Below are 65,746 nucleotides of genomic sequence, written 5' to 3' on the forward strand. Positions count from 1 at the left end.
CAGGTTCCATCGCTGTTCGACGCTAAGTGCTTTGTACTTAGGGCACTGCGTTAACACATGCGCCTCGCTGCATGCCGGACACTCTTGTTTTCTTCTTGTTCAAGTGTGTATACGTTGCTCGCCTTTCTCTTGATCGCAATGGCCGGTCTGAGTTCCTTTTCGCCGCGCTGCTCGTTCCCGCAGACGGAGCGTACGTATATTTTAGCTCTGTCCGCTTCTCGCATAAGGAAAGCGAGACAATACGACGATCTCTGGGTCAGCCGTTCCTTCATTTTCGTAGGCGTAATCACACCATCGTGATCGTATGTGCGGGCTCAACTTCTCTAACTTCACGAGTCAAAAGTGGATTATAGAGGTACTCACGGCGATCCATACTCCGCAACACACATATGACATTTTGAATTTTGATCGCGAAGTTGTTGAGTTCCGTCGCCGTTGAGCCGGGCTTGGACGTCTTTCTTAACTCGTCCAAGGCACGATCAATGATCTTTCTGTCGTCAAGCACTGTTCCAATGTCTTCATAATAGTGCTCGGGTCTGTGGCCGTATGCAAAAGTGCGGCCACGACATCACGCGCCTCTCCTTTCAGCGCGCTTCTTAGTCGCTGAATGTTCTCAGCGGCAGACACGTTATACATTTTCGTAATGTCTTGCATGGCGGCTTTAAAAGGAATCCACTCGTTCACTGCGCCGGAAAATGTTGACAAATCTACTTGTCTCACCCGAGGTCTCGCCATTCTTTCGAGTGCGACTGCCAATTTCTCCATGTCGCTCGGGGCTGTCGGAGGCGTCGGTGATCTCGCTCGTGGTAAGTCGAAGCGCAGCGTTCTCGGCTCCTCCCTTGACTCACCGGTCTCTCCTCGAGAGCTAAGTGGATTCTTCCTTAGCCATTCATTCACATCTACTTCGGGTTGTTCGCCTTGCACGCTTTCTGCGTCGTCTTGAATGGCGGACACGTCCAAAGCGAGTTTCTTCTTTACAAGCTCGGCCTCCAATTCGAGCTCTTTTCTCTTAATAGCTGCCATCTTTTCTGCAGCCTCCAGTTCGGCCAAACACAACCTTGTTGTTACGCTGGCGGTAGATCGAACGGACTGTGCGGGCGATCTTACACGTGGCTGATCCTTTGCCGTCACCTTTGTCACCGTTTCCGACATAATGCGCGCCGTAGACGTCGAAGGCGTACACATTATCCCCACTGACGTGGCTTGCTCGGTCTGAGGTGAGGCAGGCGGCTCTTGTGATATGCGCCTTAGTCTCTCTAGACTTATTTGTCTTTCCTCCCCGACGGCGGTCAGACTCTTGCCGTTCACGGGATCGCCTCTGTTCCTCTACGTCGGCTGCGTCGCCCTGGCTTCTCGTCACCACCATCGCGTTCGGTAGACAGCGGTGTTGGACGTAACCGTATCGCAGAGCGTGCGATAAAGACAAACTAGGCTCACACTACACTTCACAGAGCTCACTCACCCCAGTCACGCTATGCACAATCACTGCACTTTCGCTCAGTGCCCCGGGCACGAGATTCGCGCTGCGCACAATATCGCTGTGCACAAAGATTCGCGACAGTAACACGCGTACGCAAGGCACGTTCGGTTTGCCTTCCTACACTATTCGCGAACGCGAGTCAACCTAAAACAAATCCGGCACTCGAAGGACCAGGAAATGTTGGGGACTGTTTTGAAACTTCCACGGATTTGTTCACTGGTTTATTTTCGAATCTGCTTATCTCGTACCAATTTTCTTATTCTGCCTCGAACTACAAAATTCGTATTTTTTTTTTTTTTTTTTTTTTTTTTTGATCCTGTCTTACGTTTGTTAGCCTGGCAAGGGCCGGCTTATACAAACACACCGGTCTTGCGGGTGCGTGCTTTAGGCACTGCGAGCCCTTAAGTGACCATGCTGAGGGCGACCCTCTAAAGGGTCACGACCTCGGCTCAGGACGGCCACTGAGAGAGGATGTTTTTGGGGACATCAGCGATTATGGAAACGCGAAAGGAGCGAAAAACGACCTAACCGTCTAACATGTTTACATCGGCGCCCGGGCCGGAATTATCAGAAGGGTCGGGAGGACGGGGGACGCGGCGAGGTCCTCGACGGCGAGGACGGAGCAGCGGTCGTGTTGAGTGTTTGAGCTTTTAAGCAGCTCGTGCTTTCTACGTATTGCCAGAGTTATATCGTCCTCTGGATCTGATAAGACTGAACGCGGTCTTCTCCATTTGGCGCGGTCAAATGGAGTGTATTTAGAATTTAGTCGGATTAACGGATTCGGGTGATTGACCGCCTTATCGAAATAGCGTCTGCTGGCCATGTGCATAAAGTGCCTGATGGTCGGCATATCGGTGTCCACGTGGAGGTTGCGATTGCGAACGTACCACGGGGCATCGAGTGCACGTCTGAGGAATTTGTTTTGTAACACCTGCAGACGCTGAAGTCGAGCAGGCGGTATATGCGCGAATACGGGGACGCGTACGTCATGATCGGTCTAACGCACGTAGTAAAGATCCTAATCTTGTTGCGGATAGACATCTTACTTTTTCTGTTTAAGAGCCAGTGGAGCTGGCCCATCGCGAATGCGGCTCGCGCGCGTACCGCATTTACGTGTGGGGCGAAGGTCAACCTCTGATCAAGGATCACACCTAGATATTTGACCTTATGGGTCCAAGGGATGATTTGGCCAGACAATCTAACTGAAGCGTTAGGCGCTTCTTTCTGAAGCTTCCTATGGAATAGGATAGCTTGGCTTTTGGAGGGGTTGACAGTGATGCGCCATTTGCGAAACCACTCGCCGAGCTGGTCGGCGGCGGCCTGCAAAATGCGCACCACATGTTCCGGTTCTCTACGTGAAGCGTAGATCGCTGTGTCGTCCGCGAAGAGCGCCAGATGGGCGTCTTTGTATTTAGGAATATCGCTAGTATATAGCGAGAATAGAAAAGGTGATAGCGCGGAGCCTTGCGGGACTCCGGCCGAGATGGTATGACGAGAGGAGAGGGTGCCCTCGACGCGATATTTGAAAACCGCGATTCGACAAAAACTCTCGTATGATGTGCACGAGCTGTGTGGGCACGTTGAGAGTGTACAGCTTGTACAACAAGCCGTTGTGCCACACTTTGTCGAATGCTTTCTCAATATCGAAGAAGAGAGCACCGGTATAGAATCCTAACTTAAATCTGGAATAGACATGCTCCGTGATGCGGAGTATCTGATGCACGCAACTGTGCCTATTTCGAAAACCAAACTGCTCTGGAGGGAGCAGATTGTGGGAGTGAGCTACTATTTTGAGACGGTCGAGGACGATCCGCTCATAAAGTTTCCCTATCGTGCTAAGTAGGCTAATGGGCCTATAAGAGGCCGGTTCTGACGCGGGTTTACCCGGCTTGTGAATTCCTATCACGACTGCTTCTTTCCAGGCCTCAGGAAAGTAGCAGTTCTGGAATGCTGCATTGAGGGATGTCGGCAAGAATCTTGACCAGATGCCCCGGTAGCATTTTCAGTAACCTAGTGGGGATACCGTCAGCCCCGGGGCTTTTCGCCTATTTAGTGCCTTGATCAGAGTGACGACTTCTTCGATCGTCACCGGCGCGAGGGTCGGGGGCGCGTCGACGTCCGGGTCGATTGTTTGAAATGGTCGCGGAATAGGCGGCGAAGGGATCGCGTTCCTACTTTCGACAAAAGTGTCTACCGCAACAAGATGATCGTGGTCTACGGGAATTGTTTCGAGCGAGCATTGAGACTGCAGGGTGGAGGCTAATAATTCCGCTTTCTCGTCGTCGTCAAACGCGGGGCGTTGATTCGGACGATTGAGCGGGGAAAAGAGGCCACATCCTTTCTCTTGAAAGAGCGGACCAGCTTCCAAAAGGCCATGTGGGTCGGTTGGATTTCCGACAAGTGCTGCTCCCACCTCGAATCGACGGCGTCCTTTACGCGACGTCTGGCCTCACGTTGGAGGTAACGCGCGAGACGCCGTCGATCCGGGGAGGGTCAGACACGCAGGCCTTTAGTGCTGCGTTTCGCCTCCTCAGCACCCATCTCACGTCATCGGGAAGATGCCCTTGACCGTTGCCGGTCTCGGGCACCCTCTCGGAGCTTTCGCTCAAGACGTGGTGTAGATGGTTGGTGAAGGAGCGAATCGCGCCGGTCGTTTCCTCGCGAGTCACGATGTTGGGCGGAATAGAAGAGAGCATTAGATGAAGTATCGGCGAGTTTGGTGCTCAAGAGCCGCCAATTCGTCGACACTTTCACCCTGTCGTTAGGACCTGTGTCTGAGGGACCGTTATGGGGGCCTAGATCTAGGATCACAGGTCTGTGGTCTGAATCTAACTCGTGTAATACTCGCAGGGAACGCACGTTGAGACATACGTTCCTTACGAGTGCTATATCTAAAATATCTGGTCTGTAACTATCGTCTACGAAGCTATAGTGCGTGGGTTCAGAAGGAACCAGAATGCTCATGTCAATCTCGTCAAGACAGCTCTCGAGTACCGCACCCCTACCATTGGTAGAGTTGCAGTTCCAGAGAGTGTTCTTGGCGTTAAGGTCGCCCGCCAGAAGGACGGACTCCCCCATACTAAGTAGGGTTACAAGTTCGTTGGAGTGAAGCTCCTTACTGGGAGAGAGATAGGCCGAGATCAGAGTGATCGGCGGGTGTCCTGTCATAGAAAGCCTGCACACTGAAGCCTCAATGCTGCTCAGGCTTTCGGGGGGGTCGAGAGGTATGCAATGCAGGGACCTTTTGTAGTAAATGAGAGTGCCACCTTTAGGGCCATCGGTGCGATCGTTTCGCACGAGATTGAAATTGGGGAGTTTGGGACTGCGTTGGGAGGGTTTGAGGAACGTTTCCTGGAGGAGGAAGACGTCCAATTTATGATCGCGAGCAAAGTCTGAGAGTTCGGCTCGTTGGCCGCGTATACCATTAAGGTTGAAAAAGCCCACTCTGAGGGAGCGAGGCTTGAGTCGCGATGGGTTATTTCCGTTTGGAGAAGCCATTACGGAGAGAAAAATGGATTCCATGGTGAGGCTGGAATATGCGCTGTTGCGCGTTATAAATTTGGGCGAAAAGGACTGAGTCAGAGCGGCCCAGTGCCTTCATTTTGGACGAGCAGTCGTGGATCAGCGCGTGGAGTTCGATAATCTCTGGGGGAAACCAGAGAGAATGAAGAAGCCGCGCCGCTAGACGCCGGAGTCGCCGCCACCTGGGGTTTGGATGGTGCGGGAGCCTTCGACTTGACTACCTTGGAAGAGGTAGCCTTGGAGGTCGAGGGCGTTGGGACGGGAGCGGGAACAGTGGCCGCCGCTGCTGGTGTTGTGGCCGGGGTGGCGGGAGATCCTCCGGGAGAACCACCGCCCTGGGCCTGGGGACGCGAGTCGGCACGTACCGTGGCGGGAAACCACGGGTTACGTGTCGGGGCTGGGGCCAAAACGAATTTTTCGGCCTGAGGGGCCTTGGCCTTAGGGGCCTGATTGGTCCTATAATTGGACTTGTATTTGGGTGCCCGTGGGCACCCCCGGTAATTGGCCGGATGGCCAGATTGCCGGCAGTTGGTGCACGAAGGCGGCTCCGTGCACTGGGACCTATCTTTCGGACGCGGGCACTCTGACGTGCCGTGCTCGCCGAGGCACTTGACGCACCTGGCGGGGAGGCGACAGCCACGCGAGTTGTGGCCATACTTCTGGCAGTTGTGACACTGCGCAACCTCGCTAGTCTTATGTGGGGTCTCGACGGTGAAGCCGCCAAGGCCCGAGATGTCGCGAAGCTCGTAAAGAGCTTTTACGTCCGCGGGGTAGCCAAGATGGCGAGGACCATCTCGTATTGTATGCCACGTCGTGACAAACGCGATTTGCGGTGCATCCGGTGCACCTCTAGGGCTGCGATGCCCTTGGCTTGGAGGCCTTGTTGGACCTCGGCGGCCGACATTTGGAGGGGTATGCCACGGATGACATATCTATAGCGGCGCTCGTCCGGGAGCGCAAAGGTGTAGTAATGATAGCGTTTGCTATCTAGAAATTTGGTCAACTCGCGGTGATCGCTAATTGACCCGGGCTGGAGGGACAGCAGTTTTTGGCCACTGTTCCAGGCATTGGGCGGGATTTTAATGCCCCCACGGGTGAGAGCATCAAAAAAGGACTGAAGGGAGGCCCCTTCGGGAAGTTGGACATTGACCTTCGGTGGCTTTTAGGCCCCTTAGGTTGGGTCGGTGGCGACGAATCCGTCGAGCTAGCGGGCGCGGGCTGGGAAGCCGCGGGTTTTTGTTTGGGCGCGGAAGGCGCGGACGGCGCAGAAGGCGCTTGGGAGGCGGTAGCGTCTGAGCTACGCTGCTTTTTTCCTGCGCCCGTTCCTCACGGTCGTGAAGCCGTCGTCGTCGAGGTCCGACGACGCGGCCCCAGACCGCGATTCGCTAGGGGCAGGAGAAACAGGTCGCTTGGACGCGCAAGCGACGGGGACATCGGATAAGACGGGTGCGCCTGGATCGGAATCCATGGCGAGGTCGGGATCGACGGCGCCGGCCGGGCTCCCGGGCGGACTAGGTCCGTCCGAGGACACGGCCGACTCCGACGAGTCGGAGGAAGAGGATGACTCAGATGAGTCGGTAGAGGTCGCGGGTGACGCGGGTGAAGCGGGTGACTCCGGCGAGTCAGGCACCGCACGGGGGGCGTTGGCAACCACTAGGGAGTGGACCAGGGAGCAGAACATAGGGTCGCTCCTAATGTATTCGGCGAGAGTTGTCAACATGGCGTGTTTAGCCTTGTTGACATCCGCCGCCGGCTCGTCAGTGTCCATAGGCCTAGATTCAGCCATTGCGGGCGAATCCGGGCCTAGGGGCACTTGAAAAATCGGAAAAATAAATGAGTCGCGAGTGGGTTCGGGACCCGGGTGCGTTCCGCCTGGGAAAGAACCCACAAGAAACCAGGCGGCTATCGCACAGAGAGCGAACGCGTGATTTTACGTGAAACGAACAAACGTCCCCGGGTGGGTGTGCCCGGGGTTGTGTGCGTGAGTGACCCTCCCCGCCGGGTGTAGGCGAGGGGGGATGTACTTAAAATTAGGTGTGCCCTAAGCTTGTATCCCTTTGCCAATCTTAATGTGCGAAAGGGTTCCTAACAATCCGTGCGACGTAAACGGTATTGGACCTTTTTAGGGGTCCGCACGCTCAACCGTCACACGGGATGGAGTGAAAAGGAAGGGTAGGGTTGGGAAGGAGATATGCGGGGGAAACTGTGGTGTGTCTCCACAGCTTCCTTGTCCGCACCCGTCCGGCTTCGCTTTAGCCCTGAAGGGGCGCAGCGCGGGCCGGGTCACCGCTAACTCGGCTTGTTAGCACCGTTAGGTTTACCACCGAGCTAACCCTGAAGGGGGCAAAATTGTCGAGAAACGATACAGAAACGGGTTTGACCCTGTCCTGAGAAGGACGCGGCCGGACCCAAACAATGGACGCAGGTAACAACAGGGACAATGCCCTATTGTTTCCTTTGTCCGTGGCGTGCAGCGAGGTCGCTGCGGTCGTTCCGAGCAGGTACTCGGAAACGGGACAATGGCTTTACCGAGCAGGTACTCGGTAAAAGCCAAAGGGACCGCTCGAGTCGGGTGCTCAGAGCGGAATGACAAAATTCGTATACAATTGCCCGTCTTATATACTAATTTAGGAGGCACTATAACGCACGGGTGTGCCTCCTACGCGCTATTCCGCCATTGGTCCGCCGTTTTTCTTCATTAGCGCGTCCGTCGCTCTGATTGGCTGGTGGGCGGGGCGTCGTTCCACGATGCGCCGGCGCCGGGTCCCTCTTCGAACGCGTGCAGCGCGCGCCTCAGTCGCGCGGCGACCGCCGTCCCGCGACGTTGCTCCTCTGGATGCGGCGTTGACGGGTCGCTTGCTGAGCGTGCGGCGCGCGGGCTTCAGTCCCGCTGCGTCCGTCGTCCCGTAACGTCGCTCCTTAGGCAGCGTCGTCGACGGGCCTCAGTGTCACGGCGGCCGCGAAGTCGTCGTGTCGCTAACAATAAGCACATTTTTTTACGACACTAAGTTTCATACATTTTTAAAATTTGCACTTCTTTCTGTATTTTTGTTAGAACTAGTCAGAATAATTAAAAAAAAAATGTCGCTTAAGGCGATTACCCTTCAACCGTTGATATTATGAATAAAAATATATGGAAACGTACCTGTATTTCGCTATCATTTATGCTTCAAAGTCTAGGTATCAGCGAACCCACTGACGTCTATTAACACTTCAATCATATCGTATGGAATCTAATCAAGGGAGGTCAAGGTTTTAAGAAGCTACGTATTATGCTATAGTTCAGCTCTATTACCTTCACTGCAAGGTTGAATATGCAGCTATATAATATATTTTGGAAATACGTTAATTTAAATTGGTATTTCGATAATATTTTTTTTCTTCTAGTTTCCGAATATAAAACAAGATGTCAATATTTCTCATAACATATTAGTCAATCTATCAACTATTTTAATTCACCCTTAAATTGCACTGTCGGGCAAAATACTCCTTAATTACAATTAAGGGGGTTGGGACCATAACTCATTACTAGACATCGGTTTATGTGCCTTATCAACATGCTAAAATAAGCTTGTTAATACCAACTGAATTCAAGATCTCCAGTTCCAGCTTATCATGTCGATTACCTAAATGCATAACAGAGCACTTTCAACTACGTCTTTGGCACAAACAACTAGCTTTGAGCGGTGTTCAATAATTCAATCTGACCTACAAACTAAGGGCCAGCGCATACTTTGTGGAGCGCAGTATAATAAAATGTATTGTTATGTTAATTGATTTTGAATATTATTTCAATGAAGATAATGTCGATAATAGTTTGACAGAAAAAAACTGCGCTGTGCTTCGCCATCTATACGCTGGCCCTTAGTGTTCAAATAAAGATATTTAACGCACTTTTAGTTATAGTTAGGACATGATTTTTGGGAACACTAGAAAAGATTTTAAAAGATACGGATTGTCCACCTCCGTCAATTGAAACCTATGGAAATATTGGTAGCTGCATAAATAAATTAGGAATGTAATTTGAGAGAGTTTTATATTTTGACCCCTCATCGGTTCGGCTTTGGTCACAAAATAGGTATAGTAAGCAATAATCAATACGAGAAGATTGAAGAGAAGATATCCCGTCCTTTCTCTTAGGATCCTAAATAATTATATTAAATATTATAAAAGTGTTATTTTTTAATTTTTGTTTATAATTAATGTAATTAAATCATAATTCCGACTATATATCTTCGACTTAAAGAAAATCAGCTGACTTAAATCGCCTTAAGTTTATGAATCATAAAATACTACAATTTGGGCAAGACGTGAACTGTTCGTTTAGTTTGTTAATTGCCTTGCACTGAGCCGCATCAACTATCCGATTGATATAATGGAGGAAGAGAAGATAGAAGTGAAAAAACCAAAAGGTACCCTTCAAGTAAATATTATTCAGTTAAAAAGTACTGATCAAAGATGGTATATAATATTACGATATAAAACCTAATAGTGTGACTTTATTTGCTAATTGGTCCTATTAGTGTGTTGACTTCTTGATTGTGAAATCTACGATTCCGGGAACGAATCAGGAAAAATATGTGTTATCAAGAAATAAACACTTGTATTCGAAAGACGCGATGGTAGTTGGGAATTTGGGAATTGAAATGATTCCTGAGACGAATGTCTCGAACATTGCCTGGCCTTCTGCCCTCCTCCTATCCTAAGAGAGTTCCTTCTCTTTCCCTCACACTTCATTCCCTAGATATCTCCAACTTTCTTCGAAGTCCCTGCAGTCGTTAAGCCAAGACATTCCAGTGTCCCATTCTCAAGTTTCCCACTGTGTTGACTGATGGGTTTGATAAAAAAAAATACTAGTCATCCAGTGGCCGAAATTCGACTGTCGAATTGAATATATTTTTAACATACATACATTTTATTTTTCTTCACTCTATATGAATTTTAATTATGGCAAATCACACACTCTTCCATGAGCGCAAATAAAAAAATACAGATATAATCTATAATATTATTTGTTCGTACATTACATATATTTCGCATTAAGGACTTACGAGTATATTTTCTTTTACGATGACCCCTAAGCTCGTATGAAGTGCTGTCTGATATGTCACATTAATTCCATTCGGGCGGCAAATATTTCGCTCTTTTGAACACACAATTATATCTATAGTCGAAATAACTGATCCTTTAATTATAAATAAATCTTTTATTACAAATCTAACAGAAATGTTTAATAAAAAAATGATGCATACAATATTTATTCCTAATATTTGTGAAAAAATCTTACTAATGAAATCATAGTTTGAACACCGATAAAGAATACTTAACAAAGGCAAATAAAAAAATAAGCATCACTGGCAACCATGAAACATTTTCAAATTAAGGCGATACCTCAAGGTCCATTTTCATACATTTTGTTTCACCTTTAATCTGGGTAACTAAACAAGTATTGGCAAGTAAAGAATTTAAATTCACGTCTAGTTAGTGATTAGTTCTCGCAGTTGAAAGAAAAACGTAAAAATAATTAATAATCATGGATATTTCGGCCTTTAAAATTTCGTCATATTAAATTTTAAAGGCCGTTTTTCTTTCAACTGCGAGAACTAATCACTAACTAGACGTGAATTTAAATTCTTTACCTGCCAATACTTGTTTAGTTACCCAGATTAAAGTTGAAACAAAATGTATGAAAATGGACCTTGAGGTATCGCCTTAACACTAAAAAACCAATCAGAACTAGGAATCAGAATCAAACTTTGCGCGGTTTTAAAAATCGAACAAGTCGCCATTTTGAAATATGGCCACAACACATTATTGCGACGACACACGAACGCTTCGGTGCAGAAATGGGCGCTAAAAATAAAAGATTAATTTCCTATAAGGTGGGTAGGTGGCATGACTTTAATCTTGCGCGACGTGATTGCACAAGGAACAATGTTGCAAGTGTGCACTGCACGTTTGGTAAATAAAACAATATAATAAACACGGTTACTTACTGATTTTATAGCGTGGGAAATGCACTAGTATTTTCTCTGTATTATTATATCAAAAAGATTTCGTAGAACATTTTAACGTGTGTTTTCGGAGGTAGACTACGGGTTACGAAAAAGATATGTTCTAGCAGGTGTTGACGGGCAGTGACCTAAAATCTCAGTTTGTGGTGAAATTTAAGGCAGCTGACCTCAACTAAATGGAACTAATAAAACAAATAAAAATATTGTAGTATCGTGTTTCGTAGAATATAATATTAAATTATATATTGCTAAGCTTTTTCTTTACAATGGAATTTAGATCTTAGTGGAGTAAATTTTAATATTATATATTTTTTTATTTGTAGCATATTTTATAACATTAATTCTTATCTATTTATTAATACGTTAACTTTGTAGCCCTTTACAATTATATTGCGTGGTCAAAGGAGTATCTGAATTGGCATGATTAAATATAAAGAAGGGTACAAAAAGAAGATGCATATATAATGTGTTACAAATATATTAAATTCGACGGTCTAATTTCGACCACAATTTTAACAAGTTAACATTTTAACATTAAATAACATTTTAACAAACAGACGTAAAAAAATACTCTGATAATGTAAAAAAAACTTGACATCTTTTTTATAGTTTTTGTATATTCTGTTTGTTGTTCGGAATTAGACTATTGTCTATCATAAGTCCAGCAAATTTTATGCAATAAGAACATGATGTGGGTTCTGGAGTTTTCGCGGTCTTAACTCTGTTTCAAGTATTCTACTTCTACTAGAATTATTTTATCGCTTTAAATAGTGTTAATCTCTTTCTAAATAATTCAGCAAACGAAAAAGTAGATGAACTGATCAGTAACATTTTCTGTGAATACTTTAGTGAGAAGTTGGTTGCCGTTCTGGCAATGGCCGGAGGTATTTTGGATGATTATCTGACTTTAAAGGATGAAATTGATATTAAGGAAAACTGTATCTTAGATGTTCAGTTCCAGCAATTGTATGCATCGTAACAATAAAGCTGTCTAAGTAAATCGGGAAGTGTCGCGAATTGCGATTGACGGTAATGATACTTTATATAAAGTTGGCTTCGAAACACGTCTACTATTAAAAAAACGTAATTTGTGTAAGTCAAAATCTTTGTAGCCAGTGTAACTACTGGACATTAGACTTAACATCTCCATGTCTCAGGATGGCGAGCGCAGTGAAATACCAAACAACACTTTGTAATTCAAATTGTTGGATGGGATTTCTACTGTTTATGGGCGGTCGTATCACTTATCAGGTGAACGGCAAGCTCGTCTCGGCATTCAAAGTTATAAGTAATAATCAAATCTTTGTGTAAATGTAACAAATTGCAATGTAAGGTATTAAATTGTTAGTTCAAGCTATACCACCTCCAACTGAAAATTTGACTGCACATGAATGTAGACAAATAACACCATATGTACTAACACAATTCAGTCTACGAATATGCGCATTTTCAACCAATCACCACTGACGGCTTGACGTGTTACACTAGTTCAGTTTGCATTTACAAACAACCGTATCCTAAAGTGTTAAGTGCCATTTTGCTTCACCACAAGGTCAGTATCATTTTGCCTAATTTGATCGAGGTTTTGACTGACAGAGAGATATTAGATAAAGAGCGATCAGTTTAGCCTGATGTCACGGCTGATTGAATGATTTGTTATTTGATTTGCGTGTGCGGTCGAGTCAATTTACTATTATTATACAGTATAGTAAATGCCTAGCGTAGAAAGGATAACTTCAAAGATTTTGATATTCTCTTTTTAAACGTAAAAAGCGTTAAAATATCTCATTAACTTAAATCTTTTGGCACCACTAAACATAATCATATCTTGCGATGAAAAACAAATCAATAATTTCATCTGATTATTATGTTTTTCGATAATATGAAAATGATCATTTATTATTCAACTTATTTGTTACAGTTTTTCTATGAGAAAAATGATGAATTCAATACAAACAAATAAAATATTTCTATATTCATGTATCTTTGTCATAAATATATTTTCTTAATATAGATAGATTTCATGGTTAATGAGAATAATGAAAATGTTGAAATATTTCCATATTAATGTATCTTTGTCACAAATATAACTTAAACATTGAGACGGGTATGTTTTATAATTTATGAGACTATCTGAAAATTTAATTTAATTATTGTAACTTTTTAATTTTGAGGGTTGCGTGACACCATCGAATTTTAATGTGCATCCAAGCGTTTCTATTCGGTTAATGTCGTAACTAATAGTGTATTGTGACGAATTGTAATAAGTACTTAAATTAATAAATAATATTCCTTTAATAATAACTTAATAACTATATAACTGAATATACAGGATATCAAACGTTTTGAATTCTTTCAAAAACCAATAAGATTTAAAAAGAACATTCTAGAATATTCTTTTGAATCATTTCTCCTGGTGTAAAGTATTCTAACATACATAGAGCAAGTTTATAATAAATAAATGAAATATATTTTATTTGCAACAGTTATAGATGCATCGTCCGCGTGAAGGCATCCCGCCACCATTTGAAGGTAAAGGCACTTTTTTTATTTTCATATTCAAGGTAGGCTTACAGACTAATAGCAAATTAACAAAGTGAATTTCAGACATACGTTAAAGTTTTCCGGTATTTTCTAGAATGGCGTCCGCTCATATCCGCTCAACATATTTAAACATTACACACAACTTTCATGTATTTACTTTGACTACAACATATTTCTTATAAGATATTCAATTTCTTTGTTTTATTTGTTATTTATAATTTATGTATGTCATGTTTAAACCTATGGGTTGCAAATGTTTTAAATATTATGTATCAGATATTTGTATTATATGAATTTCATGTATTTGTGATTAGTAATGTGAACCTAACTTATAAAAAAAAATGAAATGTACTATTACCATGTATGAGTGTCTTCTGCTCTAAACATACCATCAGTTTTAGGAGCTATTCCGATAAAACATATCCCGGTGGGTAACGGCTTGGTTGCGCTTCTGGCACTGCAAAGTGCGCGGTTGGTAGTTACTATCATGAGGACCGTTAGCTTCTTTGCCTACTAAGGTAATAAAAATACTAAGCAGGAAGCAGCACCAAATATGGTATAACAAGACCAAGTACAAAAGTCAAGCTGTCAACTATGTTTACAAACATAATATAATCATTTGAGTAGGTATTATTATTTACTAACTAATCCGCTTTATAAATGGATTATATTTTACTTGAACATCGTAAAACAGACCTTAAAACTTATGAATAAAGTTTAAAAACCGCCCGCCCTAAATTATAATGCTGCTATGTTCTGCTGGGGTAAATCAAACGTTATTAATATACGATAAGATTGAAATGTTCGATGATATTTGTACGATAGATTTTTAATACTTTCCTCTAATATCTTTTATAAATTGCATGTTTTACGTAGACTACTACGAACTAGACAGTACTCTTATGCAGTAAAGTTACTCAGTCATCTACAGTATTGCATTTAAACAACATTTCAATGCAACGCAGCCCATGCAATTCTCTCAGACGTTGTATCCAGCACATAATATCCGCGAACGATATCGCGTGAATTGAAATCCAATTTATGTGCCTTGTGGACGTACTTTGAGGTGAGGCGTGACTTGGCTATGGAGTCTATAATAGTTTTAGTTTATATTAAAGACCTGTCGAAAGCACTGTGAGTGACGCGCGAGGTGTGCTTATACTAAAATGGAGTAATAATATTGCGTAAATAGGAAAATATTGATCAGGTATTTCATTGTCACCTATAATTCAAGAAGCACACTGTTAATTGTGAAAAAGCTACACCATTGTTTTTATTATATATCGTGTATCCTTAGTTGAAGGTCCTTAAATAAATAAATAAATAATAGTCACTGGATGAAATCTTCCGTTTTTGCATTTTCGAAGTTGTTTATGTATTTAATATTAATTATCTACTTAGGAGCAAAAGTAAATAAAATGAAGACATTTACGTACTTAGATATCTTCGTAAAAAATTGACAAGGTATGTAAATAAATAAAAGAGATTCAGAGTGATGGACGAAATGCCTAATCAACAAAATATAACAGAGAAGGGTCGGGTATAAAGGTGATTTGCTATGTATTTTCTCAATATCAAACTGTAATACATTATCCTAGAAATTTATTTTTTTTTATTTGTGAACATAGCACTCTGTAATCATTTCCGATAGACGTTTCAAAAGCAATATGGTTTTATATGGCTTTATGACGTAACACATATAATACATTACCGGCTTAAAATGCTCCAATCATTTGAATTTCAATTTCGAATATAACCCATCGGCACGGAATCCCAAATAGTAACAATAAGGAATGCAATACCAAATCACTTACCTATGTAGTGTCAAAGCTGTTACATTAACAGCTGTTACGCGAGTTATTCTTGTGTCCCTTGGTTCAGTGAAGTGTTATAAAATACTTTTTTTTTTATTGGAGATTTTTTTTACTGGAATAACCTCAAATATTTTTTTTTGCATGAGATAAAAGCCCACGGTGCCATACGACTTAACTATAAATGAATTATCATGTGATCTCTATTAAAGAATGTTTATCTACAAAATTACTAATTCCTTATAAAAATGATCGAAATTAAAAATTGGCTGGCTCTAAATAGTGGCGTGAAATCAAGTTCATAACATTATAATTTATAAAGACCGTTTTTGCTTGCATGGTACCAAATAATGACTATTTTCAAATGTAAAACGTGGTGTTAAAAGTTTTTCTATTTCAATATTTATATTGGCAAAAATATTATCAAATTCACTGAACATACGATACAAAATCGACCGTCATCGTTCCAAGGCCATTGCAAACATTTGCCTCTTCGTAGTCGGATGGCCCCTTTGTTTTGCGTCCGCAAACAGATCTGTTTGGTTCTTTGCACGTTCCGCTATTTCTTTAGTGAAGTGTTTTTAAGTTATTTGTAGAGATTATGGCTGTTTTTTTAAAATGATTTTTTTAGCATTATTTTTAATTTATTATTGTTGATGTGCATTTTTAGATTTTTATTTTATGACTAATATTTCAAAGTTCGAGTTCACGTTTATTCAAACGTTTTAAAGTAAAGTTATACATCAAGTTTAGAAAGATTTACAAGACCTGAATTTATATTTGATCAAAATTTATCTACAATATCCATTAATAATGTACTAAATCTTAAAGTAAGCTAATAAAGGTAAAATATTATTAGATATCCTGAGGTCTCGTAGATTTCTTTCGAACGCCAAATGAATAAAATTAAAATTAGTACGCAGTACAAAAAAATAGCGTATCGTCTAAGGCACGTAGAACTAAATCAGAATTGTAATTGACAGTTTTTTTATTTTTTTTTAAATTTGTCAAATAAACATGTGGGAATATATATTTAAATGTAAATATATAATGTTCATAATATTATTTGCGTAATTATACGATATTTTAAGGCAAATAACAATATCTATAATCATTATAAAATAATTTTATATATATTTTTCGAAATAAATTCGACAGACAAATTGGAATTAATATAATTAATAAGTTAAATAAATTTGCCGGCATACTTTTTGTGATTAAACTAAAAAAAATATGCAGACTTTTTTAGTTTTAGAAAGGACATTGAAGTTCATTAATACTTTAATTGAATATAAATTAGAAACCTCACAATTCATCGATTATAACTTTATAAAATATTTTTTTTACTCTAACGTTCTACTAGACTAGTATACGTTACTTGTAGACTTGATTCAAGGATATTCGAAACAGAATACGTTTGACGGTACGTTGAAAACATTTTCTATCGTCGCAAAGCAGCAACAATAAAACGTAATTTCTTTAGAATTATTTAAGTGTAAACAGCAGTAGTGTCTGTAAACTTGTTAGCGAGTTCAATTTGTGACACGGTAGGAGACCTGCCCTCGTTACAAGCACACTTCAGACGGTCGTTATCGTCCGGACATTACGAGGATAACAAACCGGGACACTTTATCTTGGTGCACATTCTTTTTACAAAAAGGTCGGATGAAGTGTAAAATTGTTACTGGCATTAATCAAGTGTAAAACAGTCTATAGTTCCAAATTAAAAAAAAAAACAAGGGTAACTAATATGTACAATAATTTCACATTGCACATGATTAATTTTTGTACGCTTTATTCTATTTTTAATTTGAATGCCAAACTATAATTTATATATTTTTTTGTAAAAACTTACTTCGAATTTTAAAACACATTTTCTTAAACTTTTAAATATGACAGACATATTTTTAATCCACCTCCTTTAAATAAAAGGAGGATAGTTGTGATTGTTCGCGAACTTTTTGAAATTCAAAACACATTGGAATAATGCTGCGGAAGAGCGCTCTCGGCACGTCGCAAGAAGAGTTTTACGGTTTGAATTTTATTTATTTAGTGCGCGGGAAATACAAAACATTTTTGTGTTTGAGACAATTTATTCGTTTTTTACAAGCGAAGCCACCTTTGAATGTTTAATCATTGTTTCAGACATTGACTATTTGTTTGTACTGAGAAATATCGCAGATTGATATTTTCAAACGAGATATTTCTTAGTTCAGTAGCCTACTCAACATTATTAATCGCCATTTTGAATAAACGATGCCGATCGTTTCTTGGTCCAACGTTCCAATCACAACAAAAAAAAATTTCTGACTTAAAAATGAGTTATATTGATTGGTTAATTTTCGGAATCGGAATTAAATTGAATTGGTCACAGGTTTCACCATGGAGGCTGCAGTCTTCGAAACGTCGGGAGACCCCAATAAAATCCGGAAAAATAGATTTATTTTAATGCGTAACATTCGTGTAAATATAGGAAATCAATAAAATGTCTGTTATTTTACTGAATGTAAATATGTTATTGTTCTGTAGCCACCTAAATTTTGAGCAGAAGTGACAATGAAATGAAAGAAAACACACCAGTCTATACTTAGTCCTCCCACTCCATACGTCATGTATAAAACAATTCCCCTTAATTGTCTAAGAAAACAAATTTTAATTTGAATGTTTCCACGAAACAGAGGATAAATCAATTGAGAATAATTTTCATACAGCAATCTTCCGAATTAGCATATAAAACGCGTTCAGAAACTTTAATAGTCTTGCGGGAAACTTACTTCAACAGCAGTTAAAGCGATGTACGGACAAAATAAAATCTAGACTTATAAATAAGAGGATTTTGCCATTATATACGGTACCAGCCTCATTTTCCACAGAAAGAGAATAGGCCTGGGTCCACCACGCTGGCCTAGTACTGATTGGCAGATTTTACATACCCTCAAAGTAAATAGGACATAATACTGATATACTAACCACAACAAATAGTGATTATACTAACTACCTTGTGGTGGTACTGGTGGTTGGATATTTCTATTCGACCATCTTACACATGATGTAAAAACTCCAATAGTGGCCCACGTGTGTAGAGTTTTGGAAACAGTAGATATACGGTTTTAAAGCCGACATTATCGACTAGCGAGGGATAAACATATCTCGTTAGTGGACACCATCTGGATCCTGCTCCACTTACTTGCAGGTAGCAGGTGCAGTAGGGTCACTTTGCGAGTCCGTTTAAAATAAAATAAACACTAAATTCATATATATAGGAATCAATTTACCTTAGCGATTGGAATCTTAATCGTTTATCTCACAGCTAATTGTCACGTGTGTAGCCACAGAAACTGTGAAACTAAATTATAAAGAACTGGTGTGGATTATAAATAAACAAAAATAAAAAAATGTATGTGTACAAAAATATATTACAAAAAACAATTTTTATATAGCTTTGTATATATATACGTTTTGCCAGAGTAATTACTATGTCTACATATATCGCCTACCTGGTCTAGATTGAGGGAATACGGGTTGTTACGTCCATAATTCGATTCCCATGTACTGTTAGCATTTTGTGTGCGTTTCCGTAACAAGATTTGTTTGAAACCGGATCCCCAGAGCAAGGGCATGACGTCAGACAGCCGACCTTTCGTAGAACAAAACCAAAACGTTACTGTAAGTGAGAAAGGAAAGAGAGTAAAAAATTATATTCTGTGTTTAAATTTTCTTATTGCATAACTTTAAAAATATTTTAAAATTACTTTTGAAATAATTTACAATATCAATAACAAAAAATAAACCGCCTTCAAAAACCAAAAATATATTTAGCATCTAAATACTAATATCTAAAGTTTGTTTGCTTGAACGCACTAATCTCATGAACTACTGAACCGATTAAAAAAAAATTCACTAATTGAAAATGTTACTCCTAAGTGTTATAGGCTACTTTTTATCCCGGGAAAGTATTTATCCATATTTATTGTTTTTGTTTTAAGTGGTTTGAAGACATTAAAATTAAAGTATTATATAACACTTCAAGACACTGTGAGCTCATTCTACGTAGATCGGACCACCAACACTTAAAATTTATAAGTTGTATATTTGTAAAATGTTTGTAGATATTGTAACTTTGACTTTGCAGATGAGCAACACGTCAGTCCCCCCCGTGACAACGAAGGCTGCAAAGTCTTCGAAGCGTCGGGAGAAAACTAATATATTAAAACCGCGATAAAGTCCGAAAAATAGTTTAATTTTAATGTCTAACATTCGCATAAACATAAGAAATTATTATGGTTTTGAAGACGATAATTTATTTTTTATTGTTATTGATTTTGTACCAAATGTAATATTAAGCCACAATCACACACATACATCACCTGTAACTTTAAATAAAGGTACCCAAGTTTTTTCCGTACCGTAAATCCGTATGTCGTGAAAGCGGGCGGCTAGCAGCCCGTTGTAATTGGAAGATATTGTGATGCCAACAATAGAGCTGTAAGGGGAATCAAGGGTCCCATTTGTGTGAGATATCTGGGATTTGTTGGACTTGCATGCGAATAATTCTTGGTATTTCGACTAATGCGAGATAGGTTTGTGTTATTGACTTCTCCGTCGAATTAGAACGTGCATTTTGTTGTTTTCTTATGCAATAATCACATCTTTCTTATAATAAAAATATGCAAGGTTTTGTCTAGTTTACTATAGTATAGACGATAAGTAATATGTGTAGAAAAATAACATAGATAAAAATATATCCTCTGTGGTCAAATAGCAGTGTACTTTCTGTTTTTTTTTTGATTCGTTAAGTCCTATGAATAATATGAATTGGCATTTATGCTAGATATGACGATACACTCGTTCCCTATTATATTATAGGACGGTTATAAAATAGTTTTATATTTCCACACCCTTTTCTTTCTTTCATCTTTTTCGTAGCTTGTTCTTAAGTTTTAACCGTTTTTGTTTTCAGAGAGAGTGCTATATGCACGAAGTAAGCTGCTCAATGGATCCAAACCACCAGTGGTCGGGGGTAAGCCCATAACTGAAGAATTGGCAATTGTAAGTACCTTATAACTTACATATTTATTATTAAAGTTAACTAAATAATTATGTATAGTATAAAGACGTATTGAAACATCAACCGTTTATCAAAAGATATTAAAAATATATTATCTAGTTTATAAAACCGATTCAGGATAACTGCCTCGGTTATAACGTTGTACTGTGGCAAGACTGCTGTATCCGGGAGTCGATCCCTAAGTAAAGTAATATTGAGTTTTTCAGTTCAGTATCAGCTGGAATTCTAATTTTGTGCCTAATGTGGCAGTAAGTCCGTCTCTTATCATATCATGGAATGGGACAAGGCTAGAAGCGGATACACTAGTTCCATCTCTGTCTATCCTTATATAGCTATATATATCTGTCTACCCTATGCCTATAATCACGCCATACACGCTCATGTATCGATAATTACTTTCCACATTCGCAGGAACTTCGCATGACCTGCTTTGGCACAGCATCTTGCCCTCCTCGAGGCGAGTGGATCCGCAGTCCTCTAGTCATGAGGCCACCAGACCAGCCGCTTGGCTACGGCATCGCTGCGCCTCGAAACGGCGCCAGATCTTTGCTGTCTGGTCTTCAAGCCCATATTATCAAGTGGCTGCTCTTTGATTCCAGGCCTCAGACTAAAGATAATAAGTCTGATGTACCGCCGGATACGTAAGTTTAAGTATGGTAGAATTCGGGTCTAAGTTAAAGTATTATATTATAAAAACCCGACCTGAACGGTTAGCGAACCTGTTCTGGTTAGTTTTGCAATTTCTACTGAGTCACTACTTATATATGTTATATTACTTTTAGTATATTACAAACCCGAAATTAGTTTGTCGAGAATCAGTAGCACAATCCATTGCACTAATTTTTAACATAATATGTTATATTTATCCCTAAAACATATTAAAATTTCGTCAATCTGGTTATCTTTTGTATTAATAAAAATTCGGCATATGTCAGTCTTACACTGATATCTATACTACAGCCGACTCTTACAAGCACACCCTTCCCCACCCCGCGGCCCCGCACAAGTCCCGCTCGTTCCTTGCGGCGCGGACGGTGTGCTTGATCTATCAATTCCGCATGAGTTTTCATATATCGACACCAACAATTTATACTACGCTAACTCGAAGTTTAGGTAAAATCGTTTTTTTATGTCAAGTTGCTTAAAATATGTTGTTTTATATGTCATAAAAAAATCGTGAAGAAATATATAAAAATAACGAAGTTACAAATTTTATAAAACGCTAAGTAAAGGTACTTTTTGAAATCAGTCGATTTTAATTACGCTAACTATTGTTAGCGGAGTATACGCGGGGAGGAGACGCACCGCTTGTTCGTTTACATTAATCTAACGACACTTGTCGCTGTCTTAAATGTGATTGCGCCATTTTAAAAACATTATCAGTAAATCATGAATGATAGTCTTATTTTTACAAGTTATTTAAAATATTGTTAGTGTTAGTTTAATATTACAAAAATATCACGAAAACGAGCTGAATATTTAGTGGATTTATCGAAAAAGGAGGAATATTCTTTGAGCAGTGTTGATAAAAATGGTCAGATACTGTTTCATACTGTTGAGAGAGGTAAGTTTAATGTGTTATTAAAGATTATAACGTAGGTCAAAGTAGATAAATATGTTATATAGTAACACACTACGTTTTTTTGAAAATTTGAGTCACTCAGCTCAATGTCCGTGTAACACTACGCTAACTCTTAGTTAGCGTAGTTTAGTACGTTCCTGTATACTTTTACGTTTGTAAAATGCATGACTTAGCGACTTTTATGTTGAAATACTTATGTGAAAACGTATTTTAATTAGTTTATTGATGGTACGTTGACTTTTTATTTATATATATATGTTTGTTTTTTATAAAAATAATCATATGGTTTCAATACATTATGCCTATTATTATAGAATCATTGCCTTTACCTGTCAAAGGTGATAGTCCTGAATTTGTGGCTTTGTATAATCACATCATGTTAGATGAGCCTATTCAAGAGCATGATAATTCTATATCCAGTTCTGCAAGCCCAGATCTAGTCAACTACGAAAATAATTATAAGATATAAATTTAAACCACGTTCCGCTTAATATTTAATCCTAAAGGTATTGACTGCTATCCAAAAACCTTCTCCATTAACGTCGGCAATAATGAACCGTGTAACAGCATAGATAGTACCCCCGTACCTTCACCCTATTGGGATTTTTCGGAATCCTCACAGTTTAAACAACCAAGTTTAAAAAGTACAATAATTTGGTGCCATCTTGCCAAGATAGCGAAGATAGAACACTCACACCTAAAATCGGTAGGTCTGCCCAGGAAATCTTCCTAATTCTTATATGGATAGCGACCTCAGTGGGAACACAGATACAGTATCAGCAACATCTACTCCCTGTAATCCAATTTCTTCGCCTGTAGCATTTAATGATAGTGATTATTCAGCAGTATCGACCCCAAAAAAACAATAAATGTAGATCTAAAAAAAAGAATGATGTAGGTCTCAAACGTCTTAAACTTGAAGATGAGTGGATAGTTAGAAAGAGAAAACTTTTGTGTAATAAAAGATTGGAATATACTACGTGAAAAGGAAAAACTAAAGCACCAAGAAACATTAAAGGCGGTTGCGCCAATTATCGTCTGCAATGTCATAATAATATAAGCCAAGAAGTTCGTATTGACCTACTTGATGAGTTCTGGGATAATCACGCGAAATAATGGAAAATCATCGCCAAATATGTGATACAAAAAAGCAAAAAGACTGTCACTAATGTTGACAGCGAATATAGTCGTCGATCACACACTTTGAATTATCATCTTTCCATAAATTCTGACAATGGTAACACATCACATAAAGTTTGCAAAACAATGTTCTTGAATATTTTCGATATTAAAAATCCAAGTAAACAATGATTTTACTGGTGTATCTGATGATAAAGGTTGGCATAAAAACCATATCTATATAATTTCAAATGAAATGAAACAGTGTCATAGATCACGCATTTTTTTTGCCCCTGTGGAGTCTCACTACGTTAGAAAACGTATAAATTAAAAATACTTAGATCCTACTTTATCTTTTACAAAAATTTAGTTGTATGTTGAGTTGTGTGCCGATAATAATTATAATATTAGAGTACAGACAGTATAGAGATATTGTAAACGCTAATTAGGAGATAGGTTTCTATTTACTAAAAACTTTTTTACAAAAATTCATACCGCCTTCAAGAACCATTAAAAACTAAAAAAATATTTATCATCATCTATTTACTGGTAACCAATTTTGGAGTCGGTGCCTAATAAAAATTAAAAATTAAATTGTAGCAAGATATAAAGACCCCCCTTGACTACGAAGGCTGCAAAGTCTTCAAAACGTCTGGAGAAAATTAAAATATAAAAAACCGCGATAAAATCGGAAAATGGTTTAATTTTAAAATATAAAGATTTAAAATATTAGTATGATAACAACATTACACCCGAAAAGTATCATACATTTTATAGAAATTTATCAACAATTGAACACGAGGAGAATGCAAGTGATGATAAGGTTGGAATGTTTAGAAGTACTGAATTATTACAACCTATTGCTTAAATTATGTGATTTATATTTAATAATTAGAAGCTTTTATTTTCTTTTAAAAATAAACACTATTAAGTGCAATCCTGATATACATATCATATACGAAGTCGAACCGTAATTGAATTGATCCCTTATCGTAAATTAATAAGAAAGTACTTACCTGAAATTTTAATAAACAGTTGATGAATATACTTTTTTTGTTTTAATTATACATTTACCCGTATAGAATAATATTATCTTCATAATTTCATTTATAATTTATACAAATCAACGTGTATTATAGCTCAATATAAAGTTAAATGATACGCTAACTTATAGCACAGGTCGATGTATAGTACGCTATGTATAATTTGTCGGCTTTTAATGCGATATCCGCCAGAAAAGCATGTGCCGGTAAAATAAGGCTAAGTTAAATATTTTTTTATTTCGCATAGGAAATTATAATAATATATCTTGTGAATATATATAGAAACCTAATTTTATATTTAATGTATAATAAACTCTAATTTTCTTACTGCAACGCAATAAAAATAACATTTCTTTAGGACTATGGTCTCTCGTAACACACTACGCTAACATTAGTTAGACGTGTGTAGTATGTATAATCTTATTAAGGAATTACGTGTATACACGGCTAACTTGCGCTAAATTAAAAAATATAAATAATTAAGAATAAATAAATATGAGGAATTACAAATAATAAGCTAATCATTAAGGGTGCCAAATTTCAAATAAGTATCTTAATTAATAAAAAAGTTAACACGTTTTTCCCTTTAAACGCCTCTCCTGTAAAGTACGCTTTTTTGAGTTAGCTTAGTATAAATTGTTGGTGTCGATATATTTTTATTTTTGTATTTTTATGTGATTTTTTCACCAAAATCTAATTTGGGTGTTTCGGCTTTATGGTAAACAAAACATGTATAGAAAAAATGGGAACTCGATTAAATCCAAACCGAAGATATCTCTAACTGAATCTTTCATATTATATTCCATTCAAATGACACCTACCATATTATTCCACGAAAACACGTTCAAATATTGAAATTGAAAATCTGAAAAATGTCGTTAAAATATCTCAGCCATGTTTTCCAGAAACACGTCGAGGTTATGCGGAATGCCGTTGTGTTCCTTGCGACAGGATAAAAATTACACGCTACGGACAGACCGATCGAATTTTCTTAGAATTGAAGTTTATTTCCTTTTTGCGTGTATACGTGAAGATTCTTAAACCCATACTTTTTATACTAATTAGCGTTTTTGTGTGCATTAAAGATGAACAAAATAATGAAAAAGTCTTAAGGAACGCTTTGTAATCCTTTTGAACTGAAATAAAAATTTATTAATGTAAAAATATATATAAGCTAGATGCGGACCGCTTCTCGGTCGATCTGAAAATCATTTGGGGAGGCCTATGTTCAGCAGTAGACATCCTGCGGATGATAATGATGATGATGCTAATGAAACACATAAATTTTACATTACGCAAGTTATATGCCTTTATATCAGATTATAAGATAATGATCTATATAGCCGATTAGGGATTAAAAATGTTAACAATAAAAGTAAACACCAATTTTCGAGTTCACTACTAAATTACAATTTTTTTCAAGCTCAAAAAGTTACCTTACCGCCTCAAAAGTCGATAAGATTATGCCGGCACATTGAAACCAGATATACACAGGCTGATCCCGGAACGCGACATACTTATGTGACCCTCTATGGCGAGTTTTAAATCCTGGTGTACGGTAGTTGTTATCCAGACGAATATAACATATATCCCACCACCAGCAAACATTAAAATGGTTTATTTTTGGTGTCATTTGTTGGTACAAAATATCTATCTATATCTCTCTCGAACAACTTGTATAGCTCCAAAATCCTACAGCGCCATACGCTTGGCCATAAAATATAACCTCAAAATGCCGATCATATTTCTCTGGAACACCGCGTGTCTACATAAATCTGTATGCACCGAGAAATCGGTATTTTACTTAAATACTTTACCGCTCCAGTCTCCTTTATTTAAACTATGCGAAAGCGATGTAAGACATGTTGAAATATTAGACTTAGTTGCTTTTCTATTTTATGGAGAAATATTTAGTTTACAAAAATAATGTTAGGGAAGATGCTGGAGTTTGTACTAGATTCCTTTCATTTTAAGGGTTTATAGGTCATATAAAGAAGGGGAACGCCTAGTCAATCGATCTCGCGCATATGAGAGATACATTATGTACATAAGTAAAATTTTTGATTTAAGGTCCATTTCATAATCTTTGGTCCCAAATAAGTGGTAAAAAAATGAGTATTATTTACATTTGCTGCTATAACTGTCAAATAAACTTTATTTGAAACTTGTGAAATAGGCCCTCACTCGGGTTATAATTTCATAACTTTTATCTGACAATGGCCTTTAATTTCTGATTATGTTCCAGTTACCTCCGTCCTTCAGAAGAGCGACAGGAGGAGGCGCTCTGGCGTGCCTGTAGTGAAGTGGTATGGCGCAGTGCTGGTGGGTTCAATCAGCAAGCTGGATTCCAGCCTGTAGCAGTAGTCGCGTTGCCCGGCGAGAACACCTATGTGCAACACAGCTCTTATTATTACCAGGACGGCTTCACTGAGAAGGTATAATGAGATGGTTTTTCTATTATAGTCACGCTAATATTTTTGAGGACTAGTACGTGAGCGTCGAATTTTTTTTCTAAAGAGTAGATACAGTAAGGTGAATACATCTATCTACATCTGATGTTCAGTTTTGTGTACTTTATATAACACTAGCTTTTGCCTGCGGCTCTGCCTATGTGAAAGAGTTTTTGAGTTATAAATATTTTCTTGGGGTGCAAAGTAGGATATCACACTCAGGAGTAATTTAGCTTTCCTAGTAGCGAATCGAAATCGGTTTAGTTGTTCCTGAGATAAGTGCGATCAAACAAACAAACTCTTCAGCTCTATATATTACTTATACATTAACATAGATAATGGCGAAACGAAATATTGCTCGGCAGTCACGAAAATTATGCCGGCTCTAATTTGTTTCATGTTCAGCGAACGCTGTATAGTGAGTCGCTCAACCGATAAATTATCATTTATTATTATCCAGTAGGATTCGTTATTGTCCCTAATTAACCTATTCAGTAAAGTTATAATTTATTACAAGTTTATATTATTACAAGTAATCTTCGTTTCCAAGCTGTGCCTATTCGAGTTCAAGAATCTGGAGGACGTTCAAGTGTTTCTAAAGCGGTATTTATATTTGGTAAGAAAATTATCAGAATATATACTTGTGATAAAATATCAATTTAATCCCTTAGTAACTGGACTTATTGAATCGCAAAATAATTAGTAACAAAAAATAGAAAGAAAAATATTTCTCGGATTTATCGTGGTTTTTCTATTATGATTTTCTCCCGATGTTTCGAAGACTAGTCTTCATGGTAACGGGACGAACTGTGGTATTTGTCGCCCGAAACGTTAAAGTTACAAAATCTACATAAATATTAGAATAAAACACATGTATATACATTTTTTGGCGATGATGGTCCGATCTATTCAGAATGATAAAACACAAAGCTGATTTGCGACAAAATTCGAATAATTGTTTTATTTCGATATTTAACATTTGCGTAAATATAAGAATTCAGTAACAAATAATTAGTTTTTACATTCAAGGGCGTGGAATATATTTTTATAAATTAACGATATTATTTGGACCGAATTATGTCAAAATGTATCAACCACCTTTAAACAACACATTTTGTTAATTGTTATTACCTCTTACATATGAATTTTACAGAAAGATTTTATTATTCGGACAATAAAAGTATAACATGTACAATAAAAGGAGAAAAAAATATAATATATATTAAGAAATATCAGACAATTGTACCCATTGTGCCCAAAATGGGAACCCCCATTCAGTTCCCTGCTGCAGTACCAGTCTGACTGATTTAGATTAATTTCGTATTAAATGAATATTTAATGGGTTGATACATTTTGGCCTAACTGGGTCCAATTAAAAAACTTTTATATATTTTTATTTCTGTTACAAAAATACATATTGTTTATTATTTTACAGTTTCAAACTGAAGAAGGTGCTGGTGCGTTACTTCTTCTATACGCCGTTGTACTTTCAAGAGGTTGTGAGAAGTAAATGCAATTGTAAAATTATATTATAAAATATCTAATTAATTATTCAATACAAATACATAGTAATGGTAATAATACAATTTGCTGGTGGTAGGATATATTTTATATCCTTCCGGATAGCGATCGCCGTGCACAATGTGAAAACCCGCCATAGTGGCCCACGTAAGTTCGCATTCCGGGATCAGCCTGTATATATCCGGTTCCAACAGGCTGGCATTATTATGTCGACTGCCGAGGAGCAATCATCTCTCGTCAGGCGATATTCTATTGGACCTCACTCCACTTGTGTCACCATTAGTGAAAAAAAGTTTAGGTAAATTACTCACTTCTAAAGTGTGTTTTATTTTTACAGCATCAAAAAAGATCTAGACGGGAAGCTGTCTCATCTAGTGTCGCCACACGTTGAAGGATCTATCAACGTGGTCACCTTACTTCTGAGTGGACGAGCTACTCCATACCTTCACAATGGAGTGCTATACGTTGGCGATGAAGACCATTATGTAAGTTTAGCTTTTTTATCACGCTTTTACTATTTCAGAGGTAGGTAGGGACGTATCCTACCCATAATAGGAAGCAGGGCTATTACGTCTTTACGGTCCTGTTTGTACATTAAGTTGATGCTATGTTTTAACTTATAAGCTACACATGTCCAGGTTTCAATTGGAAGTTTACTTTTCCGTTTATTAAAAATACGACACATTTGATATAACAACCTCCCTGGCGTGGTTCTATTGTGTGTAGTGTGTTGCAGTAAGACACGTTTTTAAGGTCCGGGGTTCAAATTCCGGTTTAGGTAAAAGGCTTTTGGGTTTTTCTGCTGAATATTAGCCCAGACTTAGCAAATTGTGCCGTAAATAGCGATAAGCTTTAACTTATATGACGGAACATCATCTTCATCATTTTAGCCGGGAATCGTCCACTGCTGGACATAGGCCTCATGTATGACGGAACATACTTGGCCAAAATTATGTGACCTGGTTTCCACAAGCCTCTGCCTACCTCTGCCTACACCTTCGGGAATAAAGATGTGATGCGTATTTGTTTTGATTTTGTAATAGAGTTTATATCTCCAAACTTTTATTTTTTTTTATTTTAGGCCATGCCGCAATTTGGAATACTATCTCGCAGTCCAGTCGGTCTACTGGTTTGGTACGGAGGCGATGAGAATGCGAAGAACAACATCAACAAACAGTATCCTGGATCCAGACTTAAAACCCCAGCTTTACCTATATGGGTATTATTTTCATTAACTAAAACTGCAGTGAGGCGTAGTGATTCTGTAGTTATACCTAACATCTATTGCTATTAAGCTCAAAAATAAAAAAGCTGATTTGAGGGGACTTTTGCTTTTTCGCTTTAAATTTAACGTTTTTAATAATATTAATATCAGCCCTGTATTATATGCTGTCCCATTGCTGGGCAAGGGCCTACTCTACTACTGAGAGGGATTAGGCCTTAGTTCACCACGCTGGCCTAGTGTGTCTTGGTAGACTTCACTCAACCTCAAAATTTCTATTGTATGCAGATTTCTAGACGATGTTTTTCTTCACTTTAAAGCAATTGATAATTCACAAAGAATACACACATATATAATTTCAGAAGTCAGAGGTGTGTGCCCTTGGGCTTTGAATCTGAGGACGTTTTTAATATAAGAAATGAATTCCGTATTTTTTATTTACCTACTCAAGCTATACGTATCCTTAACATCATGTTTTTTACAGGTAACCAGCTGTTCTGGACATTATGGCGTTCTGTTTAACACCAATCGGGAGCTCCTCAGGAACTATCACGCTGAAAGAAGGTACTTCTTATATAATGAAAGCAATAGAAGGATTTGTAATGATAAAATCACCCTCGAATATACCAACTGCAGGATGTAGGTACGAGTATGCCTTGACGTGCAGATCCATGGCGTGAGTGCATGTTCCAGTTAGGGATGGTTAACATATTTATGAATGAAATGAAATGCCCCTGGTACGTGCTATCCTGAGCCGCCTTCAGCTATGTAAAGGCGCTATTCTGTACTTTCTTTAGGTGTCATATATTTTTTATTTATTACATTAATTGGCGTGCATTCTGAAACTTTATTAGGTCTCATCTATATTGTTATTTACTAAATTACTTGTCGTGACCGAATTATTTAGTCATGTGCCATTGTTTTGAACACTGTTTTGCACGTATTCCTGGCTTCTGGGTAGATGAACCTCGTGTTTGTTTCATTCGAATCGAACCTACGTTAGCACCGCAGAAAGTGAGTGACCACACAAAATTCGACATTGCCGTCGGAAAATTGCCCAAAGAAGTTATAACGTCTATAGCAGACTTTTTGGTACAACGTACACTATTGTATAAACTGTTGTAAATATGGTATATGTTCTTAGTAATTAAATAAAGTTAGTAAAAAGATGTTATTGACATGAGTGTTTATTTCGGACTAAAGAGAAGTAACTATGGCAAACAAAATACAATTAGTTCTAAAAATAGAACATATAAAAATAATAAGTCACGACGAAGGTTACAATCTCCAACAGCCGCCCTTAATCGCAGTTGTGACAGAAACAAAACAAATAAAATAATTAAGTTTCTAAACCTAAGTTAACTACACATCGTTTGTGTGCTAGAGGTCCGAGGGCCTTCGTTAGTACATCAGCAGGCATATCGTTACTTTTTATATATTCTAACTTAACAATATTATTAGATACCTTTTCCTAATAAAGTGAAACCTAGTATCTATATGCTTCGTCCTGCTGTGGTGTACAGGATTTCGAACAAGATTAATGGCACTTTGGCTGTCAGAAGCTAAGTTAACTGAACAAAGTATACCTGTTATCTCGTATATAAACCGACGTAAGTAACACGCTTCCTTCGTGGCAGACGCTAATGCCATATATTCTGACTCGGCCGAACTTAACGCAACAGTAGGTTGCTTCTTGGATTCCCATGATACTGGACCTCCACTTAACTTGTAAACATAACCGGTGTATGACCTTCTGTCGATTGGACAGTTTGCCCAGTCTGCGTCACAAAAACCCTTTAAAGGTTCTCTATTCTTCCTGTAAACCAATGAATAGTTTAGGGTACCTTTTAGGTATTGCAGAATCCTTTTAGCAGCATTCCAGTGTTCTTTAGTAAAACACGTATTAAATTGACTTAAATAGCTCGTGGCGTAAGCGATGTCTGGTCGTGTGTTTACCGCTAGATACATGAGGCATCCTATTAAGTTTTGATAAGGATAAGACTCACCGACTTGACCATCCATTCTTTTTCCATATTCTTTTTAATTAATGGAGTATCCACGGCCTTACAATCCTTCATATTAAATTTTTCTAATATAGAAAGAATATAATTTCGCTGGTTCAACCTTATACTCTCGGAATCACTTTCAACTTGTAGTCCCAAATAACATTTCAGTATTCCGAGATCTTTTAATGAAAAATATTTCGACAAATCATTCTTGACAGTGTCAAATGTCAAATCAGAATTAAAGAAGACTATTATGTCATCAACAAAGATTCCTAATATTACAAGTTCTTTACCAAAAGTTTAGTATACACACAAGGTTCGGAAGGAGTTCCTATGAAACCTATTTTAGAAAGCGTTTCATTTAACTTTTTATTCCAAGCTCGCGGTGCCTGTTTAAGACCGTAAAGAGATTTCTTCAATAAACAAACTTTGTTTTCTTTACCCTTTTCAATAAAACCAAGAGGTTGCTCCATGAAAACTTCTTCTTCTAAATCTCCGTTAAGGAAAGCTGTATCGACATCTAAGTGCTTCATTCTCAACTTCATATCTGCAGCTATCGCAAACAACGTGCGGAGGGAAGAATGACGAATCACTGGTGCGAACGTCTCCTTGTAGTCTACACTTTCAACTTGATGAAAACCTTTGACGACGAGTCTCGCTTTATACTTGATAATATTACCATAAGCATCCCTTTTAATTTTGTAAATCCATTTACATGGTATAACCTTTTGTTAGGTCTATCTACTAAATTCCATGTATGGAGTTTCCTTAAGGAACTATACTCATCAACCATAGCATGTTGCCACTTATCAGCATCATCGGCATGAGTAGCTTCGTAATATGTCGTAGGTTCATTAGAATCTACCATTGACGTATTGTAAGCTTTATAAAAATTTGTTGCTTTTCTATCTCTGGAAGGGTATCTGCGCTCAGGGTGCGATTCCTGTTCCAAATTCGCTGTCACTTCTTCCACACTAGGCATCCTTAAGTCACTGAGAGACTCTCGCTCTTCCAGAGTCACTGACTCTTTTGCACTTTCTAGATTTACTGGTAAAGTTGCTTCAGCCGCCGAGCTGATATTCTCATCACAGTCATAGAATTGACAGTCATGATCAAACTCAGACTCAATCTCTTTTTGCTCATCAAATAACAATATAGATTCTGACTGTGCGACAGACTCAGATTGCTTCTGCTTTAGCGCTGTAAAGCAATTTTCAAAAAAGGTTGCATCTCTGGATATAATAACTTTTCGTGGGTTAGCAGGGTCCCTAAAAATATAAGTGCCTGGATTTTCAGAATAACCGACGAAAATTGCTTCCTGTGCCTTGACATCTAATTTCTTCCTGTGACACGAAGGTATATGGACTAGAGCTCTACAACCAAATACTTTTAGATGGCTAAGATCACCTTTTCGTCCATACCATTTGTCATAAGGAATTTGTCCACCTAAGGCTCGATGAGGAGACCTATTCTTAAGGTAAATGGCAACTTGGAATGCATCTTCCCAGAATGCTTTCGGTAGTGAACTTTCAGCTAGCAACGTTCTTGCCTTTTCTGTAACCGAACGATGGGTGCGTTCCGCTACTCCAACTTGCTGAGGACTATAAGGCGTCGTTGTTTGATGTTCAATACCTTTTGAAGCAAGATAATCAACAAACTCTTTATTCACGAACTCCTTACCTCCATCAGTCCTAATTGCTTTAATTGTTTTATCTAACTGATTTTCAACAAAACATTGAAACACACAAAATATATCTTTGACTTCTGTTTTAGAAGAAATAAAATAAGCAAACACTTTTCGCGTATAATCGTCTACTATTGTCAACATATATCTATTTCCTTGAAAAGAAGTTGTAGACACCGGTCCCATCAAATCCATATGGATCAGTTCCAAAGGGGAAGTAGCCCTATTAAACGCTAACCTTTTGAAAGGTTTTCTTGCTTGTTTACCTTCCACGCAAGCGATACAACTAGTTTTATCTACTCCTGTATACTTTATACCTACCTTGTGATTTTTCAGTTGGTTCATGCCTATACGACACAAATGTCCTAACCTCTTATGCCATACTTAATAACTATCCTGACAACCAGAGTGCACATCTTGTGTCAAAAAATTATCTGCCACATTCTCGGAAAAATTTACAGTACCATCTAAAACGTACAGTCCACCACAGGGCGAGGCATGAGCAACAGATTCACCTGTAAAATTAAAAGTATCAGATTTATAAAAGTTACATCCATTATTATCAAAAACACAAATAAAACCCTTTTCAACAGTTTTATATACAGATAACAAACTAGCTTTCAAATCTGGTATATAAGCAACATCACTAATATTGTTGACCACGTTCTCGGGCGTGTTTATTGAAATATTTCCAATTCCGCAGCACTTAATCTGTTCTCCATTTGCGACAGTAACAGTACCTTGATTCTGTATCGAGATATTCTGAAACCAGTCCCGTCTAGAAGTCATGTGTCTAGTACAACCTGAATCTACATAAATTATGTCCTTTCTTGGGTTTCCAGAAGTATTAAGACTTGTAAATATCGTATCATTGGTATTTACCGCATTGCCTTTCTCCTTCTTGTTTCTCTGTGGACAGTCTGGTCTCTTATGTCCAGGTGTCTTGCACTCATAACAAACTATATTCTTCTTCATTGACTTAGGCTTCTTCTTCGCATGAAAGACAGAGTCTAATGATGTAGCCACATCTTTGGACATTTCATTAAGCAGTTTTGTTTTCACCAACTCTGTAGTCACGTCTACATTGCAATTTTCTAAAGCCATAATGTGAGGTTCATACCTTGGAGTTAGACCTCCCAAAAGTATTGCAGCAATAGACTTGTCCTCTATGACTACATCAATATCCGCAAGATCCTGTGCGGTTGACATAACTGCGTTAATATATAGTTCAATATTTTTGAACTCTGATAGACTCAACCTGTACAGTCTACGCTCCAAAAATAATCTTCGTCCTATTCCCTTATCTTCAAAGGCTTTTTGCAAACAAGTCCATGCCTCAGATGCAGTTTTCGCACATCTTATATGGGTTATCGCTGCACCTTCTACTGATAAGCATATCTTTGCTAATGCCTTTGCGTCTTTGCGTACCTTTGTAGAGGCAGGGATTGTGTCTCCATTTGGGTATCCACCGATTGTTTCCCACAGATCCTCATGCATAAGGTAATTGCGCATCTTAAATTTCCATGTAGGATATCCATCTTTATTCCTCAAACATGAAAATGTAAAAGATGAGCTCGACGACGGGAATTTTTCACACTCGAAACATCTCCAGATTCATGTGACATTTTCAGACTATTACTATTTCCTAGTCACACCAACAAGATATATAACTTTATTTTACCAAATAACGTGAAAAAACTAAGAACTAAGCGTTCGTGCTGATAACGTGTTGTAAATATGGTATATGTTCTTAGTAATTAAATAAAGTTAGTAAAAAGATGTTATTGACATGAGTGTTTATTTCGGACTAAAGAGAAGTAACTATGGCAAACAAAATACAATTAGTTCTAAAAATAGAACATATAAAAAATAATAAGTCACGACGAAGGTTACAATCTCCAACATAAACCAAATACAAAAGACACAATATATCAACAATAAGCCCAGCCTTTAAATAATTCTAAGGTTCGACATCCACTACTACACTTGCGGCGGTTGCCATGTCCTGCTCAACGTCGACACTCGCGCTCACGACGACGCCGGCACCATGAGAACCGATGACATCACCGCAACACCACTAGAGAAGCTTATACATACCAAGTGGGTACTTTTATATCATGGGAATTATATGAAATCTAGATAAGACCCCATTTAATTGACTAGCGTTTTTTTCTCTTTTATGATATAGGGGGCAAACGAACATACGGTTCATTTGATGGTAAGTGATTACCAGAGTCCATGAACATATATACCAGGGGGCATAGATGCATTGCCGGTCTTTAAGTTAGATGTTAGACACGCGTTAACTAAACGTAAGTGCGAATCAGTATGTGAACACCCTGGGACCTTATTCTCTATGCCACACGTTATTTTTACAGTGCGTAACAAGCTCGTAACGCATCGCGTCACGTTCAATACAATTGAAATTGGCATACAGATTCATCCATTCCATACAAATTTCACGAAAATAACATGACACGGCCGCGTTACGCGTTTGCTGTGTCATAGAGAATAAAGCCCCTGATAAAAATACAAAATATGTAGTTGTAAATAGATGTTTTGTTAACGCGTGTCTGACGCTTGTTATTTGAACGGTGTCTTGTCGAATTACATTTGTAACAAATAATTATAACAGAATGAAGAGACGAAGCAGCTAGCACGACGGCAATCGCCACCTATAACAGTAGCGCTGCGCGATATTTAAAATATAAATATACTGTATCAGTGGCAAATGGTCCATATATCCCAATTCCTGATTCCCTTTCGTAATTAATGTAAAATTTAAATTTAATTTTCATTGCATTGATTTGCAGACTGTATTTATGCACATTAGTTGTGTAGTGTATCTTTATGTTTTGTCGGGTTCTCTTTTGGAAAATGTCACCCTTCGCCACTACTTTATACATATATCTGTTAGATATAAAATGTTATAATTACAGTCAATGTTGTGTCTTTATGTACCAATCCACATGCTTGGGGTATATACTGTATATATGGATGCTGGAAAGCAAACATGTAGTACCCGCAAAACTAAAATTGTTCACCAGAGCAGAAAAATATTAAATGGAAAAAAATATTAACTTGCGTATTTATAGACCTAGAGTTGTCGTTTTTGGATATATTCTATAGTTTTATTGATAATCCCAAAACAGTTAATAGAAAAAGAATACAAAGTTTCATATTATAAATGCTCTTTGAGTTTCATGTTTTAGAATATTATAACCCAACTTCGCTCATCTATTTTATTCTATATTTTTAATAACAATAACTTTTCCACTTTACCTTTTCAATTTTGTCATACCATGAGATATAAAGTTTTTATACGCCCATAAAAACCGTCTCTGTATAATATTACTAGTATTACTGTTCCCCAGGTGGCAAGATGCAAAAATTACATGGACTGGAAATGCACCGCACGCTGGCGAGACGCCGAAATAAAAAAACAGAATAAGCATTTATAGAGCCGCACTTTGGCCAGACCGCAAAAAAAGCATTTATAGGGATCTGTTTATAGTGTAGCGAACAGCAAAATATTTTAGTATGAAGGACATCACAGCTACTTCACAAATAGCACATTATTTTGCTAGAGATTAAAATTAATCAGGCGATAAAACCATGAGAATATCAAAGCTTAGATACTTTCAAAATAGTACATAATATGTTTTTGCCGTAGGTAAAATTTTTGCCAAAAAAAAACTATTCTGGATTTTGCTACGTCAAGAGTGTCACTCTACAAGCTTAGGTCGTCTCCATAATGTCCCAGGCGTTGCAGCGGCTGTGACGTTCTTGTGATGTCGTTTTAATCATTTTGCAAAAAAAAATATAGTTATACTATGCTTGATCAAAGTTTAGGTTCGGTTGGATAATAGAGATTTTGGCCTATAGCTCAAAACGCATGCTTATAGGTCTAAATAGTACACAGTCTTAGAGGTAGAGAGAAAAAATAGTTCTAAACAATAGCTACTGTAGGCGTTAGGAATAATGTAGTTATATATATTTTTTTAATTTGGAAAATCTATATGTTGCATATGGGTATTGACCATACACTGATGGCAAAAAACGATGATACAATTTTATTATATTAGAAATGTTGAATTCAAACCGCAATTTGTCGTTTGTCAGCCGTCTGTCTGTCCACATTAGTAATTGAAACTAGCTAGGTTTATTAGTTCGTATGGAAACACCGACACAGCTCCCAAAGCTTGAATATTATATGCTTTTTCCCTCCATAGGAATAGCATTAGTACATTCATTATCTACACTTTCAACAAAAGTTAGACCGAAAATTTAGTTAAATAACCCTAGGGAAAGAAGTTAAATCAACGCTTTTATTAGATTTATTCAAATAACATTACAAATATACGTAAAACAGACTTATTTAGAAAGAATTTTAGATTGGATTTTGAATGTATTGTCAACGAATTCAAGTACCAGGGTACTAGAAGTATTTAGAAGGTAAACGAAAGTATTTGATATTGTGATGTGTTATATATATTGATTATAGATAGTAAACATTCGAATTGAGTTTTATTTCTAGTTGATACTATTCTACGTTATAATTATATAGTATGTCATTATGTTATGTTAAGAAGGGCAATAATAATGCAACTTGTTTCAATACATATTACGTTTCTGAATCAAGACTGCAGAATACATTTTCATTCAATGATGGTATACTTATTACAATGTGATAACGTACTATAAACTTTGTGATAATACACAAAAAAGAGTTCTTTTTTTCAAAAATTAATACTAAACCCTACACTAATAAACGTTTGTACTTCTATAATAGTTAGGTAGTCAATGTTTTGTCTTGTTATGTCTAATGACATTTACCGTTGGACAAAACAAGACAAAAGTTTGTATAACTACCCTACGTTATTAATATTTGTTGCGTATTTGTAAAATTATTCCTGGAAGGACACTGGGAATGAGCAAACTTAATATTATTTTTTAATATTAAATTTCATAAACTGTTATGACAATGAAAATTGAAAACGGTTTCTTGAAAATCAAAACAAATTTTATTAAGAATAATATCACTGTGCATTTACGATATTGTAAATGAAAATATAAATCTTCAAAAATGCCATGATAATGTGATACAATATTAATATTTGTTATATTTCGAACATTGTTTTTAAGGCATTTTAATTTTAGAGGAGTGAATCATAGTTTATCTAAACATACTTTTACTTCATCAATAGCATCCTATACCCACATAAACCATTTCCAACAATAGTTTAAACTATCTCTATAAGAATGGCGGATCGCTATGATGGATGAGTCTCCGATCCACTAATATAAGTAATTTATCAACCGTTGTCGAATGCAGCGGCGTCCTTACGTTTGTTCGATGACATAATTCCACAGTTTTCTTGTGAGGACGCACTTTAGAGATAAGTTTGTTGTTTTGAAATGGAACTGCAAAACTTAGAGAAGATATTAAAAAATAACACTTTTATGCCCTATTTTCTTGGATTATTTGCAGTACAATGCCATTTAAATATTTTTGTAACAGAAAATAAACGTAAATCACAAACAAATAATCACGCATTTATTCCCGAAGGGGTATGCAGAGGCGCAACTAGGGCACTCAATTATCGCCAAGTGTGTTCCGTCCCATGATATGATACGGGGTGAGACTATCGCCATATCGGACCAACGCGCTTTAATCATTATCTAATTGCAAATACAAAGTGCCATCGCACGAACAAAAAAAATAATCAACACACTTCAACTTTATACTAATCAATGTTTCATACATCCACAACACCCAATAGCCAGCGTTATCAAATTACAATCCGGATATAATCCGATCAAATAAATCATATCCGGGCATGGTCGCCCGGGTGTAAAACCCATCCGTAACAACGCCTAATAGCCGCCGGCGATTGGACCCGGACAAGAAGCCGAATGATATTTTACACCATACAATTTTAGTTAATTTACGACTTTACAGTTTCGGCTTTTAATTGAATGAATTTTCAGATTAATGGGGCAATGTGAGGGCGGAATGGGAGCGGTAGTTTGTTTAGGTTATGTTTTGAGCTACAGAATTTTCTGGGCCTGTCGGAAGCATAAACGTAAGTGTGAACAATGAGCCGTGATTTCTTATTGAGTATTTTATATAGTACTGTGCCCGCGGCTTTGCCCGTGTGGTATGTCACAAAGTTTTTCCCGCATTAATCACGACCCACCCATACTGGTGGTAGGTCTATCATATGTGAGTTTCCGCCTGGGTAGGTACCATCCTAATGTCTATATCTGCCGCCAAGCAGCAGTGTGTAGTCACTGTTGTGTTCCGGTTTGAAGGACATTGTTGCCAGTGTAACTAATGGACATAATGAGACTTAACATCTCATGTCTCAGGATGGCGAGCACAGTGGAATACCGCACAATACTTTGTAATTCAAGGTGTTGGATTGTGTTTCTACTGTTTATGGGCAGTCGTATCGTTTACCATCAGGTGAACGGCAAGCTCGTTTCGTCATTAAAGCAATAAAAATAAATAAAAAAATACCAAGAGTTGTTTTACATCCACGCGACCTCTTCAACGGTAATCATTATATTTCAGTCAATTTACATAAATCCGTAACGTACTATTAACCAAAATCTTTCACAAGAATTGCACTATCTTTTAATAAAAACCCTACGAACATTCATTCAGTAGATATAGAGAAAAACGCTCACATAGAGATTGCTTTTCGGCACTTTGTTTTATAATATGTGTAGATTTTTAATTGGCTTGCTATTCACGGAGGTCTATAGCCTCCTTCACTAATGCGAGGAACTAATCTTTTTATCCTCCATCTTAACCTAATGTCCTATATGTAATTGTTATTATTACAAAATTCTTACTTCTCTGACGACACCTCGATATTTTTCTTCATCATTCAAGTCAAACCTTACAAAAATAATATACTTAGTCTTTGATCACTCCAAGCTTCAATGGGAGGTAATTAATTACCTCCGGCCTGCGTGTATTTGCGACACACCTGGGACAAACAAACATCGCAACGGACCAATTAGATATATTATGTTCCCTCTAATTATCTTAATATCTCTGCTGGCATGCGAGGAAATTCTGGTATTCCTGTCGTTATTGTGATTTATGTATGTTGTAATACAGTTATAAATTACGAAAGAAAACATAAGGGACTGTTTCACAAGTTACAAATAAATGTTATTTGTAGTAGTAGTTATATGCAATTTGATTATAGAAAAATTGTTTGCTTGACAGGTAGATATTATATAAATAAATTAATGTAGGTTCAAGTAAATGTTATTTGACAGGTATTGTAATAAATAAGTAATATAGGTAGCACTAACTTTAATCTAATTTATTTGGGAACATAGATTGGAGTTTTGTATTTGATCGGGTTATATATGTCGTTGTATTACAGGGTCCTATGTTAATATTTATTTATGTAGCAAAGGTGAGATTAAATATTTTCATGTTGGTAAAAATTAGAAAAGACTTTTTACATGCGCACGGCAAGGTAGACCCCACAGCACCCGATGGTAGGTGGAGTGGCATCTAATAGAATATCGACTGACAAAATGATTACGCCTTGGCAGTTGCAACAATTATGTCAGCCTGTTGGAAACGGATATACACAGGCTTTCAGGCACAGGCCAAACGCAACACACGTGAGCCACTATGGCGGGTTTTGACACAATGTGTACGGTGGTCGTTATCCATGTAATAGTGAGCCAGCGATGTTTTGAATATCATTTACTCAGAAGTTGAGTGCGCTGTAAGATTAGGGCTCTTAGGTATCGGTTTAGAATCTCGAGTCGGGCAAAGTGATATTAGGTTGTTTTGCGTAGTGTCAACCCAGAGTCTGGAATTTTTGCTTATTATAACGATAGGCTCGCCATATCATGGGACGGAATACATACGGCGAAGAGCGTACCCTAGTTATGCCGCTGTCTACCCCATTGGAGATAAAAGGTGTGTATCTATCTGAACATATAGTAATATCAGCCCTGTATTATATACTTGCCCACTGCTGAGCACGGGCCTCCTCTACTACTGAGAGGGATTAGGCCTTAGTCCACCATGCTGGCCTAGTGCGGATTGGTAGACTTCACACACCTTCGAAATTCTTATAAAGAACTTCTCAGATGTGCAGGTTTCCTCACGATGTTTTCCTTCACCGTTAAAGCGAACGATAAATTCACAAAGAATACACACATGTTTTTTTTTTTAGAAAAGTCAGATTTGTGTGCCCTTGGGATTTGAACCTGCGGACATTCGTCTCGGCAGTCCGTTCCACACCCAACTAGGCTATCGCCGCTTTTTTTTTATCTGAACATATACTATCCTATAACTGATGCCAATTCTTGTTGCTAAAAGCAGTCTTCGAGTATTGTATTCAAGTTTAAAGGGTATTATAGCCAATGCCTCTGCTTGCCTTGGTGGTGCACTTGTATTATATTATGGTAGAAATGTAGTGCTGAGGTCTCGTTTAAGATTCTCGGATCGGGCAAAGTGATATGGGGCTTATCTGATCAGTAATAGCCCGGAATTTGGAATTTGTTCCTGATATGGCGATAGGGCTCATTCCCTGTCGTATCAATCAATCATACAGCGGAAAGTAGGCACACCAGTTGCGCCTCTATCTACCCCTTCCGCGATAAAAGGCGTGAATGTGTGTTTGTTCGTGGCCAATGCTAATGGTAGTGGAGAGAAACACCGAATGTGTTAGGATGAATGATGATATAAAAGAGTGTGAAAATTATACATCAATGATGAAAATTCAATGATTAAAACGGTTTGATAGTTCAGTTCATAATCTTTGTAATTGAAAGTGTTGGATGATTGTGTTAATAAGTGGTAGCTATTAGTGTCGAAAGTGAATTTGAATGTGATTTTTTTAGTCCTACTTCCTATTAATATTATAAATTTGATATATATGTGATTTTTTTTGGATGTTTGTTAGAAATAAACGCAAAAAACCCTGAAGGGTTTCAGATGAAATTTGGCCCACGGATAGTCCATGTCTCCGGTTAAACCGATAGTTTGCTGCCGTAGGAAATATATTAAATTTATTTCTTTTCTGTTTAAATAGATAGCGCTAGCTAGACAGCACCATATGCAGGAGCAGATGGTGCTGTCGACAGATACAGTAATTTAGGGACTTTTGTAGCGGGAAATGCTTTACACGCGTCCGAGCCGCGAGGAACACCTAGTACTAAATAAATATGAAACAAATAATAGCAAAATCAACTTCATTTACTGAGTAAATAATAAAAATGTGGCTTTCTGAATAAACAAGGCTAGCCAATGACTCCTATTGTCACGAATTCCAACAGAATTAGGTCGTGCATAAATTGTTGAAAGAACAATCTAGAAAAAGATAAAAATGTTACGCTATTGTTTTCACTGCAACATGACAGAATTGACGCTGTCCCCTCAATAAATTATTCCGTTGCTTTTACGCTGCGTTATATTTTATTTTCTAGGACGACAGTTACACTATACAGTAATATTGTGATTCAAATATAATGTCGACCAACGTCAACAGTCGCCAGTATTTTGCCGGGCTGCCCTACACTGAAGGTAAATAGACTAACCCCTGGAAACGAATTATAAGAATGCGCTAATATGACAAAGTTTACAACAATAGCTCCAAATATCTTTATATGCCTCGTAGAGACGCTTCTTCGTTCATAAAGCGAGCACTTAGACCAAAATTCGCATGCAAGCGACCTGATCATAGCAAATCACTCCACGTCCAATCCGTAAATAAACCACCGTTCATAACGGGACTGCGCAATTCACGTAAGCGTGCACTCGGCCTTACATCGCTTGACAAATCGGCACCCAGCATCGGACGCACTTTGTTCCTAACCGGTGATTTACAACTACTAGGCAGTTTAGCACGGACGAGTTGGCTTTGCATTGTTTGCTCCGTTTGAAATATATTCGTGAATGTTGTTCTTGAGGTGTTTGGGTACAGTTCGGGTTATTTGTGGTTGATATCACGAGATCCTGGTATTTACGGTCTCTAGTAACCTTGGGTGGTGTCCTTAAAATATTTTATTTTGACTGCATTGATAAGCAAAATGGAGTCCAATTAATAACGAATTTAAGACACGAAAGAAAGTGGCAGAAGCGATAAACGAGAGAGAATTGACATCTCTCGATGACGCAATATACTGGTTTACTTATTTTACATCATTAGACCCCAAAATATGATTTGGAAGAACAACCCATTGTAGGAAGTGTTTTAACAAGGGTGCTGTCGAGAGAGCACAGAACAGTGGTTCCCAAAATTCAATGAACTGCGAAAAAAACTTCTAAACCGAGACTCAGCTGTCTGTCATAAAAGAAAGAAAAAGGGCTGTTGTACTAGTGGTAGGTCTCTCATATGTGAGAGTCTGCCTCGGTAGGTACCACCGCAATGTCTGTTTCTGCCGCTAAGTAGCAGTATGTAGTCAATGTTGTGTACCGGTTTGAAGGACATTGTAGCCACTGGATATAATAAGACTTAACTTCTCATGTCTCAGGATGGCGAGCGCAGTGGAATACCAAACAATAATTTGTAATTCAGTGTGGTGCATGGGGTTTCTACTGTTTATTGGCAGTCGTATCGCTTACCATCAGGCGAACGGCAAGCTCGTCTCGTCATGTAAAGCAATAAAATCACTTTAGAAATATTCTAACACTTTTAGTTAGTTGTTACGTCCAGCATTGCCGATCGGGCTGTAGGCCTGGTTGACCGATATGCCATCACATTATCAGGGCGCAACAGAACATTTGCTTGCTGGTGGTTATCAGAGATTCACCATATTGATTACGTAATATCTGATTAATGTCGCTAGCAAAAATTCGGAATATTAGAGGCCCTATCGCAGTATTACCAATCTTTAAAGCAGGTATACCCTCTTTTCTATCTAAACAAACTATGGAAGCAAGTACCATACGAACTTTGGACGAGGTATAAACTTCATGCAAATTTATTCAGAAGCGTTGTTGATTCAGATAGGTATGGAATCTTGACTATTGAATGAAATATTATCATTTCCCATAATATTAATTAAAGATATACGAGTGCCATTTAAAATATGTCATACGTGTATATTTATGGATGAAATTGAGCCAGTCGACCGTATTGCATTTCCATCTGACGCTGTATGAAATGTGCTTCGAATTTTAATCCTATATTTTTATTGGTAATATTTCACTGTTTGCCTATGGTTTTTATAAATAAACGCTTTAGTGTACATATCAAATATTTGTCGTCCAAATTGTTATATATATATATATATATATATTTGAGTTTTTTTAGTCAAAACTTTATTACCGTTCAGACTATTAAAAAAATACTAATACCATCGATATGTATGTTCTAAGTACTAGATCTAGTCCGTAGACTCATTGTGTTCGACTCAACTGTACTGCAATCCGTACAACTGAATTTAGAATGATTTCAATATTGATAGCGTGTAGTTATATACGGAGTGACGCTCATAAAATAGGAACACGAGTCTAAGTGTTAACCTGGATGTGAATAAAAAATATTAATCAAATAAGTAAAATTATTTGTTGTTCAAGTGAATAAATAGGTTATAATAGTGACGTTTTGGTTGTCATTTTAGTTCAGATTATGAACAAATAGTTTATATGGACGTTCGTGTCTATAGAATATATAGTCCTACAAACTTATCTGGCCCGGTGAGAAAGTCGCTGTTATGTCAGCGAATGGCAGGCAGATTGACTTTTCAAAATGACGTCATTAGTTCCTCTTTCGGCCACCGGGCCAGATAAGTTTGTGGCACTATACGTCAATGACTAATACACATTTCCACCGAATGTGACAAATGATGAGACAGTAAATATATCCTGGGCCCTTATTCTGTATGATAGTGTAAACGCGTAACGCGGCCGTGTCATGTTATCTTCGAGAAATGTGCGTGGAATGGTATTCTGTAAGTCAAGTTTCTATAGTCCTAAACATGATGCGTTGCGTTACGAGCTTGTTACACACTGTTAAAATAACGTGCGGGATAGAGAATAAGGCCCCTGGGCCCTTATTCTGTATGATAGTGTAAACGCGTAACGCGGCCGTGTCATGTTATCTTCGAGAAATGTGCGTGGAATGGTATTCTGTAAGTCAAGTTTCTATAGTCCTAAACATGATGCGTTGTGTTACGAGCTTGTTACACACTGTTAAAATAACGTACGGGATAAAGAATAAGGCCCCTGAGGTCACATTAAGAGCTTTTTTGTGTATACAGGGCCGGAAAAGTAATCCCACTACACGTGGTCGTAAGCGGTGTGGGGTCCGAGGTGATATCCCTCGTCAGTCGCCATAATTATGCCGGCCTATTTGAACCGGATACTCTCATAAATAATAATGGGACTTAAGAGTGTATTCCAAACTACACACGTTTTATAAGTCATACTTCTACGTCGAGCTGTGTTAGTGGTGTAGCTTAGTCAGTAAACACATATGAACACGAAAAAATATTTCGACTTAGTACAGACGCGTTCAGTTACTAAATTAGTCGCTACTCGACTAAAATACTACCGAAGTTCGAACTAGGCTTTAGGCTGCCTAATGAAGCGGTTTTCTTATTTCAAACCAGTATTACGATTTAAAAAATAATATCTTAAATTACTAAAATTTGTAGAACACCGAATGCATATCAATATAGCCATTTAAAATAAAATGCAATGAAGCGATGGTCAGACATGACCCAATTAGTATGAAATAGAGGTATTCCGATACCTGGTTTTGAATGATATTCAAATACATTTTCAAATATGTTTATATAATTGTATTAACACATTGCAATCGAGAATATTAATTGACGCATTTCGAAACTTTCCAATTGACGTATTACATTGAGCCAATAAAGAAGGGTTGTATCTAAATTACTAGAAATTCATAGCTTTATTGGACATAGAGCTATTTGTCTATCAGTTGAATAGCGCTACGATTGTAAACGCTACGAATTTCATCGACTACGCATGCATTGTAGCGTGCTACGCGTAATAAACTACGCAGCGGCCGCCGCGCTGCCAGTGTAGCTAGTTTCTAAGCCTTTTCGCTAGCCGCAGCCGGCGTAGCTAAAAACAGACTCCACACCAGCTCCTTTACAAACCTAGAGCCAAGCCATTGGAAATTCCACTCGGTTTTTACAAATTGCCGTCGCGTCCGGCGCGTTGAAAAAAAGACTAGTGCGGTGTCGATTGAATTCTCCGAAAACGTAGCGGCTGTGGCATCGTAATTTTTTATCGGCCTTCCCCTGGGTGCATTTACCCCGAAGTCACGTTTAGACACCAAATAGCTCCAGTTCTTTCCGCAAGATAAAACCTAAAGAAATAACGTTGTACATAAAGTTTATGCGGACCACATGAAGACACTTTGCCTTTATATGAGTCGATAAATTTTAGGAAAATATGTGAGCACTTACTTTTTCCGAGCGGTACAGATAAACAGCGGCATTGTATTGTGAATGAGTTGGGACGGACGTAGTGCTAGTATTCAAAATATGCTTTACTAGTAGGGTTTTATGAAATCTTTTTTGCTGGTAGTAGGATATATTTTATATCCGCCCGAATAGCGACCACCGTAAATAAGGTATTAAAACCTGCCATAGTGGCCCACGTAAGTATGTTGCGTTCTAAGGTGAGCCTGTGTATATCCGGCTCTGACAGGCCGGCATACTTGTGTCGACTGTCGATAGGTAATCTCGTCAGTCGACATTTTATTGGATCCCTCTCCACCTACCATCAGGTGCAGTGCACTTTGTTCTGCCCGTGAAATTAAATTACCCACGTGAAGTTATGGTATTTAGATATAATAAGAATCGAATCATGACTTCGATATTATCAGCAAAATGTGAGTGCATTAATTGAAACTCTACCTTAAGAATAATGGCGTAAATACAATATTATGTTTTATTTTGTAGGGCCGAGACACTCACTGTGCTAAAGACAACGCTCCACCACATACTAGCCAAGACGCGGTACATCAATTATGAAATGTCCGAGGGTGTCCGCGAACAAGGTTTTGTATTCTAACTTTTGCAATTACGCTAGTCAGGATTAAAGTTCAGTTGGAACTTTCAAAACGGGACGGCTGGTTACCGCTGCGGTGACACACGGCCGTTTGGTCTCATCAAGCTTTGTAAGTTTGCAGGCTTTGCTAGATTAGATTTGTTATGTTATTTAAGTTACTTCAATTCAGTTTAAAAAGTTTGCACCGTCTTGAATAGCTAAGGATGTTTTAATGCAGTTTAAAAACCTAGCTTTTGAATCTGGAATAATAAAAAAAAACGTAAATATAGCATGCCCATGCTGATGCATGGTTAGACATCAAAACAGCCACGGTAGTTAAACTAGGTGTAGTGACAATTTGTGTAAGGCCGCCACTCGAAATTGGTTGCAACAAACCGAAGATAGGGAAAAATGGCAATTATTGCAGGAGGTGTAAACCTGGATATAAATCCAGACTTCTTAAGGCCGATGATAATTAAGAGTTGAAGTAGCCTTTTCACGTATCGATAGAAGCTTTGAAAAACTTATCAAAGGATACAAAGCGAGTATAACCTGGTAACTATTAGCATCTAAACAAGGATAGATAAGCGCAAGGATAGTGAACCCTTGGAGGTGTGGTTGATATTAGAATGACCCAATTGCCTTTTATAACAAAGTGAAGACAGCATTATCTTCTCATACGTTGATGAAACTGATTATTGATACACCTCTATAGTGAGTACGAAAAACGCTATATTAAAAAGCCTCAATGGATTTTCACAAAAGGGTTAAGATGGATAGATCGTGTAATTTGTATGTTAAAATGGGTTTATTCTTTTTGATTTTTATATAACTTTCTCTAGATAAAAGAATTTTCAATGAGTAATCTTATTTCTAACGCAGCATTTGGCCTAATCCCTCTCAGTAGTAGAGGAGGCCCGTGCCAAACATTAGGACAGTATATAATAGTGTTGCCCAAATGCAAGAACAAGACGAGACTTAGCCAGTCTTGGTCTTGGTCTTGCGCCAATACACCTGATCTTGGTCTTGGTCTTGGTCTTGCGCTCCCAGTCTTGGTCTTGGTCTTGGTCTTGCAGCAAGAGTCTTGCAAGTCTTGCAATTACCTATTAGTCTATTACTATTTATTAAAGTTTACTTTAAATCTTAGAAAAACGTATTAGAATTGGAACATTGTGAGCTTGAATTAACATAGCCATAGTAAAGATCAAGCAGATTAATAAATAACTGAAGATTTGATAAGAAATTCGAAAAATCAACTGACCTATATGTCGTTTTCCATGGAAGTAACTGTTTCTTAATAAACATTTATGATTTATAAGCTTACATTTGCTAAAACATGTAAAAAAACAAATTAATTACAATAACTTGACTGTATTTTAAAGAACAATACTTATCTGTCTAGAAAGAGATTGAACCTTCAACTTATAAGAAATTTAATAAAAGAGTTTTAAGATTTATCATTTATTTGAATAAAAAATAAAATACAACACTAATCAACAGCCTTTTTCTGGTAATTCCAGAGATTTGTTCACTGAGTGTAGACTTTTATATTCTTCATAAAGTTCATTGAACTTGCGCAGACTTTCTGTTTTAAGTTGCTTCCCCCACATTGTCAGGTCAAAAGTCTGAGCCTTATGCCTTGGGTCTAAAATTAAAGAAGTACAATAAATCCAGTTGCTCTTCTTGTAATGTTTAAGCATTTTGTCTCGAGCTGCTTGGAAAGCTAGAATGAGCCTTTCATCCACTTCAGATTGATTAGGTTTCTCATCTAACTGTTTTACCATAGATTCAATTTTATCTAGCAAGAGATTGAATGATACAATGACTAGCGGTAATGTAACATATTTGTCTCCACCAAGTTTTGTACTTAAAAGTTTAAAGTTTATTAGAAATTTATGTAATTTTTCGAGTACCTGCCATTCATTAGCTGTGATTTGAAAATCATTTAATTCGGTGACAGAACTGCACAATATGTCAATGCCCGCTCTCACTTTTAAACCAAATCCAATCATATCATGTGTGGAATTCCATCTCGTTGGACAGTCAAGAATGGCATTTAGATTTGATGGCACGCCAGCTGCTTCACAAGCAGACTGAAACTTCTTCTTCACTATCTCACTTCTTTTTTATTTTTACTGGAAATACTGCGTAACTTTGTTATAGATGTACGCGAGTCAGCAATATTTGGTGCAGATTCTTCATCTTCCTCATCCTCAGTTTCGTCTGCATAGTCTTCGTACTGCTGATCTTGCGCGTTAGTGTCAGACTCACAGTGTAATGCTAAGGTCTTTAATAAATCTTGTACACCAAGGTTTAAAATGTGAGCAAAGCACCGGAAATGTTGATTGTCTGAATCAAAGTGTAGCGGCAGCTGTTTGCCCAGTTCATACATAAATTTGGTATTTGCAGTTGCGTTGTCGACCGTGATACCTTGTATTTTATCAATTATGCCATATTCCAATAAACATTCATGGAAAATCGTTGCAATATCTTCCCCAGTATGTCGACCGCGTGATGGTATAAAATCAAGAACTACAGATTGATACTTCCATTCGTTGTCTATATAATGAATAGTAACCCCGTAGTAACTCCTACCAGCAATTGACGTCCACCCATCAATGGTAAAAGACATTTTAGATGATAATTGTTGAAGTCGTTCCTTGAGATTCAATTGGAGCTCTTCAAATCGCTCTTTGACTTTCCTTCTAAGTGTAGACCTTTTAGGAAACACCATATTAGGGCAAATACGTCGAAAATATACTTGTGTAGCTTCGTCATCGAAAAATGAGAAGGGAAGATATTTTTCACCACCCAATCAACTGTAGCTGTCGTGATGTTGTCACTGCTGTTTTCCGACTGAAACAAAACAATAAATCTTGTGTTATTATTTAAAACATACTAGGTTTGAGCGTTTAAGAGGAGGAGGTTTGTTGTTGTTAAATCGAGAAAATCGTTAAATTGATATTTGTTATATTAAGATTGCACTGTATACTGTAATTTACCAAAAAGTACTTAGTTGTTCGTGGCCTTTTAAATGAAAATATCGGTGTTTATAAAAAATATTGAAGAAGATAATTACATACTTAATATGTCGCACCTCTAGATGAAAACACCACTAACTCAAAAATACTTACGTAAGTTAATGGCGTTTTTGAAAGTATCGCATGAATAGCTACGCAGAGTTAAAATTCTTTTAACTGTTAAAAAAATATTCTTACCTGTCCACTTCTTCCAGCGGTTACTAAAAAGCTTGTGATATCTCCACTTAATTTCGGTTTAACAGGAAGAAATATTTCTGATTCCTTTTTGTGGAAAGATATTAGATGTTTCCTTAAGCCTGAAGTGTTTCTGTTTTTCATTTTTATTTCAATCTTTTTATTTTGGCACAATTTACAGAAGGCAGTTTGGGATGCATGAATTATTTCGAAAAACTCCTCAAATTTGCTTTTGGGTCTTTTAGATCTGTGACTCAAACTCTCGTTACTCGGACTAGAATAATTTGAATCTTCGTCACTCATATTAAATTGTACACATGATACGTTTTTAGAAAACAACGAGAATTAGTAAAAACAATTATTAAGTTAGACTCGAAGCACAGCTCAATTGGAAATGACTGGAATTAAAATAATTCCTTTATTTATAGTACGTTTCCTTGCTTTCTACCGCGCCGCCTCGCCACGTGCCGGCTCTATGAAAAGGATGCCGCCGCAAATCAAACAATGCCGCGTGCGGCGTACAAACACCACACTAAATATTACCTACTTGTACAGACGCGACGCGTGAATAAAATATATGTAAAGAATTAGTGCCAATCACTATTCTTTACATATAAGTGAATGTTTTGGCGTACATCTATACTAATATTATAAAGCTGAAGAGTTCGTTTGTATGTTTGATGACAGAAGTTTTAAAATAAATAAATAAGTCCTGAACGTCACTATACCTCCAAAGTTACTATTCCTCGTGGACGAAGTCGCGGGCACAGCTAGTAAATACTTACTCTCATCATCTCTCTCAGAGATATTCGGGCTGGTAAGTAATACAAAACTCTTATCGCAGGCTTTTTATTTTATTAGTAGGTAAGTACCTACGCTTTTTATATTATTTTATTAGTTTTGTAGAATTTTTTACACGTTTCAAGTATATTTAAAAGTGGCTACAATATTTATTAAACGGGTGCGGGGTGATATTTGAACACTTTTTTGCTATTTTTTCTTGTAAAAACTTAAGAAATATAATGACTAAATGTACAATAATAGTACCTAAGTAATTAGTTTAAAACCATATAAGTAATCAATATTATAATATATACTTACTAGAATGAATTAATATGACATCTACTACCTCCCGACTAGAAATTACTTTGGGATTGCCCAGTGTACCCATCTGGCCCCAAGTGGGCCCCAAAGGGGCATTCCCAATAGGGAATGCCCCATTGGGGCCCGAGTGGGGCCAAAGTGGGAAATCCCAAAGTAAAAATAAAAAATTATTATTAATATTTCCCAATTGGGGCCCGTGCGGGGCCAAAGTGGGAAATCCCAAAGTAAAAATAAAAATTATTGTTAATATTTCCCAATTGGGGCCCGAGTGGGGCCAAAGTGGGAAATCCCAAAGTAAAAATGACAAATTATTGTTAATATTTCCCAAGTGGGGCCCGAGTGGGGCCAAAGTGGGAAATCGCAAAGTAAAAATATAAAATTATTATTAATATTTCCCCATTGTGGCCCGAGTGGGAAATCCCAAAGTAAAATGAAAAATTATTATTAATATTTCCCAATTGGGACCCGAGTGGGGCCAAAGTGGGAAATCCCAAAGTAAAAATGAAAAATTATTGTTAACATTTCCTAATTGGGGCTTGAGTGGGATTTAAGTGGGAAATCCCAACGTTGAAATAGTAAATTATTGCTAATAGTTCCGCTTGAATAAATCTAACTAAGATAAACGAAAAAACAGAAACAAATATTAAACATTTAACCGCAATATTAGTAATATCATCTAGTTGATTCGATGTACATCAAATAAAGCGACGAATGTAATATTCCCGCTTGGACCAGTAGTAACGTGAACGACTGATGATCAAGAGGACCCGAGTTCGAGCCCAACTGACGACAAGGATGCATTCAACCAATAGTTCACTTTCTAATCGAAATATAAAGTTATAGTACCATCAGAGTCCGTAATTCAAAATTATTTTTGATTTTTTGAAATTTTAGATTTTTTATAAATTTAGATTGGGATCTGATGGGGATTTCCCAATTGGCCCCCATTTGGAATTTCCCAATGGGGGCCCAAGAGGGCTTTGCGTGACATCCCAAAGTGGGCCCCAAGAGGGAAGCCCAAGAGGGGCCCCATTGGTCGCACTTTTAAATTTCTAGTCGGGCTATCCTTACCATTTTATCCCAATCATAATACTACTTGCGTGATCAGTATAATGTATTCATTTTCATTCTAAGCACTCTGAAACTTATTTATTCTTTGGAACACCTGTAGGTACTCTTAAAATTCGAAATTATTTTGCATGAGTATACCTACGCCCTATGGCGGCAATCAAATAGTGTCAAATGTTATGATTTCGGCGTGGCGGCAACGATTGTTTTAGATTTCAGAAGAAGCCGCCGGCGCGTGTATCATAACCATGTACTTCCGAAAAGCGGCAAATTTCTTTGAGAAGTAAGTACAAAACCTTTGATGCCGCATTATCAAAGTGCCGATGGTTAAAACATAGCTATGCATGCACTCAGTTTGATTTTAATAGATATTTTTTATTCGCTATGTTTATGGTATTAGTCGTAATGCGCATAGGTCCAGTTTTTCATATTCTTTGATACAGTTTTTGCGTCTCATAGAATTCCTAAGCGTACCTACCTATACACCGAACTGTTACACCTAACTACTCAGTGAAATAGCGCTAAGTCCTAGCTGCAAGACGCAAGAGTCTTGCAGGCTATGTCTTGTTCTTGCTCAAGTCTTGCACGGTCAGTCTTGGTCTTGGTCTTGCTAAAAATACGCGGTCTTGTTCTTGGTCTTGGTCTTGCAAAAACGCAAGAACAAGACCAAGACTGCAAGACCAAGACTGAATTTGGGCAACACTAGTATATAATACAGGGCTGATGTTATTAAATATAACGCAGACGAAAACTAGTAAAGAATGGTTTCATATTTATAAACCAGTACAGAACCTGACTTAAATAAATATCACCAAATAAATATTTCCCACAATTATCAAACATATGAACACAGCACAGAACATACAAATGTAATAATTAGAGCACATCAAATATAACGAGCCCTACATAAATTAAACAAAGCGATTATCATAAAACATTAGGGACGTCCTTTGGGAGTGACCTGCCGCATTCAAAAGGAGCCTCTGTGTGCCTTATTCTAAAGACGTGGTTCGAGGGACTAGCGACGGCGTATTAAGGTATTTTATGCACTTTTTTTCACATTCACTATCAAAGAGCGAGACGTTAATCTTTTGCCGGCCACTCATAAATACAAAAACGCAACACTCTAGAGCGAGTCTTATCTCTCATTCTACAATATAACAGAGGAAAAAAGTTATACACTTCGAAGTGGCGTTATTGTGTCAACTAGCGAAGGATAATTATATCTAGCTCAATTGATACTCTATCTTTGTGTTGTTTGACAGCGTGGTGGATTAAGGCCACTCCGTCATTTCCTCATCGTACAGTATACTTGGTCGTTTCAGTAAAAAAAGGGTCTGAAACTGAACTTTAAAACTGTCCTAAAAAGTAATATCTATCACCATATTATTGAACTTTGCTCGTCATGTGGAAACGAAAGTTTTGTCTCATAACTTCCTATGTGCTGTCAGATTTTATTTTGTATAACAAAAACCATCTATGTAAGGACTAAATATTTTTTTTATTTTATCAAACAAAATATAAACCACCTTACGCTTACAACTTGTACCAAAACCATAAAGATATCAGTTATAACGCGGACGCACAGCACACGCTCTAGGGAAATGTCCCTTAATAGAGTTTAATACCTCAGCTTGCTTGTTTTTGCACTGGCCTCTTGAGAGGTCACTTTGACGTCACAGTTTCTTGTAGGTCAACTACAACTTGGCGTGTAAGGAATGTTATAATTATTTGGTTTTAAACAAAATATAATTTTTAGAGCAAGAGGTTGATAGACTTGTATGTTTGTAGTCATTAAGCAGTTTCGTGTCTGTACAGGCGATTTATGAATTATCGTTTGATTTAACGGTGAAGAAAAACATCGTGAGGAAACCTATTTGAGAAGTTCTCTTTAGGAATTTTGAGGGTCTGTGAAGTCTATCAAATGGCACTAGGTTGGCGTGGTGGACTAACGCCTAACGCCTCTCAGTAGTGGAGAAGACCCGTGTCTAGCAGAGGGACGGTATATTACACAGGGCTGATATTTTTATTATTACAGGCGATTTGATGTTTTGAATTTGTTCACCTACTTTTATAATTGAATATATGCTCATTATGATCTAAAAGAAAAATATATTTGAAGTGGTAATAGAGCTGTTGCTGTTGTATTATAACAATAAACAAATCCGTACTATGAATTTTTTTTTCTATTCTTAAAAATTCCGCCACGCACCTATAATTTTTTTTAGTCATCATTACTTTACATATTTTTTTTATATCTATTTTTAAACTTCTATAAAGATACAATAACTTTTTTTATAATTAAGATTTATTTATTCAACAGATATCCACTCTAATTCTTCAAACGTAATCTCCAGACTAATTAGGGTCAAAAGCCATTAAATCAAAACAATAAAAACATAATGTCTTACTTCCGAAGTTACACTAACTTGTAACAATTAATGTAATTTCGAAGGCGGCAATAAAAACAAGCAGTCTGTAATGGCGGCCGATAGCCAATTAAAAAGCTTAATAGAAGGAAACGACACACATAAATTTATATTGGACAAAGATTCGATAGTATGCCCGTCTCTTGTTCTATTATTGAGTTAGAGCGAGACGGTGCGAAACGGGGAAATGTGGCGAATGCTGATTACAGTGAGGGACTTGGTTAGAATTTTTGTGATGACCCCCCATTTTTACTCATGTAGACGTATGCATGTCCAATTAGATGCAAGAAAATAGGAGGTAGATTAATTATTGTGTCCGGTAAATCTGTGAGAGCTCCTGTAATTTCATTTTGAATTTTAATAAAGAAAATAAATAGGAATCTGGTGTACTCCGGAAGAATTTCGAAAGTATCAACATGTTTTAGTTCAGCGTGGTATTATGTATGGTATGATATATCAATCAATCAATCATTACGGTCATGGGTCCCACATGCAATGCCCGAAGTCCACCCCTGCAAAGTCCCAATTAATTATTCAGCGGAGGCTCGATCGTCGAGATAGGCTTCCCAATTAATCTTATATTCATTGACTCCGTTAAATTGACATAGATTAGTTGAATTCCGTTTATAAGGAAATTCTGCAGACGAGCTGGAACTGAATATAAATTCTAGTCAGGTACCGGTAAGGTATTATTTTGCTGATAGCGAAAATGCAAGGAGTAAAATTAGACTCGACTATCCCACTGCTGGACATGACTTTACTAATGAGAGGGTTTTATGTTTTACTCATTCCGTCTAAATTATTTTATTTTTTGTATAAAAAATTATCAAATTAGTTTTGAAATAACTAGCCTGTATGTTTGGTGGAATTCTGGGTTCGACTCCCGTGTCTTTAATAAAAAATTGCCTATTTTAGTATTAAAAAAATGTAGTATATTGCCTCTTACAGTAATCGCTATGCCTTCCAAACGACTGGCGAAATATTTTCAGCCAACGACTACAAAATTTATATTTGGTTAGTTTACTGAATCTACACCAGCTGTCCTTTAACGCGACTTGTCAAAACAAGTCAGTTCAGTGGGGTTTTTATTAGACTAAAGTCAACATTTTATATTTTACCAAATAAATTCGTTCTCAGAGATATTAGTGCACCATATAGTGATATCAGCAGTAATACTCTTTAACGCTTTTCCACCAATTTATTGGGTATAGAGCCATCTATTGAAATAACACTGAACTTTTTAAAGCTTCAAAGCTCTCACCGTAACCTTGACTTTCTACTGCAACAAATGTTTTCCTGAAATACATTAAGATGGCGTCGGAAACAGATTTCAAAATTTTGGATTCAAAAGATACAAATATTTTCAGAAGGCCGTTTTTAAAACCAGAAACAAAAATACGAGGTCCTAAATACAATTTTGTTGCAAATGGAACCTCTAATACTTAAACTGTGCTGTTGCATTCTAGTTTAAAATTAATTCTAACCAGTGTAATTATTCAGAATTATGAAATCAGGAGCCTCGGGTGATGGGCGCAATGCAGCGCAGCACTTTGCAATTCAAAGTTCTTAGCATTGCCATTGTTTATTGGTAGGCATTGGCTACCATTCATTTGCTCGTCGCGTTGCATATCGGAATTTCTAAAAATATTAAGAATTAACGCAATGCGCTAGAACCATATATTATAATAAAAATATGTATGATTAGTAATTTTCAACGACGTTTTGTTAGGAAATAATCAAATTAGTAAATCCTTATTTATAGGTTTATATCAGCCCCATGATATTACCATCATTGCTATATCGGGAACAATACTCTGGGTCCAAAAGCGCTCGTAACATTTTAAAACGAAATAAACGATTCCAAGAGTCCTCGCTCACCCAAAAAACATTTTCCAGCCGATTAAACCCGCAACTCTACCAAAAAACCTCGGAAAGGCAACGGAAACAATACACAAACAGACAGCGACCCTTGCACCGCACAATGAAACGTAATATAATATTTTTTTAGCCGCCATAACTGCGCCATTTGCGCCACGTATATTTTACATTAACGGCCCAAAGGATTATATGTTTGGAAATATATTTTTATTGTATAAGAACGAAATATTCATACCTTGAGTTTCTTAACCACAAATGTTTGTTCGAAACTTAAAAAAATCATGGGTTTTTGTCAAAAATCTTTCTGATCACGAAATAATACATACTTTGAGATTAGTTCTGTATAAGACAATAGTCGAGCCATGGCAAAGGGTCAAAATTTCCTAGAGGGAACTCGACACAACATATAGGTACAAATGTACATAAATGCGGTCTGTAAATCGTTATAGTGATAATTAGATTCTAAATAAAGAGAAGCTAGCAGGAATCGGGTTATATGGAGCCTTCGCTACTAAGCCGAACTAACTCATGCGTGCTGATGAATAAAACCTGACAGACGTGACTACCATAAATTCGCACTCTTAACAAAATAATGACCTATTTCAAAATTGTTAATTTGTGGCAGTCGTCGGAAAAATATTTTTTGTTTGCTACCTTTTTTTTGAAGTTGCTATAAAATTGAGCTTATGAAACAAAGGTAAAAAATGAAACCTATAGTATGGAAAAAAAAGGGAAAAAAACTAAAAGGTCGCAAACAGAAATTAGTTGTTTGACGATTCCCACAAATTGGCAATTTTAGAATGGGTCATTATTTTATTAAGAGTGCGATATACAATTAATCAGGTTGTTTTCTTTACTTATTGCTGCTTTATAAATTCGCAATTATATTAATCAGAATTCCAGGAATATCCAATCCCGCTAATAAATTTTATGTTTCTTAATTTATTTTGTTGTAATGATATCGACAATAGTTTTATAATTTTATGCACTATGATTTAGTCTATGAAAAAGAAGAATAAATTAAAAACAATTTCGTTCGTTGTCACTTAACATCTCGTAAATTTTATTATATTTATTTGCATTACATGTATAATTACACATTGTACAAAGGCGGACTTAATGCTGTAGGCATTGTCTCCCAGTCTACCTTAATGTGGTGCGGAGTTAAACGAGGTATGTTAGTTAGGCAACAAAGAAAACTATTGCGGTCCAAATACAACAATAAATACAAATAACACGATATATACAAATATTAAAGAACTATAAATATATTACATGTAGACATAAAATAAAAAAGAAAAAAAATATTAATATTAATTCATCATACACATACTTGGTTATAATTACATAATAAAATAAGTAGAGCATAAAGCTGCCACAATTAAAAATAAGAGAACTAACCAAATCTTTCAAAATCATATTAGAAATGATAATTTTCCCAAATTAGCAGATCCAGGCCATTTAGAATGCACGAGTAACCCTCACGTCAGTGTAGGTCGCCGAGCGCAAAGCAAGAGTTAATCCGTATATCTCCGCATGATTTACATCTCTGTTGGCACTAAATAAACAGCTGGTATTTGTTTTGATCTGATTTAGTTGTTTGCTTACGTGTGGACGATAATTTAGCACAGGTGTGATCGGAATGTCATCAGAGATCTACTGTTCATGAATGGTTAGTTTATCATACAAAAAGTAATAATAACATCAATAGGCGTAAAAGGCTTACGCCTTAGTCCACCACGTTGGCCTAGTGCGGATTGGTTGGCTTCATACACCCTCAAAATTTCTATTGAGAACTGCTCAGGTATGTAGGTCTTCTCACGATGACCTCCTTCACCGTTAAAGCATGAGGTAATTCACAAAGAATACACACATATTTTTTAGAAAAGTCAGAGGAGTGTGCCCCTGTGATTTGTAGCTGCGGACATTGGTCTCAGCTGTCCGTTCCACACGTAATTAGGCTATCGCCCACCCAAGTACGTATCTAGTAAAAAAAAGTAGCATGAATAAATCTAGACACACACATTTTGGCTTTTTATCCCGCAGAGGTAGGCGGAGGGGCACCCGCTTTCCGTCGTTTGCATTCAGTCCAATTATGTGATAGGGGGCGAGCCTATCGCCATATAGGGCATAAATTTAGGACTCCGGATCGATACTAATTAGAAAACCCAATATCACCTTACCCGATCCGGAGATCGAACCCTAGACCTCAGCACTGCAATCGTACCAATACAACTACGCCACGGAGCCAGTCTAATCTAATAGATCTAAACATAAGACAATATTGTTAACAATCAAAAGTGAAATAAAATTAAAGTTATACTTAAGCCAAAAATATGATATCACAACTAACATAACAGGAACGTATAACAACATTAAAAGTATATCCACCAAGTAGGTAAAAACCAGTAAGTGAAGAATGAAGGCACTAACTACAAAACAGTTTATCCATAGATTGTAGGTAGTTGATGGCATGAACAGATAATATACTTTACTGTCCGCAACCAATAACATTATATTATAAAAGATAAGATATTGAAGCGGAATCACACATCCCAATAAAATGCAGTCAGATAAAAATTTAAATTTATTTATTCCTTATTTCACGAGCCTATAAATGAACTGCTCTAAACTTTTTTGTTTTTTTTCTTCTTACTTTATCATGTACTGTAGTCTTTACGCTAAACTGATTGAAAAGAGCAACACCAGAGTTTCTTGCCCGTTCTTCTCTGGTGAAAACTGCTTTCCGAACTGGTGGTAGAGTTAATATTGACGGAATCTAAATAATGTATAACATTTTACAGATTCAAATAAATCATTTCATTTCATTTCAATAACTAATGTAAACACTCTTGGAACAATTGGAAAAATCTCGCTTTCTATTAAAACTAGGGCTTTCTTTACTTAATTATTTGTATTGAGATAATTTGTGATTAACGTATATTATCCCTCGTATAAAATACACTGATTTCAGGAATACAACGTCTACCGACTTCATTCTCGTAGTTGAAAAAAAAAAAAAAACAATTTAAACAATATAAAATACCTTACCTATTCAATTAAAACAATATCTATAAAAATCTTTAATAATAGGCCACTATAATAATTTCCTTTAAATAATAATTTCGAAAAGCTCTTTCAAAAACGAAATTGTTTCTGGCACAAATACACGATACATTCAATCACAATCAATTTTGCAAATTGCATCTGAAGTTCTCAGATAACCAGACTACGATAAATCTTGGTTCGTGGAAGCCGTGGATCATCTAAAATAACATACGTTTCCAATATTGACGGTATAAATTTGGCTTATCGTTTTAAAAATGTAAATATTTTATATAAAACTTGGTATGGGTTGGTTGTCGCCATGTTTAAATAAGAAAGAAGGTTTTTATTGTTAGAGCAAACAAGGATTATATATTTATGTTACAAAAGTATATTATTATTGTACCTGTGGTAGATCCGTCATAATATGTGAGAGTCTGTTGTGTTCCGGTTTGAAGGACATTGTAGCCAGTGTAACTACTGGACATAAGACTTAACATCTCCATGTATCAGGATAGCGAGCGCAGTGAAATACCAAACAACACTTTGTAATTCAAATTTTTGGATGGGGTTTCTACTATTCATGGGCAGTCGTATCGTTTAACATCAGGCGAACGGCAAGCTCGTCACGTTATTCAAAGCAATAAAAAATATATAAATAATATTATATTATAACAACAATGGCGACCCTCATTTAGTGTATGCGTAATACACAGGTACACTCTCTGTTCCTTCATTCTCATATTTCGGTGAGACGGCAGTCCTACATGGCCGTAGAGGGATCAGGCGCAGGACCAACGGCTTTACGTGCTTTTCGAGACACGTGGGTATAACACCACCAACTTCCTGACTCCGAGCTGCGAATGAGTAATGTTTTTAAGATGGAAAAAACCAGTCAATTATTTTGGCCTGACCCGGGATTCAAACCCAGAACCTCAACGCAGAAGTCGTACTCGTATCGTGTACAATTACAACTATGCCACCGAGGCAGTCAACTCTCATCTGAAATATCTGATCTAAAACAGCAAATACAAAACACATAGCTTCCATTAGTTATTACCAACAAAAATTTGAACGATCAAAAGGATGGCTGTACTTAATTTTCGTTGGCAATATCGAAATATCCCTTTTTCTCGAGAGGAGCGACCCTGCGGTGATGTGTGGGGAGGTGCGGGATATATGTCACGTCGCCAACCGGGAATTCACGATATCTTTGAGAAACATCGAAAAAAACATATTGCCGCGTAAATAAGCTTGCCGGTGGTAAACGGCGGTCTTGGTTTGTTTGTCTCCCGATTAGGTGTTTACAAGGTTAGGGGTCGTGAATCGTGACCGACGATTTTGACCGGAAATATTTTGTATGGGACGAAGTGTTTTATGGGTCACAATGTTTTGTGGGTGTCTTTTTGTATGAGATAGTTGCTTGCTTGAAGGGAAATGACGATAAAATTGAACCTTATTACTTGAAGTTACAGGGCTCTGCAAGTCATTTTACTGCACGCTTGCGATTCTCTCATTATACTCTGTATGTAGTAACTACTGTTACACTTTACAATTTGAAATTACAGGGCCCTGTGTGGCAGTCCAGTGCACGGTTGTGATTCTCGCGTCACGCTCTACATGTGATAGCTACAATGTCTTAATGTAGTTCATTCTGGGAACTAAAAATAATCACATACCAATACTGCTGCTAAGCAGCGATAGCCTAGTTGGGTGTGGAACAGACTGCTGAGACGAATGTCCGCAGGTTCAAATCCCAAGGGCACATAACTATGAATTCTCTAAAAAAAAAAAAAAAAAAATGTGTGTATTCTTTGTGAATTTATCGTTCGCTTTAACGGTGAAGGAAAACATCGTGAGGAAACCTGCACATCTGAGAAGTTCTCTATAGGAATTTCGAAGGTGTGTGAAGTCTACCAATGCACACTAAGCCAGCGTGATGGACTAAGGCCTAATCCCTCTCAGTAGTAGAGGAGGCCCGTGCTCAGCAGTGGGCAAAGTATATAATACAGGGCTAATATTATTATTTATATTATTTACTGCTGCTAATATTATGTATTAGCATCTCAATGCTTGAATTGAAACCGTGACCTTTCGTGTCATATTCACCCGCCATGACGACAAAACTTAATTTTTTTTTCTAAAAAACATTTCGGAATATTACAACTGTATTAGCTAGTTGTATGCTTTTAGAATTCAATTCGAACCATATAATTCCCATGTGCCATTAAACTAGGCTAACTGTCGACACAGAGCTATAAAGCGTGTAAAACGATCTAGACCAACGTTTGTTTTCGCCACTCTTCGACATTCGAGTTTGGAAATAAAATTGAAAATTCCCCACTTCGCTGCTGCGAAGTGACAACGACACGTGCGAAGTAACGGCGACTTGGACATGTTTTTAAGGTGCCGTGGCAAAATAAGAAACCCTTTTTTAACATCTTTTACTGTGAGTTATGGTAGAAAGACGTCATTTACACAGTTTTATTATAATATTACTGAAAATGTTAATATTATAACTACTTATTAATAATGTAATTTTAGATAATCTATTTGCACTTAAAATGTAATAAATATTAAAAAATATCATTTAACAAACAAATCTTTGTACGCCTTAATAGTAAATAATAGAGTTTTACTTTATTTATTTACGATGTAATGTTTCTGTAATGTATACCTAAGTTTGACAAATAAATAATTCTGATTCTTATTGTACATTTGATAGTTTCTATATGTGTAATTGCCAGTTTAAATATGATTTTTTATTTATGTCCTTATTAAAATGCTAAATCCTCTGATTAACTGGAAACCAATACTAATGGAACTAAGTTCGTCCGCATTACCTCATAATGTAAAGGTAAAGAATTAGTCATAAAGGTTGAGTCAAAGATTAAATACAATTTAATTTATTAATGTTAAATAATTCACCATTAATAACAAAATTAAACTTTGAATTATAAACAACTACGGAACTCTATTTTAGACGTGGTTGGACACATTCTTGGGGAGATCCTAATTTTATTTTATTTTTCAAATCTATTGCATTCGTGTATGTCTAGTTTGAAAACAATAGTTCTGTACATGAAAAATACAAAACATCTTTTGTCAATCAATGAATATACATACCTTAAACAGTATATTGGCCACATTAGGCACGTGAAGGGTGTTGTTCTAAAATGAATCCTTAGGTTGAGAAAAAAAAATAGTTTTTAATTTTGCAAAAAACATTTTAGTTACATATATAAATAGTATCACGCCTCTATCTCATAGGGGAAGGCAGAGACTATGGATTACCACTTTGCACGATTCAAGTTAGTTAAGTTTTGCAAATTTCCATTTAAAAACCACCGGTTTGGACTTATATCTTAGAAGGGATATCTCTTTAAATAACCATGCCATTTTCTTATAACCAACAATAATATTTCATTTGACCAACTAATGGATGAATGCGACATCCATACAACAGCTCTACATGGTACTTAACTACCCTCGTCACCATCAGATATCTCACAGTGCTCAATATATACGCTAACTATAGTTTCATTTATATTGCAACGCAACTGTAATGGTAAATGGCTGAACAATGTAGAACATTTTCATTGTTTTGTATGAAAGACATTAATTTTTTTTTTGTTTTTGCGGGTATGAAGTGATATTTTAACAGCTATTTTAGACTCAATTAATAGGGGTGAAACAAACAGTCTTACTTATAAACTTGTTTTAATGTTAATAGGTGGTTAAGAATTACTTAAATAGCTGTCAAAACATCACCGGTTTAAACCTTTAAAAGGTTTAAACCTAGTTTAAACCTTTAAAAGCCAAGATGGCGGGTTTTGACTTACAGCTGATCGAATAAATGTGTATTTTAACTAAACATAGCTTTGCGATGTTTTTATAAGTAAGACCGTATGTATGTAAATATTACTTCAACCTTGGCCCCCACAGCGTAAACCCAAAACCGTCCCCGAATAAAACGATTAACAAAGAAGTTTTAATTCGCACTCGCGACATTCCGGATTGTCCTCAGTTAATTCAATTTGAAACTTTTTTATCCAATGACAAAACTCAGTACGGACACCGGCTTTTTGTTCCCGAATGAATTTATAACAGTTCCCTTCTTTATCCGGCAACCATCTTTTCAAACGGCCCTTTTTACGCAAGAATTTTGGATGACTCTGTGTTAGAAAGTTGAGGAGTTATTGGGAGGGTTACTTTGGTATGTTTATGGGTGCACTGCTATTTCAATAATTAAGTTAGGTCTTTTTTACTTCGAGTGTACATTATAAGATAGTATTCGAGGTGACTTTTGTCGATATTGGCTGATTTTATGAAGGTGTTTTTTTTTATTTTGAGGGTTTAATGTAGTGCTAATAGGCTGTGGAATGAAATATACTGCCAAGGTAAACGAGTTTTCGAGTTCATCCTCAATTCCAGTACACGCATTTGATTTTTATTTCTTGTTAATAATTATAATAGTTACTTTAAGAGTAAACGAAAATATCGAGATGCTGATGACCTTTCTTTCTGATTTTGAAACTATATGTCGTCCACCAACGCAATAGACTAATGCGACCTGACGAATGAAATTGCAAAACTATTCTATAACCACCTGTAATGAAAATGCTAATCCATTCTGTATTTAGTAGGAAATGCTTATATTCAATGGGACTGCATAAAATTCTCGATTGTTATTACATAATATTATCAAATGCGAACTAAATGTCACACGTATCACTAATTTACACTAATACCGGTATATAAGTGTCCGCACAACGTCCACACGTTACGGCCTGACCTCACACGTAGCGGCTCCCTGACCTCTACACTCCTCACTCATACGTTATATTCCCTTCATAAATAAACGTCATCCCATTCGAATTCCCGCTTTAAGTCCACCAACGTAACTTTCAATTTTCAGTGCTTTAGAAATGGTAACAAACACAAGTCACATCGAATTCAATGGTCGATGCAATTTGGACTGTAATGCTGCTTGATAAGTGTCAATTTTGATCTCACATGCGAAAGAAGTTGTATATTGAGCAGTCTTGAAAGGATTATAGTCTTTATTCCACTTGACAGAAGGTGTAGTTACGTTCGTACGTGAGCAGTCTAAGGAAATCTAAACTAAGATGTAGGCCATTGCAGACGTACTAATTGTTGAGCGTGCATTAAGAAGCTTTCAACACTTGAGACGTTTAGCTTTGTAAATATAACGTTGTGTAATTGCAAGAAATGTAAGTGAATTGCAAAATAAAATTATGCTGGATAAAACATTATAGCAGAATAAATGGAAGATGTCATAATTTAACCTCACAAACCTAAACGTGTAATATGTTAGTAGGCGCAATGCATTGTTATTCAATTGCTATTAGAGAAGGTATATTTTGTACTAAACTGGACATTTTTATTATCACCAGGTTTTGCTCACGGCTTTGCTCGCGGGCAGCGATTTCTTGCATAAGGCCTGCATATTTTCCCGTATTATCCTTCCCAGGGTTTTTTGATCCTATTGATCATAATGGAATGTTATATAGCCCTGTTCGAGAAATGGGCTATCTAACACTAAAATCCTTTTTCAATTCGAACTTGTAGTTCCTGAGATTAGCACGTTCAAACTATTCAGCTTTATATAATAGTAATAAATATTGTTTTCCAAAGTACCTTGCAGATACAAGTCACGTTGATTCCATAATAAATAGAAAAATATAGCTATCCGTTCTCGGTTCAACAAATATATAGAACTCTCAAAACACGTCCCCATATCTTAAAATCCATCATACCTTAACATAACGGCCCTCGGCGACCTCATTAGGGCAAAACACTCGAATCAAGTATCGGAAAAAGATACGACGGTTGAAATTTTTCTATTGAACGTTCGGCTATCCCGTTCGGAGGTACCGTTAAATGATGTGCTTTTAAGGGCC

General features: G+C 37.3%; 2 protein-coding genes across 2 annotated transcripts; one reads left to right on the forward strand and one right to left on the reverse strand.

The window, feature by feature from the left end:
• Positions 1-5,058: 5,058 nt before the first annotated feature.
• Positions 5,059-6,788, reverse strand: LOC119191024 (vegetative cell wall protein gp1-like). Its single transcript, XM_037444768.1, has 2 exons — positions 6,333-6,788; positions 5,059-5,934 (listed from the first exon to the last, which is right to left on the reverse strand). Exons 1-2 carry the CDS (start codon positions 6,786-6,788, stop codon positions 5,059-5,061), a joined length of 1,332 nt encoding a protein of 443 aa, XP_037300665.1.
• A 2,589-nt stretch (positions 6,789-9,377) lies between these two features.
• Positions 9,378-37,583, forward strand: LOC115455603 (inactive ubiquitin carboxyl-terminal hydrolase MINDY-4B). The gene is made up of 11 exons (XM_037444769.1): positions 9,378-9,414; positions 20,332-20,420; positions 20,851-21,080; positions 26,429-26,618; positions 27,184-27,249; positions 28,069-28,139; positions 28,492-28,639; positions 29,236-29,373; positions 29,861-29,940; positions 35,032-35,166; positions 36,441-37,583. The coding sequence occupies exons 1-11, from the start codon at positions 9,378-9,380 to the stop codon at positions 36,502-36,504; spliced, it is 1,248 nt and encodes a 415-aa protein (XP_037300666.1). The 3' UTR covers positions 36,505-37,583.
• The last annotated feature ends 28,163 nt before the right edge of the window (positions 37,584-65,746 follow it).

This window comes from Manduca sexta, chromosome 28 (assembly GCF_014839805.1).
Source record: "Manduca sexta isolate Smith_Timp_Sample1 chromosome 28, JHU_Msex_v1.0, whole genome shotgun sequence".
Classification (NCBI taxonomy): Eukaryota; Metazoa; Arthropoda; class Insecta; order Lepidoptera; family Sphingidae; genus Manduca; species Manduca sexta.

What these genes read in the sequence shown, in the direction of transcription:
- LOC115455603 (XM_037444769.1), top strand. Translation starts at nt 9,378, where the DNA reads ATGGAGGAAGAGAAGATAGAAGTGAAAAAACCAAAAG. An exon ending in TCTGATGTACCGCCGGATAC is followed by an intron (nt 21,081 to 26,428) that starts GTAAGTTTAAGT and finishes ATTATGTTCCAG; the next exon opens with TTACCTCCGTCCTTCAGAAG. An exon ending in CCCCAGCTTTACCTATATGG is followed by an intron (nt 29,374 to 29,860) that starts GTATTATTTTCA and finishes TGTTTTTTACAG; the next exon opens with GTAACCAGCTGTTCTGGACA.
- LOC119191024 (XM_037444768.1), bottom strand. Translation starts at nt 6,788, where the DNA reads ATGGCTGAATCTAGGCCTATGGACACTGACGAGCCGGCGGCGGATGTC. An exon ending in ACGACGACGGCTTCACGACC is followed by an intron (nt 5,935 to 6,332) that starts GTGAGGAACGGG and finishes GCGCCGCTATAG; the next exon opens with ATATGTCATCCGTGGCATAC.